The sequence below is a fragment of the Grammomys surdaster genome, unplaced genomic scaffold (assembly GCF_004785775.1).
Source record: "Grammomys surdaster isolate TR1022 unplaced genomic scaffold, NIH_TR_1.0 126679, whole genome shotgun sequence".
NCBI lineage: Eukaryota > Metazoa > Chordata > Mammalia > Rodentia > Muridae > Grammomys > Grammomys surdaster.
The window spans coordinates 1,318,502-1,390,590 of NW_021621467.1; positions in this window are offsets into that span (position 1 = coordinate 1,318,502).

Genomic DNA, 72,089 nt, shown 5'->3' on the forward strand with positions numbered 1-72,089 from the left:
AATTCATTCACACAGGGGTTATAAACACAGAAAGGCAGGATGTGGGGAAGGGAATGACACTGGAGTCTGGGTGATACAGATATCTTCAGAACCGGGTATCGGCTAGGTGAAGGTTCAGGGGACAAGTCATTATGACTCTGCCTATAACTCGCTCGTCCTTATCTAAGTCGGTGTTTTCTGCCCAGGCTACCTATTTACAAGGTCTATGACTACTCAGGCTTGTAAATTTCCACAAAAGCTTCCTGTTTACATTAGCTTATAGCCATCTGTTTCAATGTTTTTCCACTGAGACCCAAGACTTGGTGTTAGCATACATGTATGAGAGGCCTATTGCTGATTTTAGGCCTATGGCTCATTTTAGGCCTTCAGTGGGTAAGCAGGGCTGCCCCTGACATCTCCTCCCTTCTCTAATTGTAGAAGGGCTGTGGCAATTCTAAACTTGCGAAGGCTGGGATAGAGGCCTGACCTCCAGTATTTGAAGGGGACCTTGTAATGGCTCCAGTCCCCCTGTCGTTGTCCAGTGAGGCATAAGGGCCATACCCATCCCGATGTCTTTTTCCTGGAGAGGGGATACTTTTGACCTGATCAACACATAATATTATTCATATATACATATTCAGGGCTGACCATTTGGTATTGGTTAACCAATTGATGTGCTTTTCCTTGGGGGAAAACTTTACTCTACTTCCAGCTAAATTAGTGTTGAGTTAATGGTTAGGCTGCTGTACCTTGCATTGGCTTTAAAGAAAGTGTAAATTCTTGAGTTTGTGAATTTAAGTTATAGAAATAAAGTTTAATTAATACTTCAACACTATTTGATTATCAATAAAATTTTTCACAGTCCAGTATGCTGGAGTGATTTATAGGATTTCAATTAAATTGTCTTTCAATCATCTGATAAGACAGAGTTATCAGTAAAACTGAAATTAGAATTAAGCCAAAGGAAACAGAAAATATACCCTGTTGTTAAAAATATCTACATTAATATATATCTATCTAAATAAATATATAAATTGAACTGCAAACTTTTAAATCTAAAAGATGTTATTTGAGAGCTCCAACATAACAAATTAACCAAGATTTTATAGTGAGATGATTAAAAAGGAAACATCTAACATCTGTTCTTTGGATATATATTAAGTAAAGGAAGTGAAGAAAGAAACTGAGAATATATTTTAAGCTTATTGATTTCCAAAATCCCTATCATTTTATAATTTACTGAAATAAAAATCTTTAAAGACTGGTAACAGACATCTATAAACTTTAAATATGATATTGAATTTCAGGAACTCAGATCTACAGATCTAAAGAAACTTTTTCATAACTATCAGCAATGAATATTGTTTTTAAACGTGTGTTTCAATAATTCTTTGTGTGTTTAGTGGACAACCCAGATACAAAATAAAGTCTGTTTCATGTTATTGTTGTTGTTCTTGAGTAGAAATAAACTGCCATTAAGTTTCGAGATTTAAATTTATTTTATCTTTTAAAAAATGCTAACAAGAATGTGAGTTAATTAATTATTAGAACAAAAGTGTACTTAGGAAAGAAAGAGACATATAACTAGTAAAGAGACAAATAACTAGTAAAGTATTAGTTATTTTTTTGTTTCTCTGATAAAACATGAATAAAACACATTATAGAAGAAAAATTTTCTTATAGCTCCAGAGTATAAGAGTCTATCATGGCAAGGGTAGCTGGAAGCTTGCAGGCATGCCAGAAGAAGCAGAAATGTGAAAATTCACATCCTAGTCTAAAAACACAAACGGAGACAACAAATTGAAGCAGTGTGAGGCTATAGACTCTCAAAGCTTTGCCAAAGTGTCATATTTTCCATATTAAGTTCATATCTCAGGAACCTCCTCAAACACCACTACCAAGGGAAGACAAGTGTTCATAGGAATGAACCTCTCTAGTCACTTTACAATGCAAAACATGTACACTAGGTATTGGTTTAACCTTTTCAATATCCATCCTCAGGAGTCTTCTTGATTAAAAAACAAATATGCAGCAGACTGCCTTACATAGACATAAGTTCTAAAAACTTCAGGCAAGGCAGCTTGTCCCATCTGGGGTATAGGCAAGCAAAGGTGGGTCAGGAACATATGTCTAATACAGCTTCCCCTTCAACATTGTCAGGACACTCAGCAAGCTCACAGGTCAGCATCATTCTATGTCCCAGCATCAGCATGTCTCACCCGTCACTCTGACAGCCACCATGCTCCTTCAGCATCCTGCAAAAAAAAAAAAAAAAAAAAAAAAAAAAACCACAAACACGCCCACTTTCCCATATTTAATTCCTGATCAGGATCATGCCATATGCCAGTAAGTAGACCCTTCCCTTTCAGCTAGGCAAAAGTATGCCTAGTTGTAGAGTGCCATGGACACTCAGCAGAAAGTTCCTTGGCATCCAAATTTTTAAAGCAATTTAAAATAAAAAGAACAAGATGTAAATAAATTTGTGGTGTACAGGGATATATCTCCCCATTTTTTTATTTTATGAAGATGTTGTTTTAAAGTTCATGGGCCTTTTCCACAGTAGGTTGGTTGTCCTTGAGAATTTTTAGGAATCCCAGTAATATGGATAATATTAAATTGTTGACGAAAAGTCTCAAATGCTCAAGGACAATAGCCAGTTCCGTTATCCATTTTTTTTAAATTATCGTTGGCTAATTTATTTATCTACATTTCAGTTGTTATCCCCTTTCTCCATTCCTCCCTAAAAATCCCTTATTGTATCCCCCCTCTTCTTACCTCTATGAAGGTGTGCCCCAAAACATCTACCCACTCCTACCTCCCTGCCTTCAAATTCCCCCACACGGGGCATCCAGCCTTGATAGGACCAAGTACCTCCTCTCCCACTGATGGCCGACAAGGCCATCCTCCACTATATATACAGCTGGCTCTTTAGACCCTGGGAGCTCTGGTTGGTTGGAATTGTCCCTATACCCATGAGGCCCCAAGTCCCTTTAAATTCCTTCAGTTTTTCTCTCTAACTACTCCATTGGGGACCCAGTGATCAGTTCAACAGTTAGCTGTAAGCATCTGCCTATGTATATGTCAGGCTCTGCCAAATAGAGACTCTCAGGAGACAGGTATTTAAGGCTCCTGTCAGCATGCTCTTTCTGGCATCCTAAACAGTGTTTATATTTGGTGATTGCATATGGAATGGATACCCAGGGGGAGGAGTCTCCGGAAGTCCCTCCTTCAGTTTCTTCCCATACAATTTGTCTCTATATTTGCTCCCATGAGTATTTTGTTATTCCTTCTAAGAAGGACCGAAGCAACTACACTTAGGACTTCTTCTTGAGCTTCACATGGTCTGTGACTTGTATATTAGATATTGCAAGCTTTTGGACTAATATCCACTTATCAGTGAGTCCATGCCATGTGTGTACTTTTGTGATTGGGTTAACTGACTCAAGATGATATTTTCAAGTTCCATCCATTTACCTAAGAATTTCTAGAATTCGTTGTTTTTAATAGCTGAATGATACTCCATTGTATACATGTCCCACATTTTTTATATCCATTCCTCATTTGAAGGATATCTGTTTTTTTTCCAGCTTCTGGCTATTATAAATAAGGCTGCTATGAACATAGAAGAACATATGTTCTTGTTATATGTTGGTGCATCGTCTGGGTATATGCTCAGGAGTAGTATAGCTGGGTCCTCAGATAATACTATGTCAAATTTTCTGATAATCCTCCAGACTGATTTCCAGAGTGGTTGCACCATCTTGCAGTCCCACCAACAATAGAGGAGTGTTCATCTTTCTCCACATCCTTGCCAGCAACTACTACAACCTGAGTATTTGATCTTAGCCATTTTGACTCCTGTGAGGTAGAAACTGAGGAATGTTTTGATTTGCAATTCCTTGATTACTAAGGATGCTGAACATTTCCTTAGGTGCTTCTCAGGCATTCGAGGTTCCCCAGTTGAGAATTCATTGTTTAGCTCTGTACCCCATTTTAATAGGGTTATTTGGTTTTCTGGAGTTTAATTTCTTGAGTTCTTTGTCTATATTGGATATTAGCTCTCTATTGGATATGGGATAGGTAAAGATATTTTCCCAATCTGTTGGTCACCATTTTGTTCTATTAACAGTGTGCTTTGGCTTACAGAAACTTTGCAATTTTATAAGGTCCCATTTGTCAATTCTTAATCTTAGAGCATAAGCCATTGCTGTTCTTTTCAGGAACTTTTCCCCTGTGCTCAAGTATTCGAGGATATTCCCCCCTTTCTCTTCTATTAGTTTCAGTGCATATGGTTTTATGTGTATGTCCTTTATCCACTTGGACATGAACTTTGTACATGGAGATAAAAATGGATCAATTTGCATTCTTCCACGCGCTGACCTCTAGGTGAACCAGCACAACTTGTTGAAAATCCTGTCCTTTTTACACTGGACAGTTTTAGCCTCTTTGTCAAAATCAAGTTACCATAGTTGTGTGGGTCCATGTCTGTGTCTTCAATTGTATTCCACTGATCTTCCTGCCTGTCTCTGTACCAATATCATGCAGTTTTTATCACTATGCTCTGTAGTACAGCTTGAAGTCCAAGAGAGTTATTGCCCCAGAAGATCTTTTATTGTGGAGAATGCTTTTCACTATCCTGGGAGGTTTTTTTTTAACTCCAAATAAATTTGAGAATTACTCTCTCTAACTCTGTGAAGAATTGAATTGGAATTTTAATGGGGATTGCATTGAATCTGTAGACTGCTTTTGGCAAGATGGCCAGTTTTAATATATTAATCCTGCTAATCCATGAGCATGGGAGATCTTTCCATCCTCTGAAATCTTCGTTGATTTCTTTCTTCATGGTCTTGAAGTTATTGTCATACAGATCTGTCACTTGCTTGATTAGACTCACACCAAGGTATTTTATATTATTATTTGTGACTATTGTGAAGGGTGTCATTTCCCTAACTCCTTTCTCAGCCTGTTCATCCTTTGGCCAGAGGAAGGCTATTGATTTGTTTGAGTTGATTTTATAACCATCCACTTTGTTGAAGTTGTTTATCAGGTTTAGGAGTTCTCTGCTGGAAGTTTTGGAGTCACTTAAGTATAATATCATATCATCTGCAAATTGTGATATTTTGACTTCTTCCTTTCCTATTTGTAGCCCTATGATCTCATTTGGCTTTCTAATTGCTCTGGCTAGGACTTCCAGAACTATATTAAATAGGTAGGGAGACAGTGGGCAGCCTTGTCTGGTCCCTGATTTTAGTGGGATTGCTTCAATTTCTCTCCATTTAATTTGATGCTGGCTACTGGTTTGCTGTATATAGCTTTTACTATGTCTAAGCATGGGTCTTGAATTCCTGGTGTTGCTAAGACTTTACCATGAAGGGATGCTGAATTTTGTCAAATGCTTTCTCAGCATCTAGTGAGAATATCATGTGGTTTCTTTTCCTTTGAGTTTGTTTATGTAGTGAATGACATTGATGGATTTTCTTATACTGAGCCATCCATGCTTTCCTGTGATAAAGCCAACTTGATCATGATGGATGATTGTATTGATGTGTTCTTGGATTCAGTTTGCTAGAATGTTATTGAGTATTTTTTCATCGATATTCATAAGGGAAGTTGCTCTGAAGTTCTCTTTCTTTGTTGGGTCTTTGTGAGGTTTAAGTATGACCATGATTGTGGCTTCATAGCATGAACTGGGTAATGTTACTTCTGTTTCTATTTTGTGGAATAGTTTGAAGAGAATTGGTATTATGTCTTCCTTGAAAGTCTGATAGAATTCTGCACTAAAACCATCTGGCCCTGGGCTTTTTTTGGTGGGGAGACCGTTAATGACTATTGCTATTTCTTTAGGGGTTATGGGACTGTTTAGATGCTTTATCAGCTTCTGATTTATCTTTGGTACCTGGATCTGTCTAGAAATTTGTCCATTTCATTTAGATTTTCCAGTGTTGTTGAGTATAAGGTTTTGTAGTAGGATCAGATAATTTTTAAAATTTCCTTACTTTTCTGTTATGTCTCCCTTTTCATTTCTGATTTTATTAATTTGGATACTGTCTTTGTATCCTATAATTAGTCTGGCTAAGGGTTTATCTGTCTTGTTGATTTTCTCAAAGAATCAGCTCCTAGGTTTGTTGATTTTCTGTATAGTTCTTTTTGTTTCTACTTGGTTGATTTCAGCCCTGAGTTTGATCATTTCCTGCTTTTTATTCCTCTTGCATATATTTGCCTCATTTTGTTCTAGAGATTTTAGGTGTGCTGTCAAGTTACTGATGTACTGATGTATGCTCTCTCCAGTTTCTTTTTGTAGGCAATTAGAGCTCTATGTTTTCCTCTTAGCACTACTTTCATTGTGTCTTACAAGTTTTTGGTATGATGTGCCATCATTTTCATTAAACTCTAAAATGTCTTTAATTTCTTTCTTTATTTCTTCCCTGATCAAATTATCATTGAGGCGAGCTTGTTCAGTTTCCACGTTTATGGCCTTTCCATAGTTTTTGTTATTATTTAAGACCAGCCTTAGTCCTTGGTGATCTGATAGGATGCAAAGGTTTATTTCAATTTTTGTATCTGTTGAGGCCTGCTTTGGGACCAATTTAATGATCTATTTTGGAGAGGGTACCATGAGGTGCTGAGAAACAGTGTATTCTTTTGTTTTAGGCTGAGATGTTCTATAGATATCCATTAATTCCATTTGGTTCATAACTTCCATTAATTTCACTGTGTCTCTGTTTAGTTTCTGTTTCCATAATCTGTCCATTGTTGAGAGTGGGGTGTTGAAATCCCCCACTCTTATTGTTTGAGGTGAAATGTGTCCTTTGAGTTTTAGTAAAGTTTCTTTTATGAATGCGGGTGTCCTTGCATTTGAAGCATAGATGTTCAGAATTGAGAGTTCATCTTGGTAGATTTTTCCTTTGATAAGAATGAAGTGTCCTTCCATATCTTTTTTGATAACTTTTGGTTGAAAGTAAATTTTATTTGAAATTAGAATGGCTACTGCAGCTTGTTTCATGGGACCATTTGCTTTGAAAATTGTTTTCCAGATAGTATCTGTCTTTGCCACTTAGGTGCTTTTCCTGTATGGAGCAAAATTCTGGGTCTTGTTTACATTTCCAGTCTGTTAGTCTACATCTTTTTATTGGGAATTGAGTCCATTGATGTTAAGGAAAATTAAGAAAAAAGTAATTGTTTCTTTCTGTTATTTTAGTTATTAGAAATGTAATTGTGTTTGTGTAACTATTATCTTTTGGGTTGTTGGAAGATTACTTTCTTACTTTTTCTATGTTGTAGTTTGTTTCTTTGTGTTGGAATTTTCCATCTATTATCATTTGTAGGGCTGGATTTTTGGGAAGATATTGTGTAAATTTTGTTTTGTCATGGAATATCTTGGTTTCTTCATCTAAAGTGATTGAGAGTTTTGTTGACATTTGTGTTCTCTTAGTGTCTGTATGATATCAGTCCAGGATCTTCTGACTTTTATAGTCTCTGGTGATAAGTCTGGTGTACTTCTTATAGGTCTGCCTTTATATGTTACTTTACCTTTTTCCCTTACTGCTTTTAGTATATTTTCTTTGTTTTGTGCATTTGATGTTTTAATTATTATGTAACAGGAGGAATTTCTTTTGTGATCTAGTCTATTTGTTGCTCTGTAGGCTTCTTGTATGTTCATCCGCATCTCTTTCTTTAAATTAGGAATGTTTTCCTCTAATTTTTTGACGATATTTACTTGCCCTTTAAGCTGAGAATCTTCACTATCATCTATACCTATTATCCTTAGGTTTGCTCTTCTCATTGTGTCCTGTTTTTCCTGCATGTTTTGGGTTAGGAGCTTTTCCCTTTTTGCATTTTGCATTTTCTTTGACAGTTGTGTCAATGTTTTCCATGGTATCTTCTGCATGTGAGATTCTCTCTTCTATCTCTTGTATTCTGTTGCTGATGCTTGCCTCTATGACTCCTGTTTTCTTTCCTAGGCTTTCTATCTCCAGAGTAGTCTGCCATTGAGATTTCTTTATTGTTTCTACTTCCATTTTTAGAACATGGATGGCTTGGTTTAATTCCTTCACCTGTTTGGTTGTGTTTTCTTGCAATTCTTTAAGGGATTTTTGTTTCCTCTTCAAGGGCTTCTACATTTTTACCTGTGTTCTCCTGTATTTCTGTAAGGGAGTTGTTTATTTCCTTCTTAAAGTCCTCTACTATTCTGATGAGAAGTGATTTTAAATATGAATCCTGTTTTTCTTGTGTGATGAGGTGTCCAGGACTTGCTATGGTAGGAGAACTGGGTTCTGATTATGCCAGATAACTTTGGTTTCTGTTGCTTATGTTCTAGCACTTGCCTTTTGCCATCTGGATAACTCCAGTGCTACCTGCACTCACTGTCTCTGACTAGAGACTGTCTTTCCAGTTATCTTGCTTGTGTCATAACTCCTCAGAGTCCAGATGTCTCTGTGATCCTGTAATCCTGAGCTTCTGGGTGGAAGAGCTCCTGAGACTCAGGCTTCCTCTGGTATCCTGAAATCCTGCTGCTCTGAGTGCAGTGGTTCCTCCGCTGCTCTGAATGTAGTGGTTTCTCAGCTGCTCTAAGATGGTTTAGGACATGGTGTCTTCACAGGAACAGACCAGCTAAGTGCCTATCCCAGCCTAAAGGACCAAGCAAGGGGTGAAAGGGGAATGGTATTCCTGAGGGGTGGGATTTGTGTGGGTGATGGGTCCAGAGTGTCCCAGGCTTCCAGTTGCAGTTCAGGGGCATAAGGTTGTTGGGGTAGGTTCTTACCTGCTGCTTTATGGAAATTTCAGGATAAGGTGTCTTCACAGAGCAGTCTAGCCAGATGTCTTCTCCAACCAAAAGGCCAATTGTATTTTCAATCTCTGATATGTTATAGATAAAAGCAGTCAAGTAAAAGGAACACAACTCATACATTAGATGCAAACATTTCTTTGATGAAATTATTCACTTTCTCAATATTTGACAATTTGAGGGTTTTTTTTTTTGTTGTTTATAAATCAAATAGCCTTTAACATGTAGGACAGCTCTGTACCTAAAGGCTATTTTTCAAACATCACCAACAAGATTGTAGTTTTCTTTCACAGAAGATGGTCATCAGTCTGAGCCTACTTTCTACTTTCTGATATGTATAACTGTAGCAGTGTTCAAAGTTTTGAGGGTTAGGGATGAGATACTGAAGTATTCCCAAGCCTTTCATCACACATTTTAAAGAAAGCTCTTTATTTTGAAATGAACATCCCGTCTCACGGAGAAAAAGCTTTGACAGTTTCTTTGTGACAATAGAACTTATTTCCTTAGAACTTTATATCTAATTAGCAGATAGAGACATATGCTCTCTCATGGGAGAAGGAAAGGTTAACCAACCAATACTGACAGGTTATAGTAGGTGTCCAGTCTGGGTCTTTGTAACAGAAATGATTGAACCAGATTTTAATGTTTATTTCGATGTGAAAACCATTGTTGAGTTATATGGTAAAAATCTAATTCTATGAAGTCTTTTTAATTTATTCACTAATAAAGTCAATCAGTAAACTTTAATGATCCATGTTCCTACTTTCTCACAGAAAAATTTTTATATTAAATATTGCATCATTGAAGTTCTTATAAATCTATATGAGGAGAGATAAATCATCCAGACCTTCAGGTCCATCTCTACTTTTTAGTTTACCTTTATAAGTGGGATTGTAGTCACCCACGGCCATGAGTCGAATGGATTGACCTGAAAAGAGGGCTGGGAATGAAAGATGGATGGAGGGAGAGAAAAGATGAAGTCAAGACAAAGTTTTCTGATCAAAGCTCAATGTTTTAATGTTTAGTTTTTTATTTAAAGGGAAAGACTCTGCCTGGACCCTTTTTAGTTTCAGCTGGGAGAGTTGGGTGGGATAATCTGGTTTTGGCCGGAGAAGAACATTCAGAGGAGGCTGGACTCAACAGAAGCTCTGTCAAGCCCAGGATCATAGGTAAGGAGGCCATGACATACCTGCCCCAAATAGGGAGTAACTGGGACCCTTAAGAACCCAGGCACTTCCTGACAACCAGTGGCTTGGGTTCCTTTCTGTCTGTGCCTGAGCAGACCTAGGGCACCAGCTCTGTACACAATCTCAGAACACACAGAGGAGGATGGACTCCCAGGAGCTCTAACACACCCTTCAACACAGGATAACAGAATCAGAGGATCTCAGGAGCTTGGTCACACCAGGATTTCAGGATTCCAGAAGCAGCCTGATTCCCAGTAACTCTTACACCCAGGATCTCAGTATCACAGTAACACATAGATGTCTGGACTCTGAGAAGTTCTGACACAACCAAGAAAACAGGAGAGACAGATTCCAGTCACAGACAGTCAGTACAGGTAGGACCATATGACAAAAGGTAAACACGAGAACATAAGAAACAGAAACCAAGGTTACTTGGCATCATCAGAACCTAGTTCTCTCACCATAGCAAGTCCTGAAGACCCCAATCACACCGGAAAAGCAAGTTCCAGATTTAACACCATTTCTCACATTGATAATAGAAGACTTTAAGAAGGACATAAATAACTCAATCAAGGAATTACAGGAAAACACATGAAAACAGGTAGAAGCCTTTAAAGAGGAAACAGAAAAATCCCTTAAAGAATTACAAGAGGGGCTGGAGAGATGGCTCAGATGTTAAGAGCACTGACTGCTCTTCCAGAGGTCCTGAGTTCAATTCTCAGCAATCACATTGTGGATCAAAACCATCTGTAATGGGATCCAATGCCCTTTTCTGGTATGTCTGAAGACAACTACAGTGTACTCATATAAATGATATAAATAAATCATTAAAAAAAGAATTATAAGAAACCATAACCAAACACATAAAGGAATTGAACAAACCCACCCAGTACATAAAAATGGAAGTAGAAACAATTAAAAAAATCACAAAGGGAGACTACTCTGGAAATAGAAAACCCAGGAAATAAATCAGGAGTCATGAGGCAAGCATCAGCAACAGAATACAAGAGATAGAGAGAATCACATGTGCAGAAGAGACGCCATAGAAAATATTGACACAACTGTCAAAGGAAATGCAAAATGCAAAAAGGAAAAAGCTCCTAACCCAAAACATCCTGGAAATACAGGACACAATGAGAAGACCAAACCTTAGGTAATAGATGTAGAAGAGAATGAAGATTCCCAACCTAAAGGGCCGGAAAATATCTTCAACAAAATTATAGAATAAAACTTCCCTAATCTAAAGAAAGATGTCTATGAACATACAAGAAGCCTACAGAACTCCAAATAGTCTAGATCAAAAAAGAAATTCCTCCCACCACATAATAATCAAAACATCAAATGCACAAAACAAAGAAAGAATATTAAAAGCAGTAAGGGGAAGAGGTCAAGAGAACACAAATGCCAGCCCAAGCTATTATACCCAGAAAATTCCTCACTTACCATAGATTGAGAAATCAAGGTATTCCATGACAAAATCAAATTTACACAATATTTATTCCCAAAATCCAGCCCTACAAAGGATAATAGAGGTAGCACTCAAGCACAAGGAGGAAAATTATACCCTAGAAAAAGCAAGAAAGTAACCTTCTTTCAATAAACCCAAAAGAAGACAGCCACACAAATATAACTTCTAATAACAAAAATAGCAGTAAGCAACAATCACTTTTCCTTAATATCTCTTAACATCAATGTATTATATTCCACAATAAAAAGACATAGACTATTGGGCTGGGTATGTAAACAGGACCCAGTATTTTGCTGCATACAAGATATGTAACCCAGTAACAAAGACATATAGTACCTCAGAATAAAAGAGTGGAAAGCAATTTTCCATGCAAATGATCCCTAGAAAAAAGCTGTAATAACCATTCTAACATTGAATAAAGATATCATAAATGATAAGGAAGGACAATTTATATTTGTCAAAGAAAAAATCAACAAAAATTAACTCTCAATTCTGAACATCTATGCTCCAAATGCAAGGGCACCCACATTCATAAAAGAAACCTTACTGAAGAACAAAGCCCACATTGCACCCCACAAAATAATAGTGGGAGACTTCAACAACACAGTATCATCAATAAACAAATCATGGAAACAGAAAATAAACAGAGACACAGTGAAATTCAGGGAAGTTAAGAACAAAATGGATTGAGCAGATATTTATAGAACATTTCATCTAAACACAAAAGAACATACCTTCTTCTTAACACCTCATGGTATCTTTTCCAAAATTGACTATACAATTGGTCACAAATCAGGCCTCAACAGATACAAAAATTGAAATAAACCTTTGCATCCTATCAGATCACCAAGGACTAAGGCTGGTCTTAAATAATAACAAAAACTATGGAAAGGCCATAAACGTGGAAACTGAACAAGCTCTCCTCAATGATAATTTGATCAGGGAAGAAATAAAGAAAGAAATTAAAGACATTTTAGAGTTTAATGAAAATGATGGCACATCATACCAAAAACTTGTAAGACACAATGAAAGTAGTGCTAAGAGGAAAACATAGAGCTCTAATTGCCTACAAAAAGAAACTGGAGAGAGCATACATCAGTACGTCAGTAACTTGACAGCACACCTAAAATCTCTAGAACAAAATGAGGCAAATATATGCAAGAGGAATAAAAAGCAGGAAATGATCAAACTCAGGGCTGAAATCAACCAAGTAGAAACAAAAAGAACTATACAGAGAATCAACAAACCTAGGAGCTGATTCTTTGAGAAAATCAACAAGACAGATAAACCCTTAGCCAGACTAATTATAGGATACAAAGACAGTATCCAAATTAATAAAATCAGAAAAGAAAGGGAGACATAACAGAAAAGTAAGGAAATTTTAAAAATTATCTGATCCTACTACAAAACCTTATATTCAACAACACTGGAAAATCTAAATGAAATGGACAAATTTCCAGACAGATACCAGGTACCAAAATTAAATCAGAAGCTGATAAAGCATCTAAACAGTCCCATAACCCCTAAAGAAATAGAAATAGTCATTAATGGTCTCCCCACCAAAAAAGCCAAGGACCAGATGGTTTTAGTGTAGAATTCTATCAGACCTTCAAGGAAGACCTAATACCAATTCTCTTCAAACTATTCCTCAAAGTAGAAACAGAAGTAACATTACCCAGTTCATGCTATGAAGCCACAATCATGCTCATACTTAAACCTCACAAAGACCCAACAAAGAAAGAGAGCTTCAGAGCAACTTCCCTTATGAATATCAATGAAAAAATACTCAATAAAATTCTAGCAAACTGAATACAAGAACACATCAACCCAATCATCCATCATGATCAAGTTGGCTTTATCCCACGAAAGCATGGATGGCTCAGTATAAGAAAATCCATCAATGTCATTCACTACATAAACAAACTCAAAGGAAAATAAACCACATGATAATCTCACTAGATGCTGAGAAATCAGTTGACAAAATTCAGCATCCCTTCATGGTAAAGTCTTAGAAACACCAGGAATTCAAGGCCCATGCTTAGACATAGTAAAAGCAATATACAGCAAACCAGTAGCCAGCATCAAATTAAATGGAGAGAAATTGAAGCAATCCCACTAAAATCAGGGACCAGACAAGGCTGCCCACTGTCTCCCTACCTATTTAATATAGTTCTGGAAGTCCTAGCCAGAGCAATTAGAAAGCCAAATGAGATCATAGGGCTGCAAATAGGAAAGGAAGAAGTCAAAATATCACAATTTGCAGATGATATGATATTATACTTAAGTGACTCCAAAACTTCCAGCAGAGAACTCCTAAACCTGATAAACAACTTCAACAAAGTGGATGGTTATAAAATCAACTCAAACAAATCAATAGCCTTCCTCTGGCCAAAGGATGAACAGGCTGAGAAAGGAGTTAGGGAAATGACACCCTTCACAATAGTCACAAATAATAATATAAAATACCTTGGTGTGAGTCTAATCAAGCAAGTGACAGATCTGTATGACAATAACTTCAAGACCATGAAGAAAGAAATCAACGAAGATTTCAGAGGATGGAAAGATCTCCCATGCTCATGGATTAGCAGGATTAATATATTAAAACTGGCCATCTTGCCAAAAGCAGTCTACAGATTCAATGCAATCCCCATTAAAATTCCAATTCAATTCTTCACAGAGTTAGAGAGAGTAATTCTCAAATTCATTTGGAGTAAAAAAAAAAAAAAACAAAAAAAACAAAACTCCCAGGATAGTGAAAAGTATTGTCCACAATAATAGATCTTCTGGGGGAATAACTCTCTTGGACTTCAAGCTGTACTACAGAGCATAGTGATAAAAACTACATGATATTGGTATAGAGACAGGCAGGAAGATCAATGGAATACAATTGAAGATACAGACATGGACCCACACACCTATGGTAACTTGATTTTGACAAAGAGGCTAAAACTGTCCAGTGTAAAAAGGACAGGATTTTCAACAAGTTGAGCTGGTTCACCTAGAGGTCAGCGTGTACAACAATGCAAATTGACCCATTTTTATCTCCATGTACAAAGTTCATGTCCAAGTGGATAAAGGACATACACATAAAACCATATGCACTGAAACTAATAGATGAGAAGGTGAGGAAGAATCTTGAATACTTGAGCACAGGGGAAAAGTTCCTGAAAAGAACAGCAATGGCTTATGCTCTAAGATTAAGAATTGACAAGTGGGACCTTATTAAATTGCAAAGTTTCTGTAAGCCAAAGCACACTGTTAATAGAACAAAATGGTGACCAACAGATTGGGAAAATATCTTTACCTATCCCATATCCAATAGAGAGCTGATATCCAATATAGACAAAGAACTCAAGAAATTAAACTCCAGAAAACCAAATAACCCTATTAAAATGGGGTACAGAGCTAAACAATGAATTCTCAACTGGGGAACCTCGAATGCCTGAGAAGCACCTAAGGAAATGTTCAGCATCCTTAGTAATCAAGGAATTGCAAATCAAAACATCCCTCAGTTTCTACCTCACAGGAGTCAGAATGGCTAAGATCAAATACTCAGGTTGTAGTAGTTGCTGGCAAGGATGTGGAGAAAGATGAACACTCCTCTATTGTTGGTGGGACTGCAAGATGGTACAACCACTCTGGAAATCAGTCTGGAGGATTATCAGAAAATTTGACATAGTATTATCTGAGGACCCAGCTATACTACTCCTGAGCATATACCCAGACGATGCACCAACATATAACAAGAACATATGTTCTTCTATGTTCATAGCAGCCTTATTTATAATAGCCAGAAGCTGGAAAAAAAACAGATATCCTTCAAATGAGGAATGGATATAAAAAATGTGGGACATGTATACAATGGAGTATCACTCAGCTATTAAAAACAACGAATTCAAGCAATTCTTAGGTAAATGAATGGAACTAGAAAATATCTCCCTGAGTGAGGTAACCCCAATCACAAAAGAATCCACTTGATATTCACTCACTGATAATTGGATATTAGCCCAGAACCTTGCAGTCCCCAAGATTCAACTCAGAAACCAGATGAAGCTCATGAAGAAGAACAATTGTGGGTGCTTTGGTCCTTCTTAGAAAGAGCAACAAAACACTCAAGGGAGCAAATATGGAGGTAAAGTGTGGGACAGAACCTGAAGGAGGGTCTTCTGGAGACCATTCCTCTTGCATATCCATCCCATGTGTAGTCACCAAAGGTAGATGCTGATGTGGATATCAGGAAGTACTTGCTGACAGGAATCTGATATTGCTGTCTCCTTAGATGTCTGCCAGAGTCTGCCATATTCAGAGGTGGATGCTCACAGCTAACCATTGAACTGATCAAGGTGTTCCCAATGGAGGAGTTAGAGAGTTGGAGATGAAGGGGCTGAAAGGGTTTGTGGCCCCATGAGGAGAGCAACAATACCAAGAAACCAGAGATCCCAGAGTCTAAACCACCAGCCTGGGAGCACATAGGGAGGGACCCATGGATCCAGCTATATATGTAGGGGAGGATGGCCTTTCAGGGCATAGGTGGGAGAGGAGATCCTTGGTCCCATGAAGGCTGAATGCTGAGAGTGGGGGAATTTGAGGGTGTGGAGGTGGGTGTGGTGGTATGTTGGGGGCACATCCTCATAGAAACAGAAGGAGAGGGGAAGGGATTGGGAGTTCCTGGGCGGGGGGGGGGAGGAGTGAGATAAGGGGATAATATCTGAAATGTAAATAAAATATCCAATATAAATTTTAAAAAATATACATTTGATTGAAACTACAATTCCTTCTTTAATATGGATGTCTCTCTGAGATATAGCCCCCTCTGAAAGAGATAATATAACCCATCAAAGGGAACAGTTCTAATCTGTCTAGAAGAGAGACAGTCCAGTTTCTGTACTGAATAATACAGGGGAGAAATATCTCTGAGAGACAGAAGCTGTAACAAGTCAGTGAAACTTTTGGCAACCATTATGAGCTTCAAGCTGTGCAGTGGTGCATTCAGCAATTGAATGGACACTACATGAAAACATTAAAAAGATTTGTTGGTGACAGCTGCCATCTTGTCTATCAGTCATTGCAGGGATACATTGGGGTATACATTTACTTTCCCATATGCAGGTAGTGATTTGTCTGAAAAAAAACTTTTGGCAACATTTCAGAGCATCAAAGAGCAAATACACAAGGACACACATCCTGTATTTTCCTAAAAGTCAAACCTCTGTGTGTCATTGCAGTTTTAGTGTACAAAATCCTTCAGTGACATTGTACATAGTGGTGATTATAGCATTATTTGGTGTAAGAAAATACAAGCTGTTAGTAAAAACTTCGGTCAGTTACATTTAATACTAAAGAGAGAACAAATATTCAGAATAAATTGATTTTTTAACTAGAAGAAAGAAGATAGAAATCAGTAAGCAATAAAAGCTCAACTAGACTTAAAAGAGTTTTCCATGGGATATAGCTGCCTGAGGGTCATGTCTTAAGAGGTGCTAAGAAAACATCAGAAAATTATCTGTTAATACATATTAAGGACAATATTTTTTGTATTTTCTATTTGTCATTTAGTATTTTTGTAATACTCAGCACATATCTTTTCCAAAAAGGTTATGTACTTATTATTTTATAATAAAGCAAAATTGTTCGAAACTAGGTTATCAGATTTTTATTCAGTTATTTATAAATTTATTTATACCATTTGGGAGATCCATAATGTTTTCAATAATTTAATTATGTTTAATATTAAACAAAAACATTAAGTCAAAATTTCAAGTCATATAAACAGATACATACTGTTGTTGAGTCTCATATTTGTACTTTTAAACTAAATTTTAGGTTCAGTAAAATTATTCAGTCAGTTAATTTGTTTTCAGCAGCGGATTGACCAGGATCCTTGAACAAAATCATTTCAAACTTAGGCAATGAACAGAAACTGAGTGAATCCAGAATCATAATCTTAAAAGTTTGGTCTGCTAATCAGTTGGAAAACTGATTAGAAGAAAATGAAATAATGAAGTCTTGAATACAAATCAGAACACTTTTTTATTAATCAAAGCAAAATTGATAGCCTGAATTAAAATTCTGAGAGCATAGAAAAAACTGAAAATCTACAGTTGTAAGGTAATACTCGATAAACATAAAAAACATGAAGCTTGACTATCTAGCTCTAGTGCATAGATAGATATTAATGCTGTTGACTGTGGAAGCAATTTCTGGGGGAAAGTTCCCCATAATTTCAAGAACACAGCCCCAATATGACTATCATATCAGAAATCCCTGATGTTACTAGATGGTAGAATTTGTAGACTTTAAGCTCTGAAAGGATACCAGGTGTGTGTGTGTGTGTGTGTGTGTGTGTGTGTGTGTGTATACACACACACACAACGTTATTATTATATATTATTATATATGTCTGACTAAATAACATATTGTAATATAACAAAAAAAGGAAGAGTTGAGCACCTTGAATAACTCATTTAAATAGGTAAAAATATTTAAGAATGGATTTGATACAAACAACAAATGTCCTCTGATAAAAATTGAATGAGAAAAAAAAACCATCATCAAGAAATGAACAAGAAAGCTAAGAGAGAACCCCATAAAAATGTTTCACATATCTAACTAGGTGGAAAAATACTACAAAGGTACTTAGATTTCCTCTGACATCATCATTCTGTTTAGACATGCAGCTACTGGTATGATTTTCTAGTTACACCTTCTCCAGAGCAGTGAGAATGATAAGATGGAAGAAGTAGCCTGAAGGTAGACTGTGTTCCATCCATTTCCTCTAACACCGAAGCAAGCTCACTGCCACTTGAATGTGTGACTAAATGGTAGTGCTAGAAATTTTATGTGAACACTCATAAAATGTACGCCTTCAATCTCAGTGTTTATTTGTAATTTCAATCTCCATTTTATTATGGAACCATTTCCTATCTTTTAACTATTTAAGAACTCAGGAATGATAGAGAAAATCATTACACATTTGCTCGTATTTGGTAAGGGCAAAACAGTATTCACATATCTAAAGTTTAGAATGGGTATAAATAAGTACCTAGTTATAATTCAGTGTTTTCCAACAGTAGGAATATTGTAGTTATGAAGTAACAATGGAATAATTCTATGGTTGTGGGTCACCACAACAGAAGGCACTGTATTAAAGAATCAAATATTTAGAAATATGAGAACCACTACTATAATTGAAGCAGTTTGTTGGACATGCAGATATGGTCAACTTATAATTTGTTGGACAAAATACCTGTAGAAAATGGAGATCAGAAGATATCATATTTAAAAGCAGTGGTTTTGAAAAAAAAAGACATCATTGGATGCTAATGAGATGGGTTTGATCAAATTTGATGACTTGGTAGTGTTACTATTTATAACAAAGGAAATAGTATATGCCTAAAGTTTTAGGATAGATCCACTGAAGAGATGTACAGTACATAGTATGCTTGAAGAAGATTCTGTGAAGCACTGAAAGGGAAAATATTTCTTCTCCCAGGATTTCATGCAAGCTTCTGAGTAAAATAAAAGTCATGGAGGGAAGAACCCACCTACAACTGGTAAGGCTGAAAAATGCAAAAGCAAATAAGATGCTTTAATAGGCTTCTCCTGGTGGTTAAAGGAGATGAAATGTAACCAGGCATAGTTGAAGAGCCTGGGGTTAAATGAAACATCAACAAGTTCTCCAGTAAAGTATCTTCTAATGCTTTAGAGTGCTCATTAGTTTTCAATGAGAAGTATATAAGATTAAAGAATAATTTCTTGATGCAATCTCAATAGAAAGGAAGTTATCACTCAAGAATAGACTCACATAAAGCACTGTTCTTCAAAAATCACAAATCATTTAAAATAACTTCTAGAAAATATTGGCCTAAGTATCGTATGCCCTTAGAAACTATTCCTCTATTAAATAATGTGAGAATTTGTGATCTTGAAATTTCTCGGAATAGACACTTCCATATGTTTGTGGCATTTTTGCCTAGGATATCTAGACATAAGAGGAAAGTTGGCTTGCAAATGTTTTCAATTTTAAAAGTGTCTTCATAAAAACTACAATGTATATAATCAAGGCATCTTTCTGCCAAAGCCTGAGTGTTTATTACAGCTAGCATTGAGTATGAATATGACAGCTGTGTGTAGGAAGTATAAAAATATAAGCCATATTTAATTTGAATGTAAGACTGGTTTCAGCCCAGATACATTTCTTGATGAGAAGCTATCTAGTAAATGCTTTACTTTTATTCTTTCTTTCTTTGTATGTGCTCTAGACAGAGAACCAATCATGAAAGCAGAGTTTACTAAATGCTAATTTCTGAGGTAGGAAGTTGGCTTCTTACCTGAAAGAAGTGAAGTGTGTAGAATCTGGAGACGAGCTTCTGAGATTTGATATTTGACTCTCTTGCAGAATAACTATGTGGATTTCAACTAGTTCTTTAACTATTTAAGCATTAGGTATTAGCTTTCACTATTGATACACATTAAATTCAATGATGACATGATAAATGATTGACTTGCAGTATCTTCTGATTATTCATTAGCAACATAAGGAACCACCAACACATGTTGCCAGAACATACATAGCAAGCACAAGATGCACATGAACTATGTGTGAACTACTATTGTAGCATAACTGGCAAGGTAATTGGAACAATCAAATGAGATAGCAGTCATAGGACCATTTTAGTGCAGTACATGATACATAATAAACTCACAATAAACGGTACCTGTCATCATATTTTGCAATAAATTACATTGATTAACTTGTGATTAGATGAAAAATAAGAAACTGAAAGAAGAATGTAACTTGGATCTTGGGATAGAACTATTAGCATTTTTTCTGAGAAAGTGTCAAATTGAATTCCAGAGCAGTTGTACAAGATTGTACTTCCACCAGTAATGTACAAGTGTTCCCCTAGCTCCACATCCTTGCCAGTGTGTGCTGTCCTTTAAGTTTTTGATCTTAGTCATCTGATGGGTGTTTAGATCAGAGTCATTTTGATTTGCATTTCTCTGAGGACTAAGGACATTGAACATTTCTTTATGTGTTTCTTGAATATTAGAGATTACTCTGTTAAGAATTCTGTGTTTAACTCTGTAGTCCATTTGTAATTTGGGTTAGGGTTGGCAATGTCTAATTTCTTGAATTCTTTATATATTTTGGGTATTAATCCTCTGTCATATGTTGGGTTGGTGAAGATCCTTTCCCAAACAGTGGGCTGATGATTTCTCCTATTGACAGATATTTCCTTTGACTTACAAAAGCTTTTCAGTTTCATGAGGTTACGTTTATTACTTGCTGATATTAGTGCTTGAGCTATGGGTGATCTGTTCAGCAAGTTACCTCCTTTACAATGAGTTCAAGGCTATTCCCTACTTTCTGTTCTATTAGATTTACAGTCTCTCATTTTACATTTAGGTTTTTGGGCCACTTGAAGTTGAGTTTTATGCAGCATGAAAAATATGGATTTACTTGAGTTCTTGTACATGCAGACATCTAGTTAGACTGGCACCATTTGTTGAAAATGCTATCTGTTTTTCATAGTATGGTTTTGGCTTCTTTGTCAGATAGATAGATAGATAGATAGATAGATAGATAGATAGATAGATGTTTTATTAGATTTCATTGATAAACCTATATATTTCTATAACAAAATCATGAAATTTTCATTACTATTGCCTTGTAGTGCAGCATGAAGTCAGATACCTTCTGGAGATTGAGATACCTCCAGAAGATTTTGTATTTTATAGGATTGTTTTTATCTATTCTGTGTTTTTTGTTTGTTTGTTTGTTTGTTTTTTCTATATGAAACTGAGAATTGTTCTTCCAAGATCTGTAAAGAGTTGTGTTAGAATTTTGATGGAAATTTCATTGGTAAGATAGCTATTCTCACAATGTTAATCCTATCAATCCATGAACTTGGGAGATCTTTCCATTTTATGATATCTTCTTCACCATATTTCTTCTTAGACTTGATGTACTTGACTTACAAATCTTTAACTTGATTCATCTGGGTTACAGCAAGATATTTTCTATTACTGTGGCTATTTTGAAGTATGTTACCTCAAGGCTCACCTCTACCACTCCTGGACATATATCCAAAAATATGTTCCATCATCCCACAAAGACACTTGCTCCACTATGTTCATAGCAGCTTTATTTGTAATTTCCAGAAACTGAAAAATAACATAATGTACCTCAACTGAAGAATGAATAAAGAAAATGTGGTTCATTTACATAATGGAATAGTACTCAGTTATTAAAACAAGGACATCATGAATTTTTCAGGCAAAAGGATGGGACTAGAAAATACAATCCTAAGCATTATATGGACTCACTTATAAGTGGATAATAGCCATAAACTATAAGATTACCATACTACAATCCATAGACCCAAAGAAGTTAAATAATAAGGGGGTCCAAGGAAGGATGGTTGAATCCGTCTCAGAACGGGAAATAAAATAGATATTGAAGGGGATGAAGGGGAACTGGAGAGAAGAAGGTAAGAGGAATTGGGCAGGGAGGATGGGTTCAGGTATAGTTAGTGGAGAAAGAACAAAAAATGTTAAGGGGGCTTCTTTAAAATAACCCAGAGTCCTGGAATAAAGAGAGGGATTCCCTAGAGTGCTATGAACACCATTCTAGCTGAGACTTCTAGCACTGAGGGATACGGATCCTGAAGTGGCCACATCTAGTAACAAGGTTGGACTTCCAGAGGAGGGATAATGACAGCAATCCACCCACAAAATGTTTGACCACAAATATACCCTACCTACAAGATGTGCAGGGACAAAAGTAGAGTAGAAACAGAGGGAGTGGTTAGCCAATGACTTGCCAAAATTAAGACCCACCCCATGAGCAAGAACCAATCCTTGATACTACTAATCATAAACTGTTATGCTTGTACACAAGAGTCCAGCATGTCTTCTGAGAGGCTCCAACCATCAGCCAATGGAAACAGATACAGAGACACAGGGTCTAATATTAGATGGACCTCGAAAACCCTTGTGGAAGAGGAGGGGGTAGGACTGAGGGACCCAAACAAGGCAGAGACTCCACAGAAAGACCAACAGAGTCACCTAACTTAGACCCATGGGTCTCCCAGACACTGAACCACCAAATGAAGAGTGAGCATGAGCTGGACCTAGACCTGTGGCACATATGTAGCAGAAGTACAAATTAGGCTTCAAATGGGTGCCCCAACAACTGGAAGGTGACTGTCCCTCAATCTGTTGCCTGCTTGAGCATCCCATCCCACTGGCTGAACCACCTTGTCTACCCTAAAAAAGAGAGGATGTGCCTCGTCCTGCAGTGAATTGAAGTGCTAGATGTGGGAAGGGCTTGGAGGGGGGGCGATATACAAATGGACATTCACAGGAACAGCAGGGGTGCTCACCCTTCTAGGAGGAGAAGGGTGTGGTGGATTACAGGGCAAATCTGTGTGAAGGGGTATATTAATAAAAGGGTAACTGTCATTGGACTGTCAAGTGAATAAATTAATTAATTAGAAAATAATATAACTTGGAATCTTTCAACATTATGAAGTAAAACAATTTAAGCCCTATGACAAGTACTCACTTGAAATCTATTTCCTTATTTCTTTTGACTAATGACTCTTAAAGTTACTATAATATCCACTCTCCAATACTTTTGTAATACTTAAGTAAGATAATCATTATGCAATGATTTGTAATCTACAGAAACTAAATTACTATATGTTACTATATCCTTACTTTCAATAAGGAAGTTAGTTAACCTTAAGTGACACATATTATAGTCAAAAATGTATCTGTCAAAGATGAACACATTTTATTTGCCTTCTTAGTTCATATCCTGAGGTCTTCAGATTAAACAACAAAAAGACAAACAAGGGAAACATGCACTTAATTGCATACAAAAATTAAGAAAACCTGAATGAATGGTGAATATCTCTTGTATTAACTATTGTTAAGTAGGAACAGGGCAAGACTATATGGGAAGAAACAACTCATCTTCTAGACCTATTTGAAGAGAAGTTTGCAAATACATTTATTCTGCAAGTATATTTCAGGATAACTGTAACTTTCTCTAAATATATGTGGGTATTCAGCTTGTCCCTCCCCTAGTAATACAAGCTATCTTCAGAGGGAAAATGATGGCAGAATAACTTCTAAGAAGTTCCAGTTCAGGATGAGGAATATTCCAGGATGGGATGCTGTTGTGTATTTTGAATCTCAAAAATTTCAGCTAAAACATCCTTCTACTATCTCTGGAGTTCTTTTCCAAAAGATTTTATTGGTGTTTTAAATGTTATCCATGGGAGTGCCTGTGTGCACGCATGTGCAAAGTGCACAATATTTGTGAAGTACATGCAGAGGCCAGAATGGGGGAGTGATCCGCTGGAACTCTGTATACAGTTGTGTGGGTGCTCTGGATGTTCTGGAAAAGTTAGTGTTTTGAGTAGCAAAAATATCTCTTTGGCCCAAATCATGTCTACAGTTCCCAGTAATATACACATAGTCAATGAGATAACTACAATTTCCAGTTTCACACTTGAGGGTGTCCTAGAATCTGATCTAATTTTAAAGACAGTTACAAGATGTGGTGTCTGCATCTACTTCTTGGACACCCTAACAGGCTCCAGAATCTATGCAATCCATGAATGTTAGGAAAGCCATGTTAGGTAGGAAGAGTGATTGCTAGAAATAAATTTATTTCTTTATAGAAATGTACTAAAATGTGAAACAAGAAAAGCAACAAAAGAAGTTATAACAAGACTTAAAATAATTGTGAAAGAGGTGGAAGAGATGACTTCAGCAGTTGAGAAAATATGTTTTTCCAGAGTACTGTACCTAATTCATGATGCTAAAAGTAATTCATTTTAGCTAATGCTTAGAATGGTAGGCCTTTAAAAAAAATCTGTGGGCTTTCAATTCTACATACAGTTCATTTTCTACAGATATTATGATAAGCATGCCAATAATAATAATAATAATAATAATAATAAAATCCAGAAGGAAAGTCATGTTAAATCTAGAATTACTGGAAGTAAATTAATTATATAGAATTCTAAAGCAGTAAATTAGATTTTAATTAATAGTGCACTTGACCTTTTGTAAGTAGATGATGTTTCCTTATTGCTGAATAACACCGAGAGAAGGACTATGGTTCAGTATTTGCAATCAGTGGCAAATGACCTACTGAGTTATTGTCACTTTTAGTTTGTTTGAAAAGAAAATATTTTCTCTGTGTGTATTATAATTGAAGCCTGACATCAATTTAAGAAAATAGCTTTGTATGAGAATAATAAAATACCTTTTAATTTTATTTTAACTTTATTTTTAGAATAGAATAAAATTATAACATTTCTTCACTTCTTTCCTCTGCTCTTCCCCTCTCTTCTTCTAATTCACCCTTTCTTTGTTATTAATGCATGTATATTTTTACTAATAACTAAGAATCAGCAGCCAAGCTGTGACAAGTTCTTCTATAAGAAGAATCAGTCCATGAATATAAAGTCTCAGGCTTAGAAAGCCTTCAGAAATATTGTATATATTTTTATGTTTTACTGATCAAGGGTTTTTATGATTATGATGAATTATGGAACTATTCCTAGAAGAGCTTAGCAATTTGAGTTAATTTCAACACAACTATTTAATCATTATTTTTTGAATGAACATATTTTCTGTTTCTGATTAAATGCTCCTAATGCCAGTTATATGACATTTTCTGTAGGAGGGAGGAGGAAGTTCTTGAGACTCAGAAAGTACACGAAAGGTCAGAAGTCTGAAAGAACAGATGCTTGGAAGAGTATCGAGACCCTTTTCCAGCAGAATGAATAAGGAGAAACAGCTACCAAGGGAGGTCACTCTAGCTCACCAACTGCAGAAAGAAGGGTCTCAGTTGAGCTACCTACAACTGTGTTGGGAAACCCTGGGTTGCAGCTTTTGTGAATTGTTGTCCATGTTTGGCCAAGTAATTCCAGTGCAATGTCTGCTTTTGAGTGATTCCTGATTCTGCAAGTATCTTCTACCAGTTGTACTTTTAGTAACTCCAATACAAAGTTATTGGTTCACCAAGATGGCCATTAGTCTAATCATTACTTGATCTGATGTGGGTTCCCTTACTGGGATGACTGATGGGTGTGTTGCCACCCTCCAGGGAGTCTACCACATCACAAGGCCTGAAGTAAGGTCTCTCCCCATTTCTTCACCTAAATAAATTGAAAATGTTGCAGATACAGCCAACCATCACACTGAGCCCTGGGACCCCAATGGAAGTGCTAGGCAAAGGACTGAAGGAGCTGAAGGTGATTACAACCCCATAAGAAAAATGATATCAAATAACTGGACAACCCAGAGCTCCTAGGATTAAATCCCCAACCCAAGAGTATACATGGAGAGGGCCATGACTCTAGATACATATGTACCAGAGGATAGCCTTATCTAACATCAATGAGAGGGGAGGCAGGCTTGATGCCCCCAGCATATGGGAATTCTAGAAGGCTAAGATGGGAGTGATTGAATGGGCAGAGGAACACCCTCATAGAGTCAAAGGGCCTCAAGGGTGTGAGGGAGAATGGGATGAGGGAATTGGTGGACAGGTAACTGGACAGGGAGATATCATTTAAAATGTAAACAAATAAAATGATTAATAAAAAAATTTTAATACAGTCTAAAAATATTTCTTTTTGTTCACGACAAAAGTATTAGTAGAATATAGCATCACATTTCTTTCTACTCAGGCTTCCTCATCAAGCTGTAAAGTTGAGAAGATGTTTCACATTAGTAGATGACATAGGCATGTTTTAGAAACCTCAGGGGTCTGTCTTCTGTACTTGTGGGTTCTACTTCCACAAATTCACCCAACTATGAATTAAGTCTACACCTCTTGTTTCTTTTCATTGATGCAGTATAACAAATATTTATTTGAATTTTACTTTGTGTTAGGCATTAAAAATAGTCAATACACTCTAAAGTATAAGAGAAAAAATTGAGGTATATTAAATTCTTGTACACTTTGATTCAGAGGATCTAGACTCAATCCTTCTTGAGTTTCAATAGAATCTTGCATCTGAAACAACTTTGTAGGTGAATTTTTAGATCTAAAAATGGCAAGAGTTCTATAATAGCTGCAAGTTAAGCTAACTCATCCTCTCTCACTCTCTCTCTCTCTCTCTCTCATCCTTTTAAATTTTCTGTTCATTTGAATGAAGAATTGAATGTAAAGCATCACATATGCCAGACAAATTCTGTACCAATGGAACTGTATCCTTAGCACCCACTATTGTTAATAAAGAAAATGCTATTATTGTTAGAATACAGTAGCACAATCAAAGACACTGGCCTCAAAACTAAAACAATAAAAGAACTGAGATAATCTAAATAAGTGGTAAAAGATACTAGAAATGTACAGTATGTAAATAAAATTCAAGGTCAAAACCTCAACCATGAATCAAACTGTGAAAGCAGCAGCTCAGTAGGAAATCATTCATGCTGGTAGTACAGTTGAATCTGGAATGTGCGCCAAAGGTTGCATGGAAGGCTTTGCTGGTCAGTATTCTGAAGTATAGGAAAATTTTAGGAGGTGAGATCTTGAAAGAAGAGGGTAGGACTTGGTTTATGCCTTTGAAGAGAATATTGAATCTCTAGTCCTTTCCCCCTATTTTGTGCTACCTATATTCTATGAGGTAAGCTGAACTGTACTGACCCTTGCTATTCATCATGATATTCAACCTTACTCTAGGAGCCAAGCAATAATAGAATATAATCTCATCTATAAGGCCAAATAATTATATTCTATTTTTATAGTATCTGTTTCAATATTTTCTCATTACGGCAATGTTACTAATGTAAGCTAGAATGTGGTGTATGCACATATAACCATTATTCATCTTTAAATTGAATAAGATTCTGCTACTTTTGATAAGCCAAATTAACTCTAAAGGTATATAAATGGTAATAAGCTAGATCACAGAGGGCAAATCAATTTTAAAATGAGTATATCCTACTATAGTGAAATAAAGAAAGAAAGAGAATTGGAGAGGGATCTATGAACAGAGAAGTAAAAGAGAGAAAAGAGAGAATATAAAGAAAGAATGAAGGTAGACAAGGAATGGACAGGAAGAAGAGGGGCAGGAAGAGAAAGGGAATTAAAAGAATGGAATGAGAAAGGGGGAGAAAAGATGAGAGTATAGAAGGGAAAGGGAGAAAAAGGAAGGAGGACAGAGAAGAACAGTTCAAGGTGCACATGAAGGCCTGTGAGAGGCAGGAATAAAAAATGCAGCTTACTACATAAAGAGTTTTAATGAGGGAAAATTATATATCAATAATAGAAATGACTGATTAATACTGAAAGTATACTTTATATATCTGAATTTTAACATACAAATTATTAAAATAGAAATTTTATGAAATGAATATTTCACCAATAAAATTTCTGAAAGAAAGAGTAAGAAAGAGAAGAAGGTGAGAAAGAAAGAGAAAGAAAGAGACCTTGATGTGTAAATTGGACTGCCCTGGGAATAATGACATACTCCAGATTATTCTCAGATTTATGATCTTTCTACTTCCACTGAACCAATGCAAGTTTACACATTCACATTTCAATATCAAATAAAAATGAATTTTAGTCAAACTATGAAACATGAAAGAACTTTTTAAACATAAAGATGTTTTAATTCAGTAGAAACTGTATTGTCTGCCCTTTTCATAAAATAAAAACAAAACAACAACCAGTAATAAAGTATAAAGAAAAAAAACAATAAAGTAAAAATATACTTATGTGGTCAGCATTTATACCATTTTGCTTCATAGCATATAGGAAATTAGAATTGCAAACAGAAGAAAATGATGTGACAAGAAAGTACCAGATGTGAATTAGTCAGTGAAAATTCTGGACTACAAATTTGTGTCATGAATAGTTTCATGTTAATAGTTTTTATCTCCAAGAAGAAGATAGGGTTCTGCAGCTGACATGGAAATCAGTTTTCCATAGAGAAGTAAAACAGAATATTGAAAGGAAACTTGAACTCTATCAACAAGTTAGCTACTTCATAAATAAACTGAGGGGATAAAGCAAGTCTCTAATGCGAACACTTAGAAATATAAGGCAAAAGAATCAGGAATTGAAAAATCAAGATTGAATTGGGTGGTTTTTGCTTATTTCCTTTGGTCTCTGGGCCTTAAGTAGGCTAACTAACTTTGTGAAACAACAGATAGATAATTTGGTAGCAAAACCTATTCAGATACATTGTCATAAGTTACCTATAAGGAGGACTACGAGACTCAAGATGAGGTTGTTATTCTATCCAGGGAGTTCCCAAAACCCATCTCCACCCAACCTAAAAGAGGGGACTTCCGTCCCTAGACCAAGCAGAGAGGAGCCACCCAGACCCCTTCTGACTGGTGATATAAATTCTTACTTAGGCTGCAAGGCTAAGCACTGCAAGGGAATTTAAATAAAAGTTAAAAATATCTCTCTGGGATCCCTGAGGGACAAGCCTGACTGCATAGGGATTGATGTCAAAAGTATCCCCTTTTAAGGAAAAAGACATCAGGATGGGTATGGCCGTCATGCCTCACTGGACAACGACAGGGGGACTGGAGCCAATACAAGGTCCCCTTCAATTAATGGAGGGCTTCTATCCCTGCCTTCACAAGATTAGAATTGCCGCAGCCCTTCTATACTTAGAGAAGGGAGGAGATGTTGGGGCAGCCCTGCTTATATACTGAAGGCCTAAAATCAGCCATAGGCCTAAAATCAGTAATAGGCCTGTCATACATGCATGCTAACACAAAGTCTTGGGTCTCTATGTTAAAACACTGAAACAGATGGCTATAAGCTATTGTAAACAGGCAGCTTCTGTGGAAATTTACCAGCCTGAGTAGTCATAGACCTTGTAAATAGGTAGCCTTGGCAGATAATACCAACTTAGATAAGGACAAGTGAATAATAGAGTCATAGTGACTTGTGCCCTGAAACTTCACCCAGCTGATACCCTGTTCTGAAAAATATCTGTACTCCCCCTGAACACCCACACTCTGGTGTCATCCCCTTCCCCACATCCTGCCTTTTTGTGTTTATAACCCCTCTGTGAATAATTAAAAATTACGATTTGATTTTATAAAATAAATAAATAAAAATTTTTTAAAAAGAAGTGAAATTTACACCCAAGAAGGATTTATAGTGATTTCACATGTTTCTTATATAACACTATACGTAGGGAATAAAAAGGATTATTCCAGGAAAAAAGAAAAAAAGAAAAATTGAGATCATGTGTGTGTGTGTGTGTGTGTGTGGGTGGGTGTGTGTGGGTTTGTGCGTGTGTGTGCATGTAAATTTAATTTGATGTAAAAATTACCATTCTTCTTGGATTTTCTAACAAAATAGTGTTATTTCCCCTATTTTCTCTATATAAGTCTTTATTGACAACCCTTCCCATAACTGAAGCTTTTCTTCATTTCTTTAATTTCTGATTTCTTATCACTTACATCATGTTATTGTCCTCTATACATCTTCACAAATTCTGGTATTGCTTACCTGATTTTTTTTTTTGCAGTTACTTTACATTATATACTCATATAAGAGGATTTGGAACCATTAACACTAGATGATAGAAAGTTGGTGATATTTGTTTTTTAGGATCTGGTTACCAGATTGAATATATTTTCTACTTTACATGCAAACTTCGTGATTTTATTTTTCTGTAAAGATGAACATTAGCCCATTGTGCATATATAAATTTTCATTATGCACTAAGCAGTTGAAGAACATTATTGTTGTTTCTATTTCCTATATATTATGAATAAAGTGGAAATGAACATTGATCACCAAGATTCTGAATTGTCATCTCATGAGTTCTAAACAATATCATTCCAATTGACATTTTTACAGACATTCAGTTTGGGTTTAAAAACTACCTTACTTTCAATGAGCAACTCTGGACAATCTATGACTTCTAGGGGATAAGAGTTAGTTTAAGGGTGTGGCTAAAAATAAGGTGTCCACATTCCAGCAGTATAATGGCAAAAAATAAAATAGGTTGAGGACTTACTAAAAAAGGAATTGAACACAATGAACATCATCAGAATTAAGCATTATGGATAAATCTGGAAAGAATTAAAAGGATAAATGGAGTGATGAAAATGATCCAGATAAATTGTAGACATTTTTTAAAGAATTAAGAAGCAATGTTTTAAAACAGTAATTCTTCCTTAACAAAACTTCTCCTTTTCTCTCTTTTGTTCTGTTTTCTGATGTGACGCATGGATGTCCTAACTCAGCAGCTTGTGTTGACATTACAGCATTCCAAAATTAAAATAAATTAAAGAAAAGACACTCCTTTAATTTGTCTCTATGTTTGGAATATGATTTACAGCTTTACAATTTCACCATTCTCCTGATACAAGATTTTGCTTTCTTCTATAAGCTAGAAAATATTGGTTCCCTCTACATGACAAGGAGTAAGGACAGGAGGCTAATATTCTATTTATAATCTAATCTTTTGCCAGCATCAGCATTCTGGTTTTTGGCCACAATCAATGTTCTGTACCCTCTTGCCATAGGAGGTTTATCCTAATCTCTACCAAAAGGTATGACCAAATTCCTAATGATGTTGTAATTATAAATAGGTGGTCAACTGAATAAAGCAATGACTACTGGGAAATTTTTTTCAACTAATATTAAATTCACTGTTCCTCATGTAACATTTAGAACACCTTCCCTTTTAACAGCATTATAGATGATATTTATTATGATATAATATTGAATTTCTTCTCTGGAATACAATGCTTTACTGATTTACCATTTATCCATTCATTCAATAATCTCCAGTGGTTTGACAAGTCTTAGAAAACAAAGATAAAGAAGCATTTTCTCATTTTAATAAAAGAATTCTAATAAGACAATAATTGAAAAGATTTATATAGAATTATAACAGAAGATATTTCATGTAAAATTTGTAGAGAAGAGAAAATTAATTCTGTCTAGGATGGAATAATGAGATTGTTCTTAGAGAAAACAGGAATTAAACTATATGTAGAATGAATGTTAACTTGATGTTCCCTAAGGATTTATATAGTAGATAGGAGGAAGACACAAGATTGTAGCATGTATGTAACAAAGATGAATCTTCCATAGAAAGGAAAATCATGAGGAGATGAAGTACTTCTGTGTACAGCTGCTAGTTCATTGCTCAACAATCTAGCTTTTGTTCTCTAGACTATACTAGATGTTAGTTTTATATATTAAAATGTTAATTTTCCAGGAACATGAAAAGGGGCTAACAGTAGTGAGAAAGAAAAAATAGGAATGATATAATCAGAACAGCATATAATGCTATAAATATGAATTAAAATTATTCTGAATTTGGTTTTGGAAGTTAGCTTCTCAAGTTCTTTATATATTTTGAATATTAGCCCTCTATTGGATGTGGAGATACTGAAGATTTTTCTCCAATCTGGAGATTGCCAATGTTTCCTATTGTCTGTTTCTTTTGTCTTACAGAAGCTTTTCAATTTCATGAGATCTCATTTATCCATTTTGTTTTATCTATGAGCCTGAGTCACTGGCATTCTGTTTAAGAAATCCCCACCCCACCCCAAGCCAATGAATTTGAGGCTTTTACTCACTTTCTCTTCTATTACATTCAGTGTATCTGGTTTTATAGTAAGATGCTTGCCCTGCAACCCAGTCAAAAAATGGGGTATAGAGCTAAACAGAGTACTCACAACCGAGAAATCACAAATGGCCATGAGGCACTTAAAGAAACGTTCAAAGTCCTTAGTCATCAGGGAAATGAGACTCAAAACAACCCTGAGATTTCACCATATACCAATCACAACATCTAAGATCAAAAACAGGTGACAGCACATGTTGGAAAAGATGTGGACAGAGAGGAACACTTCTCGATTGCTGGTGAGATTACAAATTGATACAACTACTCTGGAAATCAATCTGGAGGTTCCTGACATAATTGGAAATAGATCTACCTGAAGACCAAGCTATACCACTCTTGGATATATACCCAAAAGATGCCCCTCCATACCACAGGGCCATGTGTTCTACTATATTCATAGAAGACTTATTTGTTATAGCCAAACCTGGAAATAACACAAATGCCCCACAAATAAAGAATAGATAAAGAAAATGTGGTTCATTTGCACACTGGAATACTATTCAGCTCTTAAGAATGAGGACCTCATGAATTTCACAGGTATAGATGGAACCAGAAAATATTCTGAGTGGGGTAACTCATACTCAAAAGGATGTACATGGTATGTACCCACTAATAAATGGATATTATCAAAAAAAGTACAGAATACCTTGGATATATTCCACAGAACTCAAGTAGATTTAACAAGCAGAAGGGACCAAGTCAAGATGCTTGAAACCCACTTGGGAGGGAGAAAACAATAACCAGAAGAAGCAGAGGGAGAGAGGGATGCAGGTGGGAAATGGAAAAAGGGAAACGTGCTTAGGTATTTGGACAGGGAAACAGGAGAGAAGCCCAGAGGGCCAGCAGAATTTATGGAAATATGCAGCTTCAGGGTTTCAAGGCTGAAGGGAAGCCTTTAGAAAGTACCAGAGACCTGGAAGAGAGAGACTCTCAAAACTCAATGGGATGGATCTTAGATGAAATGTCCAAAAGTGAGGAGAGGGAACTTATAGAGTCCACCTCCAACAGAAAGACAGGGCATCATGTTGAGGAATAAGGTTGACATCCCAACAGTCAAAACACTGTTGCAGAGTTGTTCCTGTCTAAAAGAAATGCAGAGGCAAAAATGAAGGAGACTGATGGAGAGGGGGTCCCCAGTGACCAGATAAACTTGAGATCCATCTCAAGGGAAGGCTCCAATGGCTTACACTATTACTGATGCTACAGTGTACTTACAGACAAGAGCCTAACATGACTGTCCTCCAAGAGGCCCAATAAGAATCTGACTGAGAGAGATGCATACTTACCCAACCATTGGACTGAAGTCAGGGATCCTTGTGGTTGAATTAGGCTGGAAGAAGCTGAGGAGAAATGCAATCCCAAAGGAAGACCAAGAGTCTCAACTAACTTGGAACTCTGAGATCTTCCAGACACTGAGCCATCAACCAGGCAGCATACACCACCAACCAAAGAGTACACATGGAGGGACCCATAGCTCCAGCTGCACCTGTAGCCTAGAACTGCCCTATCTGGCATCTGTGGAAGAGGAGTCCCTTAGTCCTATGGAGGCTCGAAGACTTAGAATAGGGGAATGCAAGGGTTGTAAGGTGGGAGTGAGTGGGGGGTTGCGCCCTCATAGAAGCAGGGAGGATGGGCAAGTGACAGGGGATTTGTGGAGGGGAAACTGGCAAACAGGATCACATTTGAAATGTAAATAAATAAAATAAACAAATAGAAAATCAGGTTTGTAACAACTGAAAACTAGATTTACAATTCTGAAAAGAAAGAAAAGTATAGTGAATTTTCTATGTTTATATTTTAATGAAAGACAGCAGTGTGAGTTCAATATTTTTACTGATTGGGAAATAAAAATTAATTATAAAAATGTCTTCACCACATTTATGCATCTGTGTATGCATGTTATATTATACAAATACACACACACACACACACACATTTTGTCTGTCATGCAGTTCATGATTGAGAGGAAATATGAGTTACTTGTCTTCAATGAAAATGCTGGTGAAGTGTTGTTGACTTCTAAACTCAGGATGCCATGAAAGTAAGCAACAGTTGCCTTGCAAATGCTTTTATTACAGAAGTTCAAAAATCATGAGATGAAGCTGAAATTACTGTTATACTAATAAGCAAAGAATTTCTCAAACCAGAGTCTTGAATTTGGAATGCCATGCAAAATGTAATTTCATTGAAAGCTAGGTCACAAGCTGTATACAATAAGAAAAGGAAAGTTACTAAGAATTTCAAGACACAAGGCCTAGTTGGAAGAAGTCATCAAAACAACTTTAATGAAGTATGTGTTTGACACTCGTCATGTTTCTCTCTGTGCTTCCTGACTTTCTTGACTTATGTTGTTTCCTCAGGTGCACATTATGGATCACATGGTCATGTTCTGTCTCACAACATCTCTACAGAATGAAGTCAACTGATTATGGACTGAAACTTCTGGAACACAGATCAAAATGCTTTTCCCCTTGAATGTTATTTTTCTCATGTGTAAGCAAATAAATAAGAAATACACAAACACTAATAATTTGTGGACGGAGTGGTTGAGGCATTTAACCCAGTGTAAAGAGTTGGCCTGACATTAATGAAGGTCTAGGTCCAATTATGTGCTAAAATTAAAGAGGAAAAGTTTTTTTAAACTACTATTTGTCATTTCAAATATAATGTAGATGTAAACAATACCCATTAGATAACAAAAGCCATATACATCTTTACTTAATTAATTACATTTCTAATACAGGAGAAATTGAAATAGATTCAAAGTAATTGTTCAGAGAAGGAAAAATAGTGACTTATGTTGACCATCTGCCACTTGCTACTTTAATCAAAGAGTTAAATGGAGCTGGTTACATAATGGAAATAGTTATATGTATAATCCAGCATGGTCCGCTGAAGAATGTAATATGGCTTTGTGATTATTTTTGCCAGAAGTGCATGACCTGAATCTTGCCGTTGTCATTGTGACATAAGACAAGACATAACAATATACTGTAGTTAAATTTAAAATACCCAACATCACGAAGTTAAAGAAAGCTGATGGTTTTTCCATACTGTAATATAGACAAAAACTGTGATGAGGGATTTAGCTTCGGACACATTTGCCATATAGCACAATTGGTACAATCTATATGAGTCCAATAATGAAATAATAGAAATGTGCCATTTTTATTATCCTGAGGTTAAGGTTTATAAAAGATAAACCCAACAAAAAGAACTATAGCAACTGAGGAAAGCTGGGAACCATAGATGTGGGCTTCCCCAGGGAAGGGTACACCAACTTGTTGTCCAGTGATAATTGATCAGTCCCAAAAACATACATATAATTACATTAAATATACTTAACAAGTTATATTTATAAGTAAAAACATGCATACATACTATATGTATATATATATACACATATACACACACACACAAATATATATATATATATATATATATATATATATATATATATATATATGTATATATGAACACACACACAGACACACTTGCAATAATGTTAGAAGAGACTATAAACTAGAAAGAGAACAGAAAGGGATATATGGATGGATTTGGAGGTGAAAAGGGGAAATAGAAATGTTGTGATTAAATTAATCACAAAATAAAACAAAAAACAAAAAATATATCTAAACAGTTTGAAAATCTCTTGTTACAGAAAGCAATCAAACAGATCATAAAAGAACTTCATTGTTTGTTTTCTATATGGTTATAGTGGACATCAGGTTAAAAAGTCAATTGATAAATTTCAAGTCAATGCACATTTTTTCTATTCATTTTCAGAAGATTATAATGTATATTCATGTTTGTGATGTGATAAGACATTTGAAAATTCCAAGGTCCTACATTCATGGAAAAGATTGTCTTTTCCTGCTCTAGATCCCCTGGATTCATCTATCCTACACAGAATCACTTTAGCCTTGTTTAGTGGAAATTTACTATTGTTAGGTGATATATATTGGAGATTACCTCTATATGAATTTATGTGATAAAACATGAATATTTTAATGGACAGTAGTAGTTAGAACAGATATAAAATTTCAATTGGTAAGCAGGTAACAGAAAAACCAAGATGTCTGAAATCCATTCCACTCTTATAATTATTCACTGTTATATATTCAAGATGGCATCAAATAAACCAGTTCTAGACTTTATATATGAATGTGACTTTAAAACTTTAATATTACCTCTTGGAAGAGACTCAGCATCCTACTCAATGGGAGAAAATAACCCTCATCATCCTTCCAGTGGAGCCTCATTCAATGGGTAATAGTCTTGAAACAATAACTGAAAGAACTAGCTGTATTTAAACATTAAAAAATGAATGATGTGTGATATTAATAAGCTAACTTTTAGTAAAATATCTTGCACACTATTCAGAAAATTTATCCCAAAAACCTTTGCATAAAGTCATACAATTGTATATTAATTACTGTTTATTTTAATTATCTGTGATTTTTGTAACCAATAATAACAAATATCAAAATGAATATTAAGAATATCAAATGATTAAGAAACACTTTCATTAACTATTCAACTTAATATTAGAAGGAAAAGGTTCAAAATATTAATTTTGCAAAGATACTATATATATACAAATGTGATTAGAATTAGTTATATACTTGATGCTATGCTATGTGAAAGAATAAGGCAAACAAATGAAAATAATATGAAGAAAATTCCAGCTACTTCCTAGAAAATTAAAATATTATAAAGTAGACAAAATTACCTAACAATTGAAAAATTAACAGAAAATCACAGACAATAGATCCTAGAACTTAAATAAAATTTTAAGTATTGGTGGGTCAGAGATAACCATGATGTTTGAAATCCCTTTTACACTTTTACAATTAATCATTGTTGTATATTCAAGACTACATTAAATAACTCAGTTACTCTTAGTTTTATGTAGAAATATGACTTGAAAATGTATACATCAGCCCTGCAGTGGTGGCGCATGCCTTTAATCCCAGCACTTGGGAGGCAGAGGCAGGTGGATTTCTGAGTTCAAGGCCAGCCTGGTCTACAGAGTAAGTTCCAGAACAGCTAGGACTATGCAGAGAAATCCTGTCTCGAACCAAATATATCACACTTTTGGGATTTGGTAATTACTTTTTCTAAAATTAATGTCACAAAAATGAGCTATGGTCAAATTTGCTACTCTTAAAGTAGTAAAGAATAAACTCAATAGTAAACAGAAAAAGGAGAGCACATGGTAACTGAAGGAAATTTGATTTATCTTATTAAAGAGTTACTCCACTGCCCAGTGATATCCATTGGCCTGACACTAGCCAATTTAGCTTTTACAATAGAATGGCAAAACCTACTGCCACAGTATTCCTTTAAGAACTGTGTTTGTTTCGTCAGTTATCATATGGAAAGTGACATTGAATAGCAGGCATGTTTGCAAGATCAGAGCATGACAAACTTGATTACAACTTTCAATCACACACAGCATTTGAAGAACAGGTAAGCAGGTGTATTTAAGCAACTTTCATTTGAAAACTAATTTCTATGATAAACTCTCTATAATGTGTATAATTTATCATTAACACACCAAATAGTGCTCACATTAGGAGAAAATAAGTCTATATCTGTGACAACAAATATACCAACAAAAAAACTCAAATTATCACTTTCACTCAACACCCTACTAATATAATATTAAAATTTTATTGTAAGATAATACATAAATAACTAGAAGTCTCTTTTTATCTAGTCACATAAATGTCATGATATAATCGGGCTATAAGTAAGAAAATTCATCATTGGCCAAGGACAAGTGGTTGTGCTCGAAATAAAGTTAAGATTTGAAAGATGTGGGGGTGGTCAAAAATGAAGAAATCTATAGCTCAATTTATAAAAGGCTTGCTGCACAATCATAAAGACCAGAGTTTGATCACCTATCATTTATGAAAATAAAGCCAGAATATGTATAGTCATGACTTGATCTGAGATGCTTTATCTTTAGTAAATATGAACTTTATGGCGATATTGAATTTTAAAGAATGGGCAGTTTCATTCTAATCTAAGATATCTGATGCTGTAACCCTTATACATTCATTAATCAGGCTTCTTATATCAAGGACTCTCACTATCTTTTATCTTGGCTTTAAAACTGGTATAAACAATATGTATCACTTACATTTGAAACTTTGAAAGGCACCAAGTCTCAATGGGAATGACATTAGTTAAAATGCCCAGCAGTGGAGGTATAGAAAGGAACCTGAAGAGACCATCTCCAGTAGACAGACATGGCCCCCAGTTGAGTTATGGGGCCACTAATCCAGCTTCAATATTTTTGACCCAGAATTGTCCTTGTCTAAAAGAAATGCAGGGACAAAACTGGAACAGTGACTAAAGGAAAAGCCATTTAGTCTCCAGACCAACTTGGGATTTGTTAATGCACAGGCGCCAATCCCTGACACTATTACTGAGGCCATGTTGTACTTGAAGACAGGAGCTTAGCAGAGCTGTCCTCTAAGAGGCTTTACCAGCAGCTGACTGAGACTAATGCAGATACTTACAGCCAACCATTGGAGTGAGGTCAGTGACCCCTGTGGAAGAATTAGAGAAAGAACTGAATCTGTTGAAGTGGATGGCAACCTAATAGAAAGAACAACAGTATCAAATAACATGGAGCCCTTAGAGGTCCTAGAGATTAAGCCACCAACAAGTGTATACTTGGACTGATCCATGTCACCGAGCACACGTGTAGCAGAGGACTGCCTTGTCTGACCTCAGTGGCAGAGGATGAGCCTAATATTGATGCCCCAGGGAAGGGGAATGCTGGTAGGAGTGAGGTGAGAGGGTAGGGGAGTGAGTGGGGGAACACCTTCTCAGAAACAAAAGAGAGGGAGGATAGGATGAAGAATTCGGGAAGGTGGGACCAAAAAGGGGGACAAAATTTGGAATGTAAACAAATAAAATAATTTAAAAAAACGTTTTTAAAGAAACTTTGAAAGGATTGGTAAAATTACCATTGTGTAGGTACACATTGTGTTGAAAATTGTGTTATAAATGGAAACTTGAAGTTCGTGGGCACTTGGCATTTTACCAGGCATTTTATCTTCACCAAATTCCAAAATGAATTGCCAGTTTTAAACCACCCAGACATCCTCAATGAGTCTCCTGTTCTTTACATTTTAAACAGAAGATAGATTTTCTTCATGTTGCTAGTATCTCATCATTCATAAGATCCAAATAACCAATCATTTTAAAACAGTTAAGAATTTTTACTAGGATCACTCAAACATTAAAGGACAATTAATTAATTAATTAATTAAAGCTAGATACATAAAATGGTAGTAAAGTATACTGAGTCCTGAAGTCTTTCCTTTCTTAATGGCAGGCAAATTAAAGTACTTGAATCTTGAAGGGGTTCATATTTGTTTCATTAATCTTGGTCCTTCTGATTGGGGTAAAATGAAATCCTAAGGGAATGTTAATTTGCATGTTTCTGTTGGCTTGGGATATTGAAGTATTTCTCAGCCACTAAGTATTTCTCAGTGTTTCATCTTGCAAAAATTATTTAGTTTTATATTCTATTTTTTAAGTACTGGCCAGGACGAAGGGAACAAAGAACACTAATAAGTTACAATTTTCTCTTTAAAATCTTGCATTTTTCTTTTAAGATCATTTTTTTAAATGATTGCACTTTTTTTCTCTCTTCTGTTGTCATCTCAGGGAATCTACAATGTGACCCTTGAAAATACATTTGTTGAAGGTATGATAGTTTGATTTTTACTTAGTGAACACTTCATGAAGTTATAAACATGCTTCCTTTTCATTATTTGTAAGATGGAAATGATGTGATGATCTGGGTTGGTATCCCGGCTGTCTGCACACATGTAGCCTCATGTTAGCCTAAATATTTCGCTTTCACTGGGACAACTGGAGTTAATCCAAATAGTCATGCCACCATGTGGGAAATAGACTGGCATCATCTTTTGTAAAATATACAAGACATATTTACTTAAGATATCAGGAAAACTTAACCATTTGCCAACTATGAATGGAAAACTTACCTAAACACTCGGAGTACAAAAGTTACATTGTGATTCAATGATGAATGCTTGTCCATTCCAAGGGCATTGTATCATTTCTCTTCTTCCTCTTTTCTCATCATTAGGCCTTCACACCTTCCCTATGAGCAAGATCCAGTTATTTCTTTGCAGTACACAGTATGATCCACTCCTCATTTCTTACTGTCTTTAAATTACACTGTTGACCTTCTGAAAAGAGCGTAATTTTCTTACCTAGTGTGCTGTCAAGAAAACTCTTGTGATGGGTCAGGAATTAGTTTGAATGACAAGTTGACAATAATGCAGTGCTTGTTCAAGAATACTGTGCGTAGTGCCTGAGTAAGTCATAATAAATTTGAAATATCCTTCTGTCCTCCTCCCATCATGTGCCAAATGCTCCTGTAGGCATAATCAATCAAGAACCCTTTTCATAGGCAGTGACATGTAATTAAAATGGCATCACAGAAATAGTATGTGAAAGTGTGAATCCCCATCCGAGAATACCACCCTGTAAAATAGTGCAGGGCTTATCTTGTTTGGTTTGTTTTAAATTTTAATCAAGCTTGATAGATCCAATGTTTATGAAAGAATTCAGCTACCTGTTAAAATAAATATTTTAAGGAAGTATACTTCCTATATGTATTTTATTCAGTATTAAACACATAAAATATTCATTGAACATTTACTCAATAGTAAGCACTATTTACAAGATCAAGGCCTTAAAACAGTGCCCATAATGATTACATTTAGAAAGAAAGGCTTCATTCTTTCACATTTATTTACTATTTCTATAAGAGGTGTGTGTGTGTCTATGCTATTACACATATATGAAGAACACAGGACAACTAGCCAGGTAGACACAAGACTTAACATGGCATGTAGGTGCTTAGGATCACATTTCAGGAAACACTGTTGAACACACCTGGGCAGTCTCACAATACTTGCATCGTCTTTAGAGATACATATATATATATATATTTACCTCCAGAGTTTTATAAGAACTTTTAGTATTCTTGAATATTATTTATTTTTATAAACACAAACTTCAAAAATAGTATAAGGTGTCTCTGATTTTAACAATTCATTGCCAGTTGAAGACTTCAAAGGCAACAAAATGAGTACATGTTTATTAGTCAGTCTATATCTTTTTGTCTGAAAAAAGTAAGAACAGTCCATGTAAATTACCACATAATAATGTTGGGATTAATCATTGTCCTTTCAAAAATAATATAAACCATAAACAACACAATTATCCTCCCCCTATACTCTGAGCTTCTTATTCCAAGTCTAGTTCTGGTCACTTTTAACCAAATGAAAATTTACCTTTTGTTTACTCATCACCTCAAAGCATCAAGGATATTAATGTCTTATAGATAGAAATATCTATCTACATCTATATCTATATCTAAATCTATATCTATATCTATCTATCTATCTCTCTATCTATCTATCTATCTCTCTATCTATCTATCTATCTATCTATCTATCTATCTATCTATCTATCTGTTTATAACACAATAATTTTAAAAAGCCAATAGGGCCTACACATCACTGAGCAAGAATCAAAAGCAAGACCACAAGATGACAGTGGTTCACTGCTCTACCAAGCACTCAGTGGCAAAGGCAGCACCTTCTTAAGAAGCAAGGACAAAATTTTTCTATCATGGCTTAAGTGTTACTAAATCTTCAATCCTATTAAGCTGTCTCTGTTAGGACTATTGTTAATTTTACCTTGAATGTTTCAAAACAGGTTAGAGAGAATGACTTTTGAATCTTTTGTCATTTAAAATCAACACTTTTGGCAATGAATGATGGTATCTTTAATCCACTATGTTACTGTTACATTTGGAGCAATAACACCAGTAAAATGTTAATCCAGATTTTTGTTTTGTTATCCACATTAGCATTAAGAATCAAATCAGCTTTGATCCATTTAAATGCAAAGTTACACCCTTGATCCACGTGTATTTTGCTGGATGCTTCTTTATTTTCCTTTCCATATTCCTATTGAAACTCTGACATCAGTAGAAGCATTAAAATGTTTGATCTGAGAAATATTTTTCTCTTGGCATATACACTTTATGACCCTTGGACAGAAAAAGGGCAGGCCCAATCTCACCTTTCCTTGTAACTGGGACTCACCTCTCAGAGCCTGTTTTTGTTTTGTTTTGTTTTGTTTTGTTTTGTTTTGTTTTGTTTTGTTTTAAATCTCTTCTAACTAGTTCTCTGTGTAACTAAAGAGGACATGTTGCAGTATGTCCTATTATTTGGTTGCACATCTATCCTCCATCCTGGACTGGAAACTAAAATGCATTATATGCCATATACCTTCAGAGTTCCAGAGTTTGATATTTTTCCTGATAAGTAGTATGCACTCAATGAATAGTTATACAGTTGTGCTGAGTTCACCCATACAGTGAAATGTGATTATTTGTCTTTGTTTGGTTCATAGTCAAAAAATTACTATGGTGATTGTCTTCTTCCATACTTTAATGCATTGTCTTATGTTATGCAAGCACAGCTTCAATTTACCTCTCAAGGAGAAGAAAAACATAAACTGTGATAGATCAGGGTATATTATGTCCCTATTCTTTCTGAGAGTCTGCATGAATTTTCATCAGTTAAATTCATCATTTGAACATCTAGTAGGGCTGTAATTAGGCATTCATGGAATTGAATAGTTGGGTCTCTTTCAGGAAGTAGTTTTATAAACAAAGAAACAGGAGAAAAAAATATGTTCACTATTTTTATTCTGAAAATAGGTATATAAAGAATAAAGATTTGTGGAAACATTGCACTTGGTATGTTTAATAGTAGGATAGTATTTTCATAATGGAGAGAATGATGTGAAAATTCTACTTCTGTAGATTTCTTGGTTTGGTAACAATTCTAAACTTTATAATCATGCTGTAGAATGTTAAATATTAGTATTTGTTTTAGAGCAGTAAATATTTAAATCTAAGGAGCAAAACTCTCAGGAGAGCACATGAAATCATAGTAATAGTTCCACCAAAGTTTTTTGCAATGTTAATGAAACTTTCCCCAAACAAGTACCTTAAACACATTGATTTTTATTTTTTATTGTTTATTTATTTATTTATTTATTTACTTATTTTCTGTTTTTTTCTTTATACTCCAGATTTTATTCCCCTCCAGGTCCACCCTCTGACTGTTCCACATCTCATATCTTCTCTCCACCCTCAAGTCTCCACGAGGATGTCCCAACCATCCCTATCCCACCAGACCTCTAAACTCCATGGGGTCTCCATTCTCTTGATAGTTAGGTACATCTTTTCTGACTGAACATAGACCCAGAAGTTCTCTGCTGTATATGTGTTCGGGGTCTCATATCAGCTGGCATATGCTGCCTGGTTGGTGGTCCAGTGTCTAAGATCACAAGGATCCAGATTAATTGAGATGGCTGGTCCTCCTACAGGGTTGCATTCTCTCTTAGCTTCTTTAAGCTTTTCTGTAATTCAACACAGGAGTTAGCAGCTTCTGTCCATTAGTTTGGTGCAAGTCTCTCCATCTGACTCTTTCAGCTGCTTTTTGAGTCTTTCAGAGGGCGATTATGATAGGTATCTTTTATTAGGACTCCATATCCTCAGTAATAGTGTCAGGCCTTGGGGTCTCGCCTTGAATTGGATCCCACTTTGGGCCTGTTGCTGGACTGTCTTTTCCTTGGGCTCTTCTCTATCTCCATCCCTGTAATTCTTTAAGATAGGAACAATTATGGGTCAGAGTTTTGACTGTGGGATAGCAACCCTTTCCTTCACTTGATGGATCCCCTGTCTTTCTACTGGAGGTAGGCTCTACAAGTTCCCTCTCCCCACTATAGGGCATTTTATCTAAGGTCTCTCTCTTTGAGTTCTGAGAGTCTCTCATCTCCCAGGTCTCTGGTACATTATGGAGACCCCCTAACCTCCTACCTGCTGAAGTTGCCTGTTTCCATTCTTTCTGCTGGCCCTCAGGGCTTCAGTCCTTTACCTCCACCCAATAACACATCATGTTCCTCTCCCAGTCCCCTGCCTCCTTGTCCCCTTTCCTTCCCAGGTCCCTCCCTACATCCTCACTTGTGATTGCATTCTTCTCCCTCCAAGTGACAATGAGGCATCCTTACTTAGGCCCTTCAGCTTCTTGAACTTTTTTTTTTGACTGTATCTTGGGTATTCTGTACTTTTTGGGGGGGGGGCTAATATCCACTTCTTAGCGAGTACAGAACATACATGTCCTTTTGGGTCTGAGTTACCTCACTCAGGATGATATTTTCTAGTTCCATCCACTTGCCTACAAAACTCATGATATCCTAATTCTTAATAGCTGAGTGGTATTCCATTGTATAATCGATCCATTTCTGTATCGATTCTTCTATCATGGGACATCTGGGTTGTTTCTAGCTTCTGGCTATCACAAACAGTGCCACTATGAACATAGTAAAACATGTGCCCCTGTGGCATGGTGGGGCATCTTTTGGGTATATTCCCAAGAGTGGTATTGCTGGGTCTTCAGTTATATCTATTTCTAATCTTCTGCAGAACCTCCAGATTGATTTCCAAAGTGGTTGTACTAATCTGCAATCCTACCAGCAATCTCCCACATCCTACCTAACATCTGTTGTCACCTGAGGTTTTGATCTTAGTCATTCTGATTAGACTAAGGTGGAATCTCAAGGTCGTTTTGATTTGCATTTCTCAGATCACTAAGAATTTAGAACATTTCTTTAGGTGCTTCTCAGCCATTCGAGACTCCTCTGTTGTGAATTCTCTATTTAGTTCTATACTCCATTTTTTGAATCAGTTGTTTGAATTTTGGTGGTTAGCTTCTTGAGCTCTTTAATATATTTTGGATATTAGTCCTCTATTGGATGTGGGATTAGTGAAGATATTTTCCCCAATCTGTAACTAGCCAAATTGTCTTATTGACTATGTCTTTTACCTTACAGAAGCTTTCCAGTTTCATGAGGCCTCATTTATTGATTCTTGACCTTTGACCATGAGCCATTGGAATTCTGTTTAGGAAATTCCTCCCTGTGCTAATAACTTCAAGGCTCTTTCCCACTTTTGATTCTAATAGATTAAGTGTATCTGGTTTTATGTTGAGGTCCTTGACCCACTTAGACTTAAGCTTTGTACAATGTGACACATATGGGTCTATTTTCATTTTTCTATATACAGACAGCCAGTTAGACCAGCACCATTTATTGAAGATGCCTTCTTTTTTCCATTGTACATTTTTGGCTTCTTAGTCAAAGATCAAGTGTGTATAAGTGTGTGGTTTTATTTCTGGGTCTTCAATTCTATTCCATTGATCAGCCTGTCTGTGCCTGTACCAGTACCAAACAACTCAATAACAAAGATAGATATTATCTCAGAATAAAGGATGTAAAATGTCTTCCAAGCAAATGGTGCCAAGAAATAAACTAGAGTTGCCATCCCAATATCCAATAAAATAGACTATCAACCAAAAGGTATCAAATGTGATGAAGAAAGACACTTCTTCATATTCATCTAAAGAAAAATCCACCAAGAGAAAGTTTCAATTCTAAACTTTTCCCCAATCTATGCCTCAAACTCAAGGGCACACACTTTTATAAAAGAAACTTTGCTTAAGCTCAAAACACACATTGAACCCTACACAATGATAGTGAGAGACTTTAAAATCACATTGTCACCAATAAACAGGTCATTAAAACAGAATCTAAACAGAGACACAGTGATACTAATAGAGGTTATGAACTAAATGGATTTAAAAGATATCTACAGAAATCTCACCCTAAAACAAAAGAATATACCTTCTTTTCAGAACCTCATGGTACCTTCTTCAAAATTGACCATATAATTGGTCACAAAACAACCTTCAACCAATACAAGAATATTGAAATAATCCTATGTATCCTATCAGATCACCATGGCCTAAGGCTGGTCTTCAATAACAGTAAAAACAACAAAAAGTCAACATACTAATAGAAATTGAACAACTCTCTACTTAGTGATAACTTGGTTAGGGTAGAAATAAATAAAGAATTTAAAGACTTGATGGAATTTAATGAAAATATTGACACATAATACCCAAACTTATGGGGCACAATGAAAATAGTGCTAAGAAGAAAATTTATAGCACTAAGTGCCCTAGTAAAGAAACTGGAGAGATCTTACACTAACAACTTTACAACACACCTGAGAGCTCTAGAACAGAAAGAAGCCAACTCACCTAAGAGGAGTAGTTGGCAGGAAATAGTCAAACTCAGGGCTGAAATCAACCAAATAGAAACAAAGAGAAGAATACAAAGCATCAAGAAAATCAAAAGCTGGTTCTTTGAGAGACTCAACAAGATAGATAAGCCACTAGCCAAACTAAAGGGCCCAGAGGCAGTATCCAACCTAACAAAATCAGAAATAAAAAGGGAGACATAACAACAGAAATGGAAGAAATTTAAAAAATCATCAGATACTAATACAAAAGGCTATACTCAACAAAACTGGAAAACCTAGATGAAATGATATTTTCTAGAAAGATACCAAATACCAAAGTTAAATCAAGAGCAGGTAAACTATCTAAACAGGTCCATATCCATAAGGAAATAGAAGAAGTTATTAAAAACCTCCCAAACAAAAATAGCTCAGGGCCAGATGGATTGAGTCTAGAATTCTACCAGACCTCCAAAGAAGACCTGATATCAATATCCTCAAACTATTCCATAAAATAAAAACAGAAGGAACACTACCTAACTAGTTCTATGAAGACAAAATTACTCTGATACTTAAACCTCACAAAGACCCAATCAAAAAAACAAAACAACAACAACAACAAAAAACTTCAGACCAATCTCACTTATGAATATCAATGCAAAAATACTCAAGAAAATTCTTTTTGAAAGGTTTTATTTATTTATTGTATATATATGATGAGTACACTGTAGCTGTCTTCATATACACAAGAAGAGGGCACTGAATCCTGTTACAGATGGTTGTGAGCCAACATACAGTTGTTGGGAATTAAACTCAGGGCCTCTGAAAGAACAATCAGTATTCTTAACCACTGAGACATCTCTCCAGTCCTTCTTAAGAAAATTCTTGCAAACCAAATCAATGAACACATCAAAAGCATCATTCACTATGATTAAGTAGGCTTCATGCCAGGGATGCAAGGTTGGTTCAATATGCAAAAATCCACTATATAATGTATTAATGTATTCCACTATATAAACAAACTCAAAAAAATCCCTTGATCATTTCCTGAGAAGCATAAAAAGCATTTGACAAAACGCAACATCCCTTTATGGTAAAAGTATTAGAGAGACCAGGAATTCAAGGCCCATACCTAAGCATAATAAAAGCAATTTACTGCAAACCAGCAGCCAATATCAAATTAAATAGAGATATACTTGAAGGAATCCCACTAAAATTAGGTACAAGATGCCCACTCTCCCCATATCTATTCAATATTGTACTCAAAGCATAAGCTAGAACAATAAGAAAACAAAAGAAATCAAGGGGATCTTCTTCTGGCAATGAATAAAAAATGATATCACTGTTTGCAGATGCTATGATAGTATACATAAGTGACCCCAAAAATTCTACCAGAACTGATAAACAACTTCAGCAAAGTAGTCAGACACAAAATTAACTCAAATAAATCAGTAGCCTTCTTTTATACAAATGATAAACAGGCTGAGAAAGAAATTATGAAAATGACACCCTTCACAATAGCCACAAATAATATAAAATATCTTGGGGTAATTCTAACCAAACAAGTGACAGATCTTTATGAAAAGAACTTCAAGTCTTTCAAGAAAGAAATCGAAGAAGTTCTCAGAAAATTGAAAGATCTCCCATCCTCATAGATTGGCAGAATTAACATAGTAAAAATGGCCATCCTACCAAATGCAATCTACAGATTCAGTGCAATCCCCATCAAAATCACAACACAATTCTTCAAAGACATGGAAAGAGCAACTCTCAAATTCATCTGTAAATGCAAAAATTCCAGGATAGTGAAAACAATTCTTAACAATAAAAGAAGAGCTGGGGGAATCACCATCCCTGACATCAAGCTCTACTACAGAGTAAAAGTGATTTTTTATTTTCAAGAATGATATCAAGGCAACAATACTTGTTTGGGATCCCAAACAGCATATAAGGATGTGTGCATGAAAATACATTAAGTGACAAGAATAATGACCCAAAGCTATCAACAGTATAGTAGATAGTGTGCAAAGCTTCACTTTTCTAAATAAAACAACTTGGTACCCACACCTTGTCTCCAGAGTGTGAACTGTTCTTATGCATACAGTATAGATGGGCAAAAGTAATGTATTGCTCCAAGGTTGCCAGAGACTCTTCAAGGTCTACCTTGTTTTGTCTGAATGTTCCCTCAGAAGAAAACCAAGAGACCTGTGTAGAAAGTCCTTCTTTCCTGATTGTTTCCCTTTGGCAGTCTGCGAAGGGAGAGGCAATTACATGGAGAAGGGTATTTGATTACAGCAGTAGTTTTAATCTTCCAGTCACAAGCGTCAAGTGATTTGAAAAATGATTTGAATGTTTCTTTCAGGGTATACAGATGAATAGTAGGACTAGGATATTTATTGGAACACCAATACCAACACTGCAGAATTCTTTATGCATTTCCAGCAGCTTAAACACACACACAGCATTTGATTTCCTATTCATTGTGAAACAAAGGCAAGGTACTCTTACTGGAGTCCCCAAAAGAAAAAATCATGATTACCAAAATGCAGGGCTAACAAGATTGTTATTTTTTCAGATCATTAATCTTAAGTTGGTTGAGTGTAAATTAAGAGTTGGTATGATTAAGAGCAGAATAGAACCATGAATGGTGGGTCTTGCTTATCATCCTAACACTTGAGAAGCTGAAGAAAAAGTTTGAAGCCAAGACTGTATAGTAAGTTCCAGGCTAGCCTCAGCAACATAAAAAGACTTTGTCTTAAACATTCTTTTTAAAATAATCTTAATTATTATTTTCTACTGCAGCCTTTACTTCATATTTCCTTTCAGTCAAACAGAAATGATGCTACCTTATTGAAAGTGTAGCACATGTGCTGTGTTTACTGAGAGGCTTTGAGGATACCTGAGCTATGGCAGGTAGCTTGCCAGATTCAGTCAAGGACTGTTTTCACTTGAATAAAAGACTAGTGATCCCTGAAATGTACTTGCCCTAGCAAAATCCACGTAAGCTACTGTGGACTCCTATATTCCACCATTCTCGAGAGGAAGAACAACAAGATACTAATAATAATTAACACAAAAAGATGATTTGAAAAACATATAGTGATACATAAATATAAGCAAATGTGCCTATAAAACATTTCAAAAATATACACTCTGGATGCTTCTACATGCTTCACTGTTTTTATTTTATAATTATGAAAAAATTGAAGTCATCAGCCAGACATGATGGTTCACTCCGATCCCAGAACTGATGAGGCTGAGGCAGAGGGTCGCCTTACATTCTAGATCAGTCTAGGTTAGAGAGTGTGTCACTCTATTTAACAAGTTTTGGCCTCACATTCACTGTGTTATTCACTAGCCTCTACCTCCCAGGACAAGGTGTGGGCTATTGCAGGTGTGACCCAATGGAGCAACAGGTACTTGAAACCACAGCAGACTTTTTACTTGGGTGCTGACTGAAGATTTGAACTCTGGTACTTATACTTATAAAGCAAGTGCCTTTTATCCACTAAGCCATCTCCCTAGCCCCAATAATAAATCATTAGAGAATAATTATAGTAAAAAACAAATAGCAATGGTCAGAAAATAGCCATTAATAGTAAGAATTAAACTCTTTATACCATGCTTCTTTTTAAAAATAGGTCAGTTTGGGGACTGGCTGATACAGCTCAGTGATTAAAGCATTTGCCACCCACCCTCCATTCACCCACCATTGAATTCAATCCTTGAGACTCACCACATGGAGGCAGGAGACCTTCCTCCTACAAGTTGTCCTCTCAACTTCACTAGCACACAGAGGGATACACACACACACACACACACACACACACACCATCAAAATGTAATTTAGAAACATTTAAGATGGTGTATGTCACTGGGAGTCAGAGACTAATGGATATATCTGAGTTTGAGGCCAACCTGCTCTGCATATCGAGCTCCAGGCCAAGTCAAGGTTACATAGTGAGATCCTGTCTCAAAAACAAAAACAAAAACAAAACAAAAAACAAAAAAAAAGGTAACATTTAAGATATTCAAGACATCAAGACACAAGTGGTAATAATTTAGGCAACTATTAAACCATGCCACAGTTGAGATATTTTATATTCTTAACTCCTTCTGGGGAATAATTTTTATTTGACTTTTCTATTATATGAATTGTACATGATAATCAGTTTCATTTTGACCTTTTCAAATGTGTACATAATCTTTTTCAGTTATACTCTCCCTCTGTTACCTTCTCTTAATCCCTTTTCACTTTCTTTTCAACTAGGCCCCCTTCTACTTTCATACCTTTTTTCCTCTTTTAAATTTTTGTGACATAGTGATTTCCTTAGTGTTGTTTACAGGAAGATGGGCACCTTACCAGTGGCTCCAGCACTTACAGTATGCCTCCCCTTCCCCTTTCAGCTGTTAGCTGCATATAAAATGGGGTGAGGAGAGACACATGAGCTCTTCCCCACTTCCATGATGAGGAAATAACATGACAAGGATGATACTGCATTATTCTCTCTTTCGTACATGTTATAATTTGAGTTGGCTTGATATAGTGCAGGACTTAGGCATTCAGTTAGTCTATTGAGTTCATGTGTGTGAAGGCTCTTATGTCCATAAGGTTCACTTTCATTATATATCTTTACAATCTCTTGTCTTACAATCTTTTTTCCAGTCTTCCACAATGCTCCCTTATACTTTATGGCAAGGGTGAATAATAAAATAGGAATAAATATCCTATTTTAAGGAGAGAATTCCATAATCTCTTCTTCTCTGCATGTCGATTAGTTATGGATTTCTATAATAATCACCATCCACTGCAAAAAGAAGTTTCACTGAGGTCTGATAAATGCACCAAACTAGATATAAAGAAAGTAACCTTGGGGTAGTTTAATATCATATCCATTTTGCAGAATATTCATATTAGGTTTCCTTCTAGTACCTTTAACATAACCAGACACAGATTTTTGGCCCAGGAATTGACCCTAGGCATGAATTTTCTCTTGTAGAACAGGTGATGCTTTGTAGTGTTGTTTTGGTAAGGGGGGGCTTTATTGTGTTTTCTCAATTGTAAACATTGTAGAAAAAGCTGTGTGACAATATAAAAAATGTTGGATACCACTCTATGAGTGATAAAGAACATATATACCAAATGAGTGAGGTAGTATCTAGTGTTTTGAACATACAGGAATCAGTGGAAGACAAATACATGGGAAAGAGTTCAGTTTTAATTTAAACTTAATTTAATTTTAAAACCTGAGGAGATGCAGAGTGCCACAGAGGACACTGTGGCCAAGAAAAAAATGTCAATAGCAAAAATTATTTTATCATTGTTACCACTCTGTGATCCTGTGTGAATTTGGTGGGATGTGTTTGATATATTTGTTTGTCAGGTATACATACGATATACACATGGTGCAAAGAATACACTACTGGGAGTGCATTCTCTCCTTCCAAGCTGGGATAAGATGACAAAACTCAGATTGCTAGGCTTAGGACAAGCACTTTTATTTATTGTGCTATCTCAGTAGACCCACTGTCCTGGTTTTGCAAGACTTTGTAATATGTATCAAAAATTTCATGCAGAAATGTAAATTTGTGGATGATTCTATGTAAAGAAAGGACCTGATAAGGGTTTGATTTAAAAACACAATGCCTGTTTTAAAGATGAAATGGAAAACAAGAAATTAAATCAGGTGGCACTGTATAAAAAATATTATGAGTAGTTTCAGAAGCTCCCAGAAGCTGCTATTCTAGAATATAGAAATGAGTAGATTGAAACAAAATGTAGAAAATAGATTGGTTTTATTCTTTTTAAAAAAATATCCTTGAGTATGCATGCCCATGTGTGTACATGAGCACATGATTGCACAAACACACACACACACACAAAATCTAATTACACCTGACAATGAGTCTTCCCTCAGCACTGTCTACCTCAACAAGTGATCACTGTGAATTGTGATCACTGTGAATTTTATAGTTCCTCAAACTCAAAGTCTTTTACACTAGTTCAACAAACAGATACATCCACCTCAGGTATTGTTTAGGCTTAGAAAATGGAGACTGACAGAATACCTTCAACTTGACCAAAATTAAAGCCTGGCATAATTAGAAGGCTAGATTGACTCAACAAACATTATGTAGCTCTGCCGATTGTTTCAGAGGATGTCCAGCCATCCATTTCCTATCTCTATCAGAGTATGACCTTAATATGACAAATTTATTTATTTTTATATTTTTCTGCATTAAGAGTTTATTTTCATCACTCAAACTGAAATTCCTAATCAAATCTTGTGTTTCTTTTCATCTAAAGCTAAGATAATTTCAAAAGGAGTAATGAGCCTAGCTCTGATTCAGTCAGATTCATTTAGCATATGAACAGCCTAGAATGTATTTGAAATGGCTGTATTTGAAACTTTCTATTTTCCATTGGCCAAAATACTATATCTACACTACTAGTCAGATTGTTAATAAGACTCTCCTTGCTGTGATTATTCCCTAAATGCATTACCCAGTGGACTATATTTTGCTTGTATAAACAGTTTCTTTAGGGGTCTTGGCAAGACTTCAAAAGAAGAGGCAGGTAGCTTTATTTGACTGAAAAACTTGTGGTCCCATGAAGCCAATTTCTATAGCTATTCACACTCAAACACACAGGTAGAGTGAGATAGAAGCACTGGGGGTGTCAAAGATCATTTCTGATTGAAAAAAAAATATATATCCTCTGTGATTCATACACCTGCTTGGCCAAACAAATTCTATTCATAATTCAAAGAAAGGAATACAGAACACTTGGAAGGAAGCCTTTGAAGGCTGTTGAGCTAATTTCCCAAGATAATAGCAGGTATTGTATCATGGTGTATTTTGTCCTTAACACATAGAACCATAAAACTTGTTTTGAGGCTTAGGGCTTTTTTTCTTAATAGAAAAGAGGGTTAAATGAAAACTTACTGTCTTATTTTACTGAAAGGAGAAAATGATCCAGGCTTTTAATTTTCTTTCATGAATTGAAAGTATTTCAAAATATGAAATACTTTGTAAGATAATAGAAAGGAAATGAACAGAGGCCTTAAACTGCTATTTCATTTTGTGTTGACACATAGACAATAGAACATGGCATTCAGTATATCTTACAATGGTAAAACAGAAGAATACAGTGGTAATGAACAGTGCTTAACACAGTCTGTCTCATTTTTCATGACATAAATGTCCTGTAAAATGAATTCAAAGAAATGAAATTTTGGAAAAGTGAAATGGAAGGAAAAAACTGGACATAAACTGTGACCCTTCCAAGTTTCTATAGCCATAGAAAGACAGAGCAAACAAGGAAAAAAAATAAATCTGAAGTAAATTGGTTGGAAGGAAACCTGTCTTTGAACAAAAAAAAAAAATTTGAACAAGTATCATATTGTGAATTATCTGGACAGTAATTACATATAACCAGATTTAAAATAAATGTAAAAGAAAAAACTCATATTGAATAAGACAACTGGAAGAGAAAACAAATTTGGGGAAATTAACTCAGCATGGGATTTTTCAAGCATACAATATGCCTAGCCTGAATCTCAAAGCTCTCATGTATTAATTTTAAAATTAGGTATTTTTACATTTCCATTAAATACTAAAATCTGTGTTTTATCACTTTCTATGCAGAGATGGGGTCACCAAACAACCAACAGAATCTTTGAACCAAAATTATTCCCATCTAAAAGAAATTCACGGGGAAAAATGGAGGAGAGTCTGAAGGAATGGCTGACGAGTTACCAACCCAACTTTGGATCTGCAGTATTACTTATACTGTGTTGTGCTTGCAGAGAGAAGCCTAAAATGGCTCCACTGAGAGGTTTTACCCAGCTGACAGAGAAAATCACTCATTGACTAAAGTGTTCTATTTCAAGATTCAGTTTTGACCACATCAATGTATAGTTGTTCTTTTTTTTTTTTTTTGAGAGTGTTTTGGAAAAGGTTTCTCTTTAAGTACCAATAAACTGAACTCAAAAAATCTATAGTGACATTTGGGCACATGTGTAAATGCAGAAGCTATCCTAATACTAGCACAATGCTCAAAATTGTTCTCAGAGGCTAAAGTAAACCTATAATTTTTTGCAACAACTTGCTGTGGGATTTGTCAGCATGCTAAAGAAATAATAGAGGTGTCATTCCTTTATCATAGTTGAACACAATGCACATCATGCATCACCAGGGAGAGTGGACTTGAACATTTCCTCTTGTGTATTCCCCCTTGCATCTTTGTTCCTATTTCTTTTTGCTGTCATGTTGCCTCTTGCAGAGAGGGTGATCCTCATTATAGATAAGAATAAGGCTAGGTAGGTGGCTTTGCTCTCTTTCTACAAGGCACAGTCCCATGTGGTTTTCTTCTAGAAGATTGTTTTTCAATACTATGGTGAACACATACTCTCTATTGAACAATGGAGCCATATATTGAAAATAAACTTGTAAAACCATAGATATTTGGCAAGATTTTATTGTAAAAAACCAATTGAACAAAAGAGGACAAAGGAAACATTCAAGTTTATAAGAAGCTTACAGAGAATACTGTCAGTATTAAAAGAGTGTTATAAGAGCAAAACCACTATACAAACCGTAAGTGCATCTAAAAATACTCAAAGATCACAGAAAGATAAACCCATGTCTCGTCATATAAAAAACATTCAATGCAAATGGTTTTATAGGTTTAACAAAGAAAATACTTGTAGAGGTGTAGAATATCGTCAAAGGAAAGTGGAAACAAACATATGTCACATTCACCAAAACCCACCACTTTGGACCACTACAGCTTATCCCTGCTAGGGAAATAGACTCCAGATATACCCCAAGATGAATTTATATATTAGCTATGTTTAATTGTTGTTTGAACTCATTTGTGATGAAAAAAATAATTTCTTGTTATTTCTAGATCAGGTAGAATAGAAGCACATGTTCACACATAAATTTTAAGTAATGAGATCCAGAATGTAGCAGTATGAAATCACAACATATCACTGAAATACATGGGGCAAGGGAACAGAAACAAGCAAAAACTGTAGATTTTCCTGACTCTTATGAGCTGATCATTCAGATCTCTCTAAGTTTCTACTAGTGTCTCATAGGAAAAGATAGATACTAACATCTCTGAAAGAACTTGTGTTATGAAATCTACAAATCTAATCAAGTTTTATTTCCTCTTTCTTCATTTTTTTCTTTCTTTCTCTCATTCTAGAATAATGACAAATTAAATACTAGAGTTATATTTTCTATGTAAGATATAAAATCTGTAGATATTCATTTATGTTACCAAAACATATTATACAGACTAAAAAGTTTAATAAAATGGCTAACTTGATCATTTGTGGAGATCTCAGATCAGTTGGCTACATCTGGTGATAATTTATGTTGGTAGAGTCCCAAAATGGTAGAGACTACAACATAAGAGATAGAGAGTATCTATATGTAATGCTCTATGCCCCTGACCACCCACTACCATATGGTACTCGCCCTTGGGGCCTGGGGATGAGGTGGCATGGAATCAACAGCTCAGACTCTGGAAGCAGGTAAGAATGCTGTAGCTAGGTCATTTATTAATCCACAGGGAGTGCCCTTTATACCCTCCCTCCACTCATGTTCCTTTGGTCTCGAGTAAAACAGTATTTGAATTGGCAGTTACCGATTGGTTGGCAATGTCTGTGTCACCAATCTTTAGGCTCTCAGGGGGTCTTCAATTAGGTCCTCATGTGGAAGTTGACTCTGTAGCTACGCACCACCCTATATTTATCCAGAGGTGGCCACCACTTTGTCAGTGAGACATGCCATTCCTCCTACATATATGTACATCTGATCTCTCTGCCTTCAGTTATAAATTCAGTATCAATCATGAAGGTTCTACCTTCTGCATCTTATCTAATTCTCATTATCTCTCAAAGATTGCACTTTCAAAAGAGTGTATTTATTTTTTTTGATACTACTCAGAAGAAGAGTCCATAGTGCTTGAAATAGCATGACAGCAAATGGCTAGAGCAAAAGACAAAGAGATGACACTTAACCACACAAGGATGCAGAGATTATTATTTTGAACCCACTGAGTCCAGTTAGTGCCACAAAAGCACACATGGGTATGGACTCATTCATTTGACTATGGAGAACCTACCAGTACCCATCTGCTGCTGCCTCTGCTTGAGACTCCACTGTCACTGCCTGGTCACTCCCAGGTGCTGCACCTGCCTCTCTGCACTGAGCCAGCCCAGGTTGGGCCGATAAGAAGCCAGCTCGCTGGCAAGGAGGCAGCATAGTGTCCCAGGCAGGTTGCAGGAGAGCAGATCTCTTCCCAAGTGTTACAAATCTTGCAACAGAAACTCTCGGACACCGGGATGATTCTTGCACACCTTTACTTCTCCGGAATAGAGCCTTTATATAGAATTTCCAGGTGGCTTAGGGTCTGGCAGCAGATAATGCCTATTGGCTTGGTCTGAGTTCTTGGAGATACCTCATCTACATGTGAGAGAGCCTGAGGCACTGTTCCTACTGACTGACAGCCATAAACCTCTCTGTGGAAGGGGCTGTGGAGGGCTGAAGCTAAATGAAAAGAACCAGAGCCCTGGAGCAGAGCCGGACACCTGCTGTCCAATAAGGGTCCGAGGTTCGATGCCTGTGCTTAACCAGGCACCCAGCTGCTTCTCACAGTCCACCGCCCAACAAAGATCAAGGCTCCAAGGCCTAACACTATTACTGAGGCTATGAAACACTCACAAAATGAGGTCTATCATGACTGCCCTCCAAAAGACCCAACAAGCAGCTGAGAGAGTCAGATGCAGATATATGTACCCAACCAATGTACAAAAGCTTCTGACTCCTGTAGTTAAATTAGGGAAAGGCTGAAAGAAGTTGAGGAGAAGTGCAACCCTGTAGGAGGACCAGCAGTCTCAATTAATCTGGACTCCAGATATTTCGCAAATACTGGACAAACAAAAAGACAGTAGATACTAGCTGATATGAGGCTCCCAACACATGTACAGCAGAGGACTGCCAGATCTATGTTCAATTCGAGATGATACAACTATCTCTCAAGAGATTGGAGGTCCCAAGGAGTTTAGAGGTCAGGCGGGGTAGGGGGAGGGAAGTGGGGACATCCTCCTGGAGATAAGGGGGTGGGGAGGAGGAATGGGATGTGGAAGAGTTGGAGGGTGGAGAGTGAGGGGTGAAAAATAAAATCTGGAGTGTAAATAAATAAAGAAATAAAACAAAAAAAAACATTTCCAATCCAAGTGGAAAGTTTTTTTACTTATTTCTTTTCTCTGTTTTGCATTATAATTACATCATTCCTTACTTCACTTTCCTCCCTCCAAACTCTTCTATACATTCCTTATTTATTCCTTCCTTTTTTTCTTTATTTTCATTTATTTATTTACTTATATAATTTAATTGGTTATTTTTAATTTACATTTCAGATGTTTTCTTCTTTCCCCATTCCCCGCATAAATCCCTTATCCCATTCCTCCTCCCTCTCCTTTTTGCTTTTATATCATTTTAATCACATTTTATATCATTTTAATTTGCAAGTATTAAAGTCAGTTCTAGGTTGAGGAACTAGCAATAAAATAGAGGCAAATAGTCAAGGAACAAGCAAAATAATAAACAGAAATAGTCAAAGAGCAAGCAAGGCGATAAACAAATTCCCATGATCACTCCTGTGATCACTATTTCTAAGGGCTTATCAGGTTGACCAAAATATCTGAGACTATTTTCCTATCTTAGCCCAAAGTCATTTTCATTCCTGAAGTCTACTGAGTGTTCTAGCCTAAGATTTATATTCCTGCCTGAAATTACTTCTTTGTTCTAGCCTAGAATTTAGATTCCTGCCTGAAATTACTACTTTGTTCTAGCCTAATAACAGATTCCTGCCTAAAGCCCATTTCTTTGTCCTTTTGTCTTCTATGCAGCCCATGTCCTTGCCATTGGCCAATGTCAGATTCCTGCAAGACAGCCAAAGAAGCTCTCCATCTTCCCCCTTTTTTATTTCGTAAACAAGACTGAGCCTGTCTTAGGTCATTCTGACAAGAATGCCTTCCTTACCCATAGTGGAATATGCATTATCCAAAGCAATGCACTTCTGTCTTAGGTTTGTAAGGCTCTGTGCAGAATCTTACTTGTCCTTGGCTTGCTATCCTGTTAAATTAATAACTTTGTCTGGTGGTCCATTTTCAGTTTCAAGTCATGGACTTTGGCTACCAACATGTTGATGCTGGTAAAGACAAGCTTTTACATGATGTACAGAAATAAAAGCAATCCCAGGACTAAAGGGCTAGCATGATCAAGCTATATATGCCATTTTTGATGCTTGACCAAAATGGAAATAATGACCTCAAGTCATAGATAATTTTATCAGCATTATCTACCACATCAAAACTCAACAGAGCAGCATTATTTAAGTTCATAATCTCACTATGTAAAGTTAAAACCTCCAGAGAGGGGTTAGAATTATGCCAAATATCCTAAGTGTCTTTAAACTTTTTCCTAATTATAATGACTATCATTGTAAATTTTAGAAGTAACAACTCCATTGGTATTTGGCATGATACTCAAGATGGCTCCTTAGTCATAAACTTTGAACCTCCTTCCAATAATTTGAATAGGATAAAGAGCACCAATCCAATGTTCCCAATGTGTATCTAAACCCTCTTGCACACTCAGCACATTAGGAACACTTTTTGCTAAATGGTTAACAAAAGTATCTGTCTTAACTTCCTGTGTCAAAGCAATTGCAGAAGCAGTGAAGCTAGCAATTAACATAATCAAAGCTGTTATACCAGCAATAACCAAGCCCATTACCCTCTTGTTTCTGTTAAAGCCTAACTCACTTCTTCGAATACTTGGAAGCTTTTTTGGAAAACCAAGGTTCTTTAATACTCAGGGTAATAAGTCCAAAGCTAGTTGATAAAACTCCATAACTGACATGCTGAATTTCAACACAATAACACAATTGGAAAGTATATCATCAATGCAACTTACAATAAATAAAAAAATAATTTTATCTTGACATTTGAAAGAGCCTTAACACCTGTGCGATCACCTATTTGAAATCCAGATGCTGCCCCAACTTTATCTCTTGCTAACATAACATCATAGAGAACTAAAGCTAACTTCCAAATATGTCTCTGAAAATGTCCAGAACCAGACTTCCAAATGAAGACTGTTATTTCCAATATGGGATAGATGTCTAGACCAGTACATGATTGAGTCCATAAAACTTGTCACCTTTAAGAGAAATTCAAGAGTCATTATAACTTCTCTTTTTGATTATCTGTCCCACACAGTCTAAAAACTTGATACAAGTCAGCTTGTCCCATCTGAGATATAGGAAAGCAAAAGTGAGTCAGGAACCTATGTCCAATATAGCTTCCCAGTCTCCATTGTGAGGATACTCAGCTCACAGTTCAGCATCATTCTTTCTCCCAACATTAGCATGTCTCACCAATCACCCTGGAAGCCACCATGCTCCTTCAGCATCCTGCAGATAAAACACAAACATGCCTTCTTCCCCATATTAGATACCTGGTTGGGATCATGCCATATGCTGGTAAGTGGATCCTTCCTTTTCACCTAGGCATATGTATGCCCAGTTGTAGGGTGCCATAGACACTCAGCAGAAAGTTCCTTAGCATCAAATTTTTTTTTAAATTTAGGATAAGAAGAGCATGATTTAAATAAATTTTTGATGTACGGGGTTATACCTCTCCTTCTTTTTTATTTTATGAATATATTGTTTTAAAGTTCTCTGGACTCCTTCCACAATACCTTGTCCTTGATAATGATAAGAAAACCCTGTAATATGGGTAATACGAAATTGTTGAAAAAAGTCTCAAATGCTGAACTGCAATAGCCAGTTCCGTTATCTTTTTTATAATTAGATATTTTATTTATTTACGTTTCAGATGTTACCCCTTTCCCCATTCCCCCAAAACTCCTTACCATGTCTCCCTCCTGCTACTTCTATGAGGGTGTGCCCCCACACATCCACCCACTCCCCCCCTTCCCACCCTCGAATTCTCCCACACTGTAGCATCCAGGCTTCACAGCGCCAAGGACATCCTCTACCACCAATGCCTGACAAATCCATTCACCACATCTAGAGTCATGGTCCTTCCACACATGTTCCCAGGCTGGCAGTTTAGAATTGGGAGCTGTGGTTGGTTGGTACTGTCTCTCTTCCAATGGGGCACAAGCCCCTTCAGCTCCTTCACTCTTCTCTCTACCTTCTCCATTGGGGACTCCATAATCAGTTCAATGGTTAGTTGCGAGTATCCACCTCTGGCAGAGCCTCTCAGGAGACAAGTATATTAGGTTCCAGTCAGCATGCACTTCCTGTCATCCACAACAGTGTCTGCATTTGGTGATTGCACATGGGTTGGATCCCCAGGTGGGGCAGTCTCTGGATGGCCCCTCCTCCAGTCTCTGCTCCACACTTTGTCTCTGTACTTGCTCTGTGAGTATTTTGTTACTCCTTCTATGAAGCATCGAAGCATCCCATACTTTGGTCTTCCTTATTCTTGAGCTTCATGTGTTCTGTGAGTTGTGTCTTAGGTATTGTGAGCTTTCAGACTAATATCCACTTATGAGTGAATGCATACCGTGCAAGTTCTTTTGTGATTGGGTTACCTCACTCAGGATGATGATATTTTCTAGTTCTATCCAATTGCCTAAGAATTTTATGAATTCATTGTTTTTAATAGCTGAGTAATATTTCATTGTGTAAATATACCACATTTACTATATCCATTCCTTTGTTGAAGGACATCTGGGTTCTTTCACTCTTTGGCTATTAAAAATAAAGCTGCTATGAACATAATGGAGGCTGTGTTGGAGCATCTCCTAGGTATATTCCCAAGAGTGGTATAGCTGGGTCCTCAGGTAATACCATGTCCAATTTTCTGAGGAACCATCTGACTGAATTCCAGACTTGTTGTACCAGCTTACAATCTCACCTACAATGGAGGAGTGTTCCTCTAAACCCACATCCTCACCAGCAACTGCTATCACCTGTTTTGTTCTTAGCCACTTTGACTGCTGTGAGGTAGAATTTCAAGGTTTTTTTGATTTGCATTTCCCTGATGACTAAGGATGTTGAACATTTCTTTAGGTGCTTTTCGACCATTTGAGGTTCCTCAGTTGAGATTTATCTCCTTCAAACAAGAGGCTAAATAAATTTATAAATAGACCACATCATTTTGTATTTTTCATCTCACCTTCCATGTAATTTTAAAATATGACTCAGTGAATGATATTTTTGAAATTATCCATAGACAGAGCTGACCTCTTTTTCATGCATGAGTTGATTGGATCTGAAGTCAGTTAAGAGAGAACATTACTTCCTGCAATGAATGGCATAGTAAAAAAAGATACTAAAAACAAAACAAATCAATCAAACAAACAAACAAACAAAAACAGGAAATTTTGCCAATAAATGTTTGGCATAGTCAAAGATCCAACACCTTTGGGAGAAAAAGATCATTATAAAAACAATGACCAAAATGGAGAAGAAATGTATTAACATAGTAGTTATTACCTATGATTGCCTCTGGCAATTTTCAAAATCAATCTAAATTTTGTATCTAGAAGCCATTAGTTGAAGATGGTGCAATTTTGAGATATCTGAACTTTGCCACGTATATAATGTGGTACAGTGCTTTCTCTTTGTTTTGATTTGGTTTGAACACATTGCAAAAGGGGAAACACATAGGTGTTACAAATGCTGTGGAAATAAGTATTTGCAGTGATGTATAGTGACTTAAAACATCAACAGGCACCATATTAGAGTTAAAAACTAAAGATTAGAGCGGACTTCCGGTCTGGGCCCGAGCATAGAGCAGGTCACAGGTGGCAGCACCGTACCCAACCCCAGAAAACCGAGAGAAAGAGGGACTCCCAGGAGCTTTAACTCAGGCAGCATCCCAGGTAAAAATGAATCACCCTTGATGTCTGCTGTTAGAAGTTCTAATCCAGATGCTGGCCTCCGAACTTACACTACTCAGACCTTTGAAGGGCCACAGACAAGAACATCAAACAGCTAGAGATTGACATCACTAATCTGAAGAAATCCATCATTTCGCTGTCTGAAGAGACCTCCTAAAATCACAAAGATCCTTATTGGACTTGATTTACTCTAGTACAATAGAAAAGGCTGTATACAGCTCTTGACTGTGTACAACCCTCAAAGAAGAAGATTGCCTTTACATAGACAAGACAGGGAGGGTTAAAGAGAGCATGAAATGCGTAGTGAAGGCCCTAAGAAAAATCATAGAGAGAAAGAGACAGATGAAGGCTGGTACAAGAATTGGTTTTCAGCCTCTCCAAGTTTGTCAACCCTATTTCCTTTCATCTTGGGACCATTATTTGGGTTCTTTCTGCTTTTTTTCTTCTGGTCCCTGGCCCTCAAATAGGCAGACTAACTCAGTGATAAAACAGATAAATAATTTGGTAGCAAAACCTACTCAGACACATTATCATAAGTTAGCTATGGAGGACCACGAGACTCAAGATGAGGTTGTTACTTTATACAGGGTGTTTCCAAAACCCATCTCCACCCAACCAAAAAAGGGGGGGCTTCTGCCCCTAGACCAAGCACAGAGGGTCCACCCAGAATCCCCTCTGTCAGGCGATCTGAATTCTTGCTTAGGCTTCGAGGCTAAACACTGCAAGGGAATATAAATAAAAGATAAAAATATCTATCTGGGTTCCCTGAGGGACAAGCCTGACTGTATAGGGGTTGATGTCAAAAGTATCCCCTCTCCAAGAAAAAGACATCGGGACAGGTATGGCCCTCATGACTTACTGGACTATGACAGGGGGACTGGAGCCATTACAAGGTCCCCTTCAAATACTGGAAGTCAGGCCTCTATCCCCCCCTTCACAAGTTTAGAATTGCCACAGCCCTTCTATACTTAGAGAAGGGAGGAGATGTCAGGGGCAGCCCTGCTTACACACTGTAGGCCTAAAATCAGCCATAGGTCTAAAATCAGCAATAGGCCTGTCATACATGTATGCTAACACCAAGTCTTGGGTCTCAGTGGGAAAACATTGAAACACATGGCTACAAGCTAATGTCAACAGGCAACTTTTGTGGAAATTTATAAGCCTGAGTAGTCATAGACCTTGTAAATAGGTAGCCTTGGCAGACAATACCAACTTAGATAAGGACAAGCCAGTCATAGGCAGAGTCATAGTGTCTTTTCCCCTGAACCTTCACCCAGCTGATACCTGGTTCTGAAGATATCTGTATTCCCCCTGAACACCCACACTCCAGTGTCATTCCCTTCTCCACATCCTGCCTTTCTGTATTTATAACCTCTGTGTGAATTAATTACGATTTGAGAAAAAAATGTAAAAAAAAAAAAAAGAAAAACAACAGCAACCCACCACGATGCTACTGAATGTGCATATTTGTACTAATTCTGGACCTTCTGCATTTTCTTCCACCGAAGTATACCTCTCCCACTGGAAAAAAAAAACAAAAACAAAAACAAAGAAACAAAAAAAACAACTAAAGATTGACACCAAACAATAAAATAAGTTAGAGTTAATATATGAATCAGTGTGACTCATAGGGCCCCAACACCTACCCGTAGGTTATTTAAATTCTGATTAATTAGTATACTTAGAAATTGATATATTGATGAGACTTTTAAAGTTTACCTTCTGATATTACAGGGAGACACAGTCTCAAAGCAAACTGCCTGATCCTCCATAGTTTATAATCTCTTCCACAATGTTAATGGAGCAATGGGTGTGGGAGTATTTTGTAGAAGTATCCACTGAGGCTGGAGTCCATAACTCTGCATTTTGATGTGTTGTGTTTTCTGTAGTGGTTGCCATCTGTTTCAAAGGGAAGTTTCCTTGATGAGGGGTGAAGAAAAGAACAAGATATATTTTGGGATATATAAATTTATTCATAAATAAATGCAATAACAATCAGTGAAAAGGAGGCATTAATTTGAAAGAGAGTGGTATGTATCTATGGGATATTTGGAGAAATGATAGATTATGGAGAAATATAATTATAATATAACCTCAGAAATAATTTTAAGGCTGAAATAAAAACCTCAAACATAATATTGATCAGTAAAGAAAAACATAATATAATAGGAAAGCCACATTGAAATGGCTATTTCCTGTAGTTACTAAACATTAAATTAAGACTGTTACTTTAATTCCACAGGCATGAAAATGATATCTGACATATATCTAACAACATTAAGGTCACTATAGAAATCACATGCAGTAATTTGTATTCTTACATGGCCACACCTGCCTTTTAGGCATCTGAATAGGGTGAATAGACTGAGCATAGGCTTAACTAACGACGTGTTTCAAAATAGACTTTCTTTAGTCAGATGTGATAGATAAAGTTGTTAGGAAAGGCTAATAAATATGACTTAATAAGTAAATATGTTAAACTCTGTACCTGACGAAAGACTTATATCTGGAGTAATAGAGAGTAATTTTAAAGTGATTAGAAAGAAAAAAAAGATGAATAAAATATTTGAATGGACAATTAAGGGAAAAAGTAAGACTTTGCAACAAGCTGATCAAAAAAGTGTGGCAAATAAGCAAAAACCAATTTTCTATGGTTGGGAAGCAGGCAGGCATTAGTTGCAGTATCTGAGCAAAATGTTCAGGATAATGGAATTAATTAGCCTTTGAATGTACCCATGGTTTAATGAGCATATGTCCCTATTGAAGAGTCTGGATCCATCAATCAGTTTATCCATTTTTAGGTTCATAATTTGGATCCTTGAAAACATTTAAAGACAGATGATATTTCAACGAAGTATATCTTTACGGACATGACCTCTGGACTCATATCTTTCATCAGCCCTGGTTTTATTTGTTGTTGTTGTTGTTGTTCCTGTTCTTGGTCTTGGTCTTGTTTGTTTTGTTTCTTGTCTTACCTTCTTTCAGCTATGTGCTAAGCTGATTTGCTTCACTATGTGGCAGGCTAATGACAATGTGTCCAGCTAACCATTAATTGAAATCTCTGGAACCATGAAATCAGTTAAGATTTTCTCCTTTCAGTCTTTGCTCAGGTATTTTGCCACTATGATAGAAATCTGACTAATACACACATTCTTTAGAATGAGGTTTTTTCATGTCGAAGGTAGTCTGAAATGTTCAATGCTACATGTAGAAGTCTCATATTCTAAACAGACCCGCTGGTCTATTTAGTTTCAACATGAATCTTCAAAGAAAAATCTGTTTCTGCTACTCTAGAGTCCTGTGGAGTGACTAGAATTAAGATTAAAAAGAAAAATGTCATTCTGCACAGAATTATTTTGTGTTTCTAAATTCCTAGTTGCAAAAGAGCACTTATTAACATAAATTACCATATGCAAACCCACGTAGTGAACAAATGTAAGCAGTCTTTTTGCACCTAAAACTAATAGCATTAAACAAATCAGTTCACTAAATTAAACAAACACTTTAATTTTTCACTGAGATAGAAAAGAGGAAGAGCCATACAAAAATGTTTGCATTTGTGTACAAAAGACATTTACTCAGAGAAAAAGTAAGTTCTTAGGTCTACCAAGTAATAGTAGTGTTTTGAAATTTCTTGGAAGTATTTGGACCTAAAGTCTGGAAAATTCAAGGATTAAAGTTTAGTCTACACATTAAATTGTTTAGAATTCTGTGACTCTAAAAGCCTTAGCAAAGAAAGGTTGGTCACCGATTAAACTCAAGTAATGGGATAAGGCTGGTCAACTTACACAAACCAACCATTTGAAGTCTGCTTTATCTAAAATAATTTACTAAAAGACTTGCATATCACAAATGTTTCAAATAAAAGACTCCTGTACTGAGACAACTAAACTCTATAAGGTAGTGGCTAGAGAAGACATTCACTCTGTTATCAAAGGAGATATAATTAAATCCATGACATCTGTGCAGAGGAAGAGACTTCACAGTTTAGATTTAACTCCAAAGCTGTTCTCTTTTTGCCAAAATTGAAGAGCTATAAAAACCTTCCCATCATATAGCTTAGCTCAGCAGGAGACAAGTCCTTATCTCAGAGGAGAAAAATAAGGCATGAGGCCAGAAGCCAGAATACTGTAGACATCACACTTTGGATCAAAGCATATCTATTGAGACAGATTCAAATGAGCATATAAATCCTGCAAATATGTAGAAATTATATCCACTGATGCCATGAATTCCCTGTCATGGATGCTAAGGACCCTAATGAAAACATATAGAATCAAGGAAGCTCAAGTGTAAATTAATGGTAACAAAGAAAAAGAGAGTCCACTAACTGAAATAACGTCTTCAGAAAGGCAACTATAGTAGCAGTGAAAATCCCAAACTTAACAAGAACATACAAAGTGAATACCTGAAAGAGTGTTTTTAAATGCTATGTAGAAGGAATATGAACTTTCTTCTTCCCTGTTATCTTATTGTATAAATGTCTAATGATTTTTGATACTTTTCATCAAGTATCCAATACATCATGATACTTTGTATTATGTAGATTCCATTATTATTATTATCTTTACTTTCTGCTTCCCTTAAAATGGCCAAACTAGAGATATAGAAACTATTATCAATAACAGGTTTTCCTGTGGAAAACCTATTATTTATTTCCTATTTGGTTTTGCAGAAGGATCCTGATAAGTAGCATTTGAGATCCTAGTTTCAACAAAGGGAAATCTGGAAGTCCTAGTCTTGTCAGTCTTCCTTTAGGGCACATACACATTAGAAGATGTAAGCAATTTGGATGCAAACTGTAGTTTATAGATAAGAAATCATTCCTTAAAATCATTAATATTTTGTAATTCTGCTCATGATGACTCGTCTTTTCATAGACATTTGTGTATTTCATTTCTTCTTATAAAGAATATTATCTATTTAAGCATGTATGACAAACAATAGAGATCGAAAATGCACATGTGTGAAAACAAAAATACAATTGACAGGCTAGAAAGGAATGGGCTCCAATTATATTTTCAGGACTATGTACCATTTAACTGTGGGCAAGTTATCTACTTATGAATTATTGAATTTCAGTTGGGTCATGTGAAAGAGAACAGAGAATTTTGTTATGAACTAAATTATTTGCTTCCAAACTTCAAGTGCTAAAGAATTAAAACTCAGGTGCACTAAAGACAACATTATTCCAACAGAGAGTTCTTAAAGACAATCAAGTTAAAGTATGTTCATTAGAGCACGTCCTGATGCAAGACAAGTGGCTTATTTGTAGAAGAAAACATGGACACAGAGACACACTAAGAGACATGGTGAAGAAGGAAGCTAGCAACCTTTTAGCCAAGAGGACAAATAGAGAAGATCAAGAAAAATAACCATGTAGGCACAATAATTTCAGACTTTGAACCTCAAGAACTATGAACAAATGCATAGTTATTTGTCATAGAAACTCTGTAGTTTTGAAAACTGATTTTTATATACATAATTTTCTTAAACTGCATTACTCAGCAACCTGCCTTACCTGTCAGTGAAGAGAGGTCACCCAAAATTTTACTCCTGAAAAGAGACAGACATTAAGACATGCAATGTCTGTTGAATATTATTTTTAAATATATGTTAAGTGAAAAAATGAACACTGTCAACTTTCAAGTTGTACACTGGATTGTCTTAAAGGGTTTTGGGTAGCACAAAGTCCCATCACAGTAAGTATACAGCATCTTGCTTGGCATACTCCAAAATTATCATTCAAATGGACATTTCAAATGGTCAGTCAACTCCCAAGGTAGGTTTTCTGTTCCTTTAGTAACATGTAATATGTTATTTTTTAATATTCCCTTTTTCTACAGGCACACATTCCCCTGCCAAACACAGAACTGTAATCAGCCTTTGATAATTCTTACCCTTTATAAATTACAAAACTATTTTATTTTTAGGTTTTCACCAGTAAGCTCTAATTTTAAATGGCATTATTGAGAAACAGAACAATTCTAAACGTGTCCACAGGAACATGTGAACTGAGCTGTTCATCTTCCTCACCCAGAACGGCAATGATTTAACAAATCGAGTGTAAACATCGCATTAGACATTGCCTTCATCTAGTTACTCGCATTGATTCTTTTGTGATGTCAAAACATACTTTGAGTAAGAAATTTTGATTAATACAGCCTGTAAAAGATTTTACAGACCAAAGCAACAAAGCCCCATCAAGAATGTATAGTCCAATAAGCACAGGCTAGGCAGTTTGCTTGCTAATCACAAAATCGAAGTTGCTGCTAAATGCCAGAATGCATTGGGTGGAGTTATAATTGCAGTCCAAGTACTCACCGCTGTTCTTAGGAAGTTAGTTATTAAGTTTGTGAAAAGATAAACAGTTCTGTTTGTTCTGCTAAAGTGACTAACCTTTATTCTTTATAGATCTATCTCTAAACATTATAAATAAATAAGTAAATACCCACCATCCTGCTGCATGGAAAAAATGTTTCAAATTTAATTCTAGCACATCTTCAATGGTGATGATGAAAACAGAGATTTATTATTGGCATATGAGTAAACTAGCTCACAGTGTTTTCAGCTAGAAGATATTTCCTCCTTTATCTGTGAACATCTTGTCTTATTTCCTTCCAATTACATTTTTTTTCTTCCATGAACAGCAAATATGTCATTTCTATCATTCTCCTGCTGGTGGCCTTCTGGAAGATGATGATTGAATTACCCAATCTTTGGAAGAAACAAGCTGTTTTATGTCTTGATTGCCATGGATTTTGTGGATTCTGTTGCCCTGGAGTCTCTCTCAGGTTATTACAGATGCTAAGATAATTCAACTGAGTAATGTTCTCCTGAAGAAAATGAATGAATGAAAATTCTAGAAACATGCAGTTCTCTCAAGCACAAAGTCACCCCCAGTATGCTTTTCCTGGCTTTTAATGAAAGATGAAAGTTGTAAGAAATAAATTCTGGGTGTTTTAAACTAATTGAGAAAATACCTTCATCAGATCTATCCATTATTTGTCAAGCTGCAGACTTGTGATTTCAATTCCAAGTTTGCCAACATCTGATGGATATACACAAATCTCATACTCTACTCCATTCCTAAGTAACAAATTCTTCTAATTTAGTGGAGTATTTTTCTGAGTCTAAGTGCAATTTTCTTGGTCCTTGGCTGAAGGTTTCACAAGATTGAAATTTTTATTTATTAATCAGGCTGTACACACTCCTAACAATCCTCTATACTTTTAAGAAGTCATGTCTTGTGTTTCTGCATGCATGACAGAGAATTCTGCTCCCCCTTAATTATGCCCTGAAGACTGCTGGAGGGTGCCCTCCAGTCACCTGTCATGAGGAGCTTTCCATCATACTACCTGTTTATTTTTCTTTCAGGTCCTTAGTATAAACTTTCTATAATCTATAAATTTTAACTTTGATCTAGATTTCTAAACCTAACTCCACAAATTTCACACTATCTACATATATATTTAAAAGATGCTGATGTGATTTTGTGATTATTAGTTTTATATGACACAGTTGGCCTTGAAATGGTGAGGATTAGGGTTATATGTGTGGACATGATCTAAGTAAAGTAGATTGTAGTGAGAAGAAAATTGTCTCTGACTAAGAATTAAACTGGGTATGAGAAAGATCTGACTTGAAGTACGGTAAGGAGATGGCATGTGTCCCTGGTGTTCTATGATGGATTGAGCTATGACAAATGGTGACAGCCTTCATCATGAAAAGGAAGTCACAGTCTCTTAGCAGAGAAAATGAACCTGAATCTGAGAGATATGAGGACCTAAGCAGCAGCCACAATGATCAGGGAAGTGAATTCTTTCTTGTAAATATGTAAGTTCTCTTGAAGCAATAGAAAACAAATAGCATCTTTATCCAAAAGAGCTAAAACCCATTGCCTTTTTGATGTTTATCAGTTCCAAGGAAGTCCTGAGCCACCTTCACTCAAATAAAAGGGATTACTACAATGTGCTGATACAAGGAGTTAGGGATACTGGAGGACACCATAGGATTCTGCCAACCAGAGAGAGACCCAATATCTTAATTTTTCAGCCTTTTAAAATGCTTTTTGTGAAGGCTAATATGAGTTCCATGGCTGGGAAAAGGAACATAATGAGGTCATATTATTGACATATTGAGAAAGACTGAAAATTACTTTATAAGCAATCAGTAAGTCAAACTAAAAATCTAAGTCAAAGTAAATATACATGTAATTTGTACACTAAAAAATGGAAAAGAACAAATTAGCTAAACAGTTAAAATTTACTGTTTTCCTAGCAACCACTGCTGTGTATGTGTTGACTGTAGGAGTGCATATAAGTCTCACAATATGACTATGAATGGAGAGATGGGTCAGTGGTAAAGAGCACTGACTGCTCTTCCAGATATCCTGAGTTCAATTCCCAGCAACCACATGGTGGCTCACAACCATCTGCAATGGGTTCTGATGCCCTCTTCTAGTGTGTCTGAAGAGAGCAATGGTCTGCTCGTATACATAAAATAAATAAATCATTAAAAAATGCCTGAGGTTTGAAATAATATTAATACTTGGCAACTTTTATAAATCAACTAATTTACATCATAAAATAAGGTCCCATCTATATATCATGTACAAAAATGTGTGTGTGTATGTGTGTGTGTGTGTGTGTGTGTGTGTGTGTGTGTGTGTGTGTTAAAGATAGCCTAGTACCAAATGCTTAATGGATCGGTGCCTTCTATGGCCCTAGAACTGTAGAGATGAAATACACCTAAGGCCTCTCTTTTAGAAGCTTTTAGTTACCTGCTACTTTCCTGGTCTCTCAAAAGAGACTGGTAATGGTAGTTTTGTCTTCTTTAAGTTCCTTCAGTAGCCAAAAATAAATCCTTAAATCCAAACCTACCTTGTCAATTCCACAATTTTCATTTTAACTCCAGATCTTATATGTTTTTCAGTTAGGGATAGCTTGTTTTCCAAATTTTATTAATTTTTATCATATGTTCTATTTATCAAACTAAAACTGCTCATGTCTTAATCTTTGCAACTTGTGAATACATGGTATTAACTCTTTTAACTTGTTAACAAATTTCTCCTGTGATGGTATTGCCTCTCCTTTTATGTCAATATATTTCAAATATATTTGAATTGAAATTTCACTCTCTTTTTTCATTTTTAAAAGCATCTCTACAAACTACATAGCCTATTTCAGAGTGATTTTTCCACAGTATGGAGACTGAATGAGTAATAAGCTCTGTGTCTCAGATAGAAACCCTGTCTTCAAAACTGCATTATCTCCTTACATGCTAATTGTATTTATTTTCCTGGTTTTTCAGTGAGTTCTTTCTCACTTATTAGTGCCATCAACTACATACTTTCTTTGCATTGAATAGAGTTTATACTACTCCCACTTTCAGTTGTTGGGTTTCAGACCCAGGACAAGGAACTGAACTTTGGCATATTTGACATACCAAAGTAGACTTGGCCTCCAGGCTCTCTAAGAATCCCTTGGTCCTGAAGAGATATTTTTCAAGTTAGTTAAATAGTATAACAGGAATACAAATAGTTAAAATTACAGGTCAGCTAGCTTGCTAACCCAAGGCCATTACAAGAGATGCAGAACAGAGAAATAAAGGTCAATTGAGTGTTCTGGGAATCTTTTCCTGTGGTGTCTAACTTAGCCTCCTCTAGAAAAACTCCCACCAGAGGTCCCAAAGACTTGTAAACTAGATTCAGCCAGATGGTCTGTTGGCTCAGATAAACATTCACACTGGGTCCAAAGGCCACAGGGACTAGAGACTATTCTCATGAGATTTGTCAAACCTCTGCCTGAGATCTGCTTACACATATTACAGACATTTATAACAACCAATT